The 72089-nt window shown below is 42.2% G+C and overlaps 2 protein-coding genes across 3 annotated transcripts; both read left to right on the plus strand.

Annotated features, from left to right (window-relative positions):
* The first annotated feature begins 21741 nt into the window (after positions 1–21741).
* On the plus strand, positions 21742–38276 carry LOC118221801 (dual specificity protein phosphatase 3-like). 2 transcript variants are annotated; one of them, XM_035407193.1, is made up of 3 exons: positions 21742–22177; positions 32778–33004; positions 34424–38276. In XM_035407193.1, the coding sequence occupies exons 1-3, from the start codon at positions 21999–22001 to the stop codon at positions 34630–34632; spliced, it is 615 nt and encodes a 204-aa protein (XP_035263084.1). In that variant the 5' UTR covers positions 21742–21998; the 3' UTR covers positions 34633–38276. The 2 variants fall into 2 exon arrangements, with proteins under 2 accessions (XP_035263084.1, XP_035263083.1); XM_035407192.1 differs by having other exon boundaries at positions 21745–22177; positions 32778–33010.
* An 11623-nt stretch (positions 38277–49899) lies between these two features.
* On the plus strand, positions 49900–55694 carry sost (sclerostin). The gene is made up of 2 exons (XM_035403064.1): positions 49900–50326; positions 53398–55694. The coding sequence occupies exons 1-2, from the start codon at positions 50098–50100 to the stop codon at positions 53805–53807; spliced, it is 639 nt and encodes a 212-aa protein (XP_035258955.1). The 5' UTR covers positions 49900–50097; the 3' UTR covers positions 53808–55694.
* Positions 55695–72089: the final 16395 nt, after the last annotated feature.

Here is a 72089-nt window from a genome sequence, read left to right on the forward strand (position 1 = left end):
ACCTGCTCAGCATTTTCATACATGCCAAAGAGGATGTTAATTGATGGATGTTAATCAGGCAGTACACCTGTACAGAAGCATCTGCACTCGTTATGTTTCTCTACTCATTTATTTAGGTTTTTCCTTTAATTTGTCACCCGTCTGTGCATTTGGTGCTCTATTTAACTGATGGTATGACATTATGTTTTTCTACCTTAGGAAGTGAAATTAGGAGACCATCTGTGGCACTTGTGCAGTAATAGATTCGTTTTTTTACCCACTATCTCACCCAGTCACTGCCATCTTATACATGATGCATTGTTTAGTTGTTTTGTACTGTTGGTTGACCCCACACGCAAGCTAGGCTCTATTACCGACACATGACAGTCTTCCTGTCTAGCTTCCCTTTACTCTTTCTCCTTCCATACCCATCAACTCCCAGTGTCTCTCCATCCTGTAACACAGGCCTAGTGGAGCAACCGCACCCCTGTGTGACAACAGCCGTGTCCTTTTCCACGAGTGACGCCTGGGAGGAAGATCATCCTGGCTGATAACCTGGGCTGGCTGTCATGGAGCTCTTTCCTTTAAGGAACACACACTCCCTCTCTCTCACACACACACACACACACACACACACACACACACACTCGGTGCCACAGCTCTTGTAGCTTAACTGATGACAGGCGTACCTTGTTGAGAAGCAGAAGCACCAGCTCATGAGAAACTGATGACAACAGGGAAAAAGCTTGGAAGGTAGACAGCCAAAGCTGATGAAAGAGGCTTTTGTTGTGGGGCAAATGGGTATCGGCCCCATTGTCGATGCTTCATGGGCTTGTGGACGTTTTCTCTGGGTGCGATGAGAGAATCACAGAGTTCAGAGCTGATTAATGTGCCTGATCAGTGAAAGGTTAGGCTATGGAACTCAGTGGATTGGTCTGTGTAACATGGAGAAGTATAAGGGTAATTGAACACACCACCTGGGGAAGAGATAATCAATGCTGAACTCTCTAGATGTAGGTATGGCTTTGTGGACACTAAGTGGATTCTGTGGCTTTATTAATGAGTGTCAAACAGAAACAAGGATAGACAAATAGATGCATGTCCACACTTAGATGCTTGCTTCACTCTGAGTAGCAGAACAATGAGGGCAAGGCTGGCATCTTCACAAGGGACTGGTTGCCATGGAATCATACCAATGAAACAGAAAATGCATCCTGGCTACTCCCTTTGTATATCACGCACAATGATTATACTGTACATTGTAAAGACCATTAGAGATGACCAAACATAGTAAGTCTCTTGGGGGTTTCACCTTGCCATTCCTCTGAAAAAAATTATTCACTGCTAGTGCTAATATGGTGAATAATTATTATCGTGTAACACTACACAATGTCACATATTTTAATTATTAACAACAAACTAATGCACTTGTTGTACGTCGCTCTGGATAAGAGCGTCTGCTAAATGCCTGTAATGTAATGTAATGTAATAATGGAAAGATAAAAGTGTGGAGAAAGAAAGGTACTGCTGAAGATCCAAAGTACCCCCCCCCCCCAGCATCTGTGAAACTTCTTGAAGGTTGTGTTATGGCTTCAGCATGTATGGATGCCACTGGACCAGGCTCACATGTCATTACTGATGCTGTGACTGCTGAGTTGGATTAATTCTGAAGTGAATATGAACATCTTATCTGCTGAGATCCAACCAAATGCCTCAAAACTCATTGGATGGTGCTTCACCTTGCTGGAGGACAATGAGCCTAAATACACTGCTAGAGCAGCAAAAGAGTTTTTGTGGGCCAAAAAATAGAATTGATAGTTAAGGCACTCACCTGACCTGAATCCAGTTGAACAAGTGTTTCACAAGTTGCAAAAAGAACCCAAAAAAAACTGGAACTGAAGATGGCTGCAGTACAGGCCTGGCAGTCCCACACGAGGGACGATACCCGGCATCTGGTGATGTCTGTGGGTTAAACGCAAAGGGATTGCAACCAAGTATGTAAAACTGAGTAAATATGATGACTTTATGACGATTATGTTAATTTGTCCAATTACTTTTGGACCCCTAAAATGGGATTATGTTGAAGAAGGGCTGTAATTTCTACTTGGATCACTGGATATAGATGGAAAAACCCTTCAATTAAAGCTGACTGTCTGCACTTCATATTCATTTTTCCATTTCAAATCCAACATTCAACCTGCTGGAATACACAGCAAAAATAACAAAAATTGTGTCACCATCCCAATACTTATGGTTTGCTTTATATAAAACAGAGGTATGCTAGGCCACAGCTAGGTAAAAAAAAAAAGCAAAAACAAGAGAAAGACAGAATGTGAAATCAGTGTATAGTACAACTGTTCCAGTCACATTCCACATGACCTTTGGATAGACGATATCTAAGTCACAATGGTGTAAAACAACATCTAGGATATACTATACATATTCTATGCTTTTGACTGCCTTTGTAGGGGTTTGTAAACATAATGACCAGTTGTACCAATGAAAGTCAAGGAAGTCATTATGAGGCTGAGCAATATGAAAGGCTGAGCAAAACAAAAATATGAGTCAGAGACATAGGCAAAACCTTAGGCTTACCAAAATCAACTGTGTTTGGGGTTGTTTTTGCATTATGGTGAGAATTCTTTGGTCATCAGAAGAGGTCTTTGTTGGCCTACCGGGCCCTTTGTGATTACTGTGATTTTTAAGATTTTGCATAATGGCTTCCTTGACTTTCATTGGCTCAACTCTGGTCCTAATGCTGACAAATGCTCATAACAGATGCCAAAGGCATTCAAAAGCCTAGAATTAAGACTAGACACGGAAAGCTCATTTATACCTGCAATACAGAAGCAACCAAACACACCTGATTAATCAGAAACACTGAAATGAAGCATTGAAATCTGCATTGCGATTTTGTCTGATTGCTTGAGAAGTGGTGCCATAGTGCAACCAGGTTTTGCTACTCAAACCTATTCATGACTCAGACAGCTATATGACTACAATGTACTCCCAAAAACCTCCACCTACTGTTGCAGGCTTCGCTCAGCCAGGGGCTTGTTCTGTGGGGCTGCAGCTGGATACTATTGGAGTCATTTCACTACATCAGGGCCAAGTTACATGAAATAATTCAGTTAAAATAAATGTTTGCATAATTTGTGCATGCTAAGATAGCCAGTATTGTTTGTAGTAACTTGGCCTCATTTTGATATCAGCACAGGCCTAGATTTAGCAAGTTTTAATCAATGACTTAAAAATGGTGCCTTTAATGCATGAGTAACAAGGCATTTTTGTACATGGAACATGTTCTTTGTTGAGATTTTTATATTCAAGGCCCAGGGTCACTGCAGGAAAGTTCCATGAGCTATGTCACTGGCGCCATCTGCTGATAGTTTTCTGAATAAAATCCCAGTTGCCTATAAAGACTGTAACCCCAGGCAAGTGTCCTAGCCTCATGACTTTCAATGAAGCACATCATTTCTGGAGTTAAAAAAATAAGATGCGTTAAGCAGTGATACAAAACAAGCACAATTCAGAGCATATTGCCCAAAACCATTGTTAATAGTTTCAGTCTGCATAAAATATTTTGTATCATTCACTGCAGCTTTAGTTCATAATTTGTATTTATACGTGCATGGTACTTTAAAATGAATGATAATTTTCATTAGCAGAATGCATTTTCCCCTGATTGATTCAATGAAATGCACTTTGAAGCCAAAACAAACCTTAGTTTCTTAATCCATCACCAAATCTCAGAAATATCTGCTTTGCTCACTTTACGCCAATATTGCATTAGAAGCGAGATGTTCTTGCCAATGAAAATTAGTCTTTTCTCTGTGATTTATATCATGGGTTATCTCATTGTTTGGCCATTACAAAACATAACTGAATTATTCATTTATTGTGTGGAATGCTCTAACCCAACAATATTTTAATGGTAAATTCTGCAAACCATATGCCCAAATTATTTGTGAGAACATGGGACATGGCAACATAATTGAATTGCTTTATTTATAAAATGTTTCATAAATACAGTTAAATGATATTCTGCAATTCACCATTTTTCTCTGATTATGTCATATAGCATTGATTATATTAATACAGTAGGATACAGGCAAATAGATTTGGTAAGGTTTTAGAACATTCCATTCTCAAGGCGCCCTCTTGTGGTAACATAAATTGTCTACAGAAAACATGATTAACATTTCTTATTTCCAGTGCTTTAGATCCTGATACCTTGATTTCTGTTTACTTATTTATTATGACATATGGTGCACAATACCTGATGAAATTAAGGAAACCCTAAACACCCTTTTTGTCATCAATTATTTTTTTGAGAAAGCACAAAAGACTAATCTTTTTTTTTTACCCACTGGTGATATCCCACATCATCACAGTGATATTTAAAAGAGCCCAAATATGTCAAAATATAGGCAGAGTTTCCAATGCAGATGAGCTTCAGGCTCCTATTATTTTGACTTTAGTGTCATGAATCTGTTTAGTAGCTCCATATAGATAACATAAAGGTTATTGCATTCCAGTGATGTTTAGAGGAAGAATGCATAGCTGCCCATTGTGCAGGTATAATTTTCTTGATTTCTGTGAACCCAGACAGCCAGATATATGTCCGATGCATGAGTAGCTCAAGAGTGTTGTCATTCAAAAGCATCGTACTACATGCCAAGTCAAGTCATCATGCATTTAAAGAGCACGTCACAGGACTCAACACACTATACACTTAAAAACAAAAGATTTTTAATTTTTTTTTAAATTTTCAACCAGGAAATGAAATCAGTCATGGTGTGTCATAAGAGAGTAAAAAAGGGTTAGTCTTTAGTGCTGCTTTAAAAATGCTAAGAGAACTTACATGTCTGATTGATGTGGGAAATCCCAGAGGTAGTGGCCATGGTATTGGAATGTTCTGCCCCCAGGTGATTTTTAAAATATCTTGGAAGTGATAAAAATCCTGAATCGTGGGAGTGCAGGGAGCATGGTGTAACAAAGCAATGCTTTATATATTAACAGAAGTGTTTACTTCTAATTACATTGCCAACCAGTAGACGGAAGGCGGAATGAGAATTTATTTAGGATTCTGGCTACAGCAGAATTGTATTAAGGTGTATTAAGTAGAACGGAGAAAAGGACATTGTTATAATCTAATCTGGAAGATACAAATGCATGTATGAACATTTCGCCATCTGCCATTAAGATTGGTCGGATTTTAGCAATGCTGCGGAAATGAAAAAATTACGTCTTAGACACGGCCTTAACGTGAGTCTAAAGTGAGAGGGACGGATCAAAGGTCACACCAAGATTTTTGACTGTAGGGCTGTTTGATATCTTACAGCCATCAAGATTGAAGGTCAAATTTGCAAAGAGATGCCTGTGTTTGGCTGGTCTAACAGTTAGCAGCTCAAATTGATCAGCATCAGAAAATTCACAGACAGCCATGCTGTCATTTCTGCCGAGCAGGCTTCTTAGTTTAAAGGTTGGGAGAAGTAATCAGCATTTATGGGAATACGCATGTCACAATCCAGCTCAGGGGAAGGACAAAAGAGGGAGACGGCACATGATTAAAGGAGTAAACTGAAGGTTTAATGATGAATTTAACGTAGTAACCGATACAAAAAAGGTATGAAGTGTGTAAGTCAGTAGGATCAGTAATGAAGAGGGTGTTGGCATGGTAAGGTGTAAAACTAAAATAACATTGCCAATGTGACACACAACAGAACAGGATACTGTGAAGAGTAGGTCAGGGAGAGAAAGAGGAGTTAGATTCAGCTGCCTTTATAGAGGCGAGTGCCACTGATTCCCCCCCAGGTGTTATGCATTACACCAACAATCCCAATTTCAGGTGGGGGCTCTTTATCAGCATAACGAGCCCCTTGCATGTAGGCAAAGAAACAGCACATAAATGCAGTCAGACAGACTGAGGGCTGTCAGAATACAGCTGAACAGCACAAACAAATTTTCCCTCTGCCTCCTCAAACATCTGAGACACTCATTAAACATGTTCATGTCCATAGTGCCATCTATTTTATACAGAATTCAACAAGCAAATGGCATGGTGGTGCAGTGGGTAGCACCGTCGGCTCACAGCAAGAAGGTTGCGAGTTCGAATCTCGGCTTGGGGCCTTTCTGTGTGGAGTTTACATGTTCTCCCCTTGTGGGTTTCTTCCTTCAGTCCAAAGACATGCAGGTAGGCTGATTGGAGACCCGAAATTGCCCATAGGTATGAATGTGTGAGTGAATGGTGTGTGTGCCCTGTGATAGATTGGCAGCCTGTCCAGGGTGTATTCCTGCCTCTCGCGCAATGCACGTTGGGATAGGCTCCAGCACCCCGCATGACCCTGCTCAGGATAAGTGGGTATAAATGATGGATGGATGGGTTTATAGGCTTTCTTTGTACAATAGTCTGTGATCATGTCAAACTATATGCTGGGCAGAGCCCTGCTGGTGGTTCTGATGTCTACTTTGACCTACTTTCCCTGTTGCCTAAGTCGTACAACCCAGCACCCCAGAGGGTGAGAGAGGGCCTGTAAAAGAATCGTGCACAGGGGCCCATCATAACTAGCTTCTGTCACTGCTACTAGCCTTTTTTTTTACCAGGCACAGTAACTTTCTTGATGTTCCAGAGTTTGAACTGGCCACTGTACAATGATGACATGCACAGAACACAAATTAAATACATTATCTTAAGAATGCTAGACAAAAAGCATGACGTGTTGTTTTCCACTTTTCATTAAGATTGAGCGTTTTTCTTTTTAATCGTACAATGCTACCAATGGCTGTGTAAATATTATGATCAATAAACAACACACATGTCATCCCAATATCTGCATTTATAGAATGTGCATTGAATAGGTTGACCCCCCAAAATCTCTGTCTGCCCCCCCCACCCCCCCCCCCCCAATCACAGCAGTCTAGATCCGGGACTGCAGCCGAGTATCATCAGCATAAAGATTAAATTTGATGACATACTTCCACATAAATGGAAATTAATCAGGGACCTGGAACTTATCCCCGAAGTAAACAGAATGTTTGTTTAGCAGAATCAAAAATAACATTGTTGGAGATCACAATCCTGTGTAGTAAACATAAACAGATCCATGCAAAGGCTGACCCTTGGACTCAAAAATTATTTTAACATTCCTGAAGAATTTGTGACCCACAGTGTCAAAGGCTGCGCTCAGGTCTCATAATAGTAATACTGTGGATGAGTCAAAATTAGCAGCCATTAAAAGGTCATATGCCATATAGGTCAGAGGGGTCTCTGTGAAAAGACCTGAAACCAGCCTGAAATTCATCAAAGATTGTTAGAGTTAATTAGAGAGGTGATTTGGTAGGGTCCTTTTCAGTATTTTGAATAGAAAAGGAAGGTGTGAAATTGGTCTGTAAATATTATGAACGTTCAGATTAAGATCTGTTTTTTAATGCAATGGAGTAGCGGAGGAAACTAAACCGGTGGAAAGGAACAAAATTATGTTAAGCGTTGGGGTTGCTAAGATTGGGAGCAGCTCTTTAAATAGTTTAATACAGATAACATCAAACACATAGGTAGTCGATTTAGAGGCAATTACTAAATTTGTGAAGGTCTCAAAAGAGAACATCTTGAAATAAGACTGGAACTGGCGTCTGAAAGGGGAAATTACGAGGTGACTGGATCCCTGAGTCACTGGCTGGGCTATGCGGGTGGTCTTATTACTAATTCAGTTGACCTTTTATGAAGAAAAAAAAATTAAATCATTTGCACTAAATGGAATGCTTTGAGAAGGAGAATATTTTTGTGTAAGTTTAGTAACAGTGTCAGATAGGAACCTCGGATCGTTTTTATTGGAATTAAACAGGTGTGAGAAGCATGCGATCTTGGCAGTTGAGAGAGTGTTTGTAATTTGACAGGCTATTGTCCCAAGCAAGATGATAAGCTTCTAAATTTGTCACACAACACATGCGCTCAAGCCTTCTCCATCTCTGTTTACATGCGCGTGTGGTGTCATTGTACCACGGTCCCATGCCGTTACAACTACGATTTCTGATGGAGAGCAAGGAATTTATTGTGCTAAATGTCAGACAATGTGGTTGAACCATGCAGCAAAAAGAGCATTCACGAACATGCGTATGAAGATGCGCTTCTGTACACAAGGGACAAAATCCAGATAGGTGGAACGACCACTTCCCCTGTGCTAGGCATTTATTGTACATGACGTAATAATGTATGGGCTGATGGATTGGATTGGATTTTTTGAAGAACTAAACACATTATTCCAGAAACTGTCCGAAGCATTGTAAGCAATTGTGTTCAGAAGATAAATAAAATAGAATAGAATATAATATGATAGAATAGAATATCTTTATTTTCCCAGGAGGAACTTACGGTGAAGTGGCCGGTATACCAAAAATGTAATAAACAATTACAGAAATGGCATTTAGAGTTTCCTAAATTACATTACGATTATTACAAAGGAGATATTAAGAATTCTATTTATAATATCCATAAATAAATTACATAAAATTTCTATGAATGACTTAAAATCAGGAAATACTAAAATACATTTTGGACTATACTAAAAAAGAAAATTTAAATAAACATTAAAATTAAGTTGTGTTGTGTCATTGATTAGGCAAACGGATGCTGACACAAAGCTGTTGAGTGCTTTCCTTGTTATAAAGGATTGGGACTTCCGTCTTCTTCCTGATGACAAGATCTCAAACTGCTGGCTCTGGGGATATGAGGGAAGGACCACTGTACTTTCTCCTTTCTTGACTGTCCACTCCATGTAAAGCTGTTTCATAGTTCTTTGTTTACTCAGTAATGTCATCCTCCCCCAACGTATTTTGATGTAAAATGTGTGCACTACTGATTAATTGGCATTCTGTTTCCTGAGTTTGTGAAGGAAGAATGGTCAAAGGTCAGTTGTCCCAGGGGGATAATGTTCTTCTGAATTCCATTTGCTTTGTTTTTTGCACATTTAAATCTAAAAAGAATTTTCATCACACCATTGTTGGAACTAATTGGAGTGTTTCCTCAGGGGCTGATGGTGTCCACAATCACTGTGTCACCTGAATACCTAAGAAAGGTATCTCAGGGCATTTGCACTGACAGTCATCTGTGTAGAGTAAAATAATTCAGGACAGACACTGAGCCTTGAGGTGACACACTGAGGTATTTTTGTCAAGAAGGACAATAATAATAATAATAATAATAATAATAATAATAATTTCACATAAATTGAATTAAAAGAGGCTTGTGACCGTTTTATTCCTCAAGATATATTTAGGCCTGCAAGAAAAAGATAGATTGACTGCTACTGGACCAATTCTCATGGTCTTTAAATCTAGAAATTTGTACAGGCCATTATCCCCAATGATGTTAGCATAGGGGTGCACATCTCTTTTCTAGCATTTATTAATTTAATTGGGTGTCAGTATCAGGTAAATCATTATCAAAATCTGAGAACATAACTGCCAATAACACTGAACGTTAACATCGTTGAAGTGTAATGCAAAATCACAAGTAGATGCAAAATAATGGAGTCATAGCCTCATTTACAGTGTTTCAAGGGAATGGCTAAATGGCTAGTAAGTGAAAGGAAACACCATGTATTTTTTGGTCACCAAGCAAAAAGGACCAATAATAAAACTTAATACTGGGCATGGATAAACCACCAGCTGATATTCCACATTGAAGTGAGGATGATTTCACATGGGGTTGCTCTCCTTGCATTTTGACAATAAGGAATTAGGTTTGTCCCAGTATCCCTGTGTCAGAAAAAAAATGATCCCATGGCAATGTCTGCTTTAATGATGGTGATACACGGTGATACACGTGATATATTGATTTGGTTTCTGGTTAAGAATTGCTTGCTTTTTTTGTCATTTCATGTGTAAAGTTAAAGCCTTTCTTTTCTAGCACAATGGAGGAAGGTATTTGGGACTGCAGTCTCTGGTAATCACAAACAAGAGTATATTATCAGAACAGAGAGGTACGTGATGCTGAGTCTTGTGTAATTCGATAAGGGGCATGTACTCGGATTACTGTACCGCCCAAGCTACTGTTTTCAGGGACAAAGCCAAAATAAAAGTGAAAGTAGGCAAAAGTGCTGTGTACTGTGGAATATGGGAAACAATAAAGAGCAGTTACAATCAGTAAGCACTACTGCAGACAGATCAGCCCACGGGACTTTGATCAAACTTATGAACTCCGGAGCAAGAGCAAGCCCTCCAACAAAATCCAAAGGTACACCACTCCACGTGAACAAAGCCTTTCTCAGCATCAGATGGTAGGGCAGCACTGGGAGAGGGAGTATTCCAGAAGGTAAGTTATGTGAAGAAGCAAACCAGTTTTGCCATATGGGTTTCAATGTGCTGAGCCAATGCCTTCCATATAACTTTTCATCATAATTTATCAGGGAAAGTACCTTCATTACAATCTTTATGTTTCTTAAGCAATAAAGATTTAATTCAAATGTTTGCATCACAAGTGAATCTGTGAGTCTGTGACAATAGAAATTTGTATAATTTCAAGTAGAAAATATGCCCCAGAAAGGCAAGTAAACTGCAGAAGGTACACCACCCCAACATGGCAAGGTTTATGTTTTTGAAGACAAAATTAATTAATCTAATGACAGGGACATGACAGTTTCCACAGACTATTCTAAGGAGGACTGAGGTAGCTGCAACTGCTGAAAAAATCCCAAGGCATTGACTGTATACTGTTAAAGGGGCTTTTGCAAAATAATTCATTGTTGGGAGAAGCCAATACAATTCATACTAGGAACTCTTGTCAATTTGGACCCATCCTAATCCTAGCAGGATGATATCACATGCCACCACAGCTAATGACATATGTAACTACTGTATGACTTAAGACTTACATTGTAAACCCACAGGACCCAGTCTGTGCTCCTGCCATATTTATGTTTTCAAAAACAGAAGGTACACTAAATAACCTGTTTTCTTTAAGTTAAAATGCTTTAGCTGTCCAAAATTATAATTACATAAAAGCATATGGTCAATTACTGCAGATTAGGTGGGTTTTGAAATACTAATTGAAATAGAAGGCAGTAGGGCCACTGCATCTGCACAAGTTAGAGAAAATATTTACATAGACGATTAGAAAGGCCTGCCATCTGCCTTTCCAAACTCTGCTATGCCGACCTACAATTCTAACAATCTTAGCTAAACATCAGGTCACTTAGACTCAAGGCAACCCTGATAAAGGAACTGATATCACACTATGAACTTGATGTAATGAACCTCACTGAAACATGGCTCAAGCCTGTGGAGTGTACCACTTCCACACGCCTCTTCCCAAAGTCACCTTACCTGTCAAACCCATCAGCCCTCTGGTGAAGGTGGAGGCGTGACATTTCACAAAAAAACCCTATCCTCTACATAGTTTTTACAACTAAATTTGGCAACTTCATATCTGACCTTGCAATCACAGCTGGAAAAATTTGTGATCATTGGTGAATTTAATATTCAGGTAGAGTCTATTGTTGACACTTGATCTATATACACTTGATCTTGTACTGTCGAAACATTCACTCTCATAACCCTGTTCTGTCAGATCACTTTCTCCTGACATTTGATATTACAGTTTCAAAACCTTTACTCCTAAATTTACTTTCAGCCATTGCCTAAACCACCACTGCTTAGTTTGCTGGCTCAGTTTGTCCTAATTTTGTTCGATTTTGATTCTCCTCTAGCCCTTCTGGTTTGTTTGCTGATTGGATTTCATTTTTGACCATTGACTTGTTCTATTCGACCTCAGCTCTTGTTTTGCCCCTCTGCTTGTCATATAGTGACTCTGGTTAGTTTGAGTGTTCATAGCTGGATTACATATCCTCCCATCAGGACACCATTTTGTTATTTTGCTTTATTTTCCCTTTATTATTTTTGAAAGTAAACCTGGGTGGAATTTGAAATCTCTGTTGGGGGTATGGTATTTGGACTCTTGGCCTTAGCCTACAGATTCCTTTTCCGGTTCCTCAAATATTTGTATTTGTGTTCTCATGCTCATTTACTGTTTTGTTACATCCTTGTTAACATTTTGTCTATTTAATGCCTTCTTATTGCCTTGATGTTTCTAACTTTTTTGTGCCTGCCTCATTTACTCTTATTTTACCCCTTGTGTTGTAGTGTACTGCGACCTTGCTGTTAATTACAATTTAAACTGAAATAAACTTGAAACTTGAGACTAGAGTGAATATGTTGCTAACACTCTGAAAACAAGAAGAAAGGAAAAACACAAAAACGTAAGTGACTGTTAAGTGCAAGCATGCAGGGGGAGTGGGGCCAGGTGCTCCAAATTTGCAGAAAGGAGAGGTCTGGCTGGTGTGTGGGGTCAGTTGGTTTTTTAAAAGTTATAATGAAGCGGTCCCTAGAGCTGCCTGGCTTTTTTTCTGAAAACTGATATCATATCATTAGCCAGTTGAGGGAGATTAAAAGGGGAGTAACATGGCTGAGCCTACGGAGGTTTCAGATCAGACCTGGGTTCAGTAGGCGGTGAAGAACTGGCAGATTCTCAGGATTTTGTAAAAGGAGAATTTGTAAGCCTTGCATATAGTACCACCATGATGTAGTCAGATAGGGGCAGTGTCTTGTCCAGCACAAAGAAATACAAACAGCCAGATGAAGAGGGGGTAGTAGCGAGGGTAGTACCTAGCTGGGAAGTATAGCATCTCAAAATTAGCCAAGCTGAATCTCAGTCTGAGATATATAACGGAAAGCAGTATATTGCACTGATGGAGGGAGAGAAAAAGTTGAGCGTCACTGCTATGACAAGACAGACTATGGGAGGAAATGACAAAACCAAGCATATGGTGATAAAAGACGAGGACCAAGGACTAAACCATGAGGAACGCCTGTAGATAAGTTGTTTGAGGTCTCCAAACTGTGCCTCTTATATTATCTAGAAGGAACGACTATCATAGTAGAAAGCAAATCAGTTGTGCTGTGTCAAGGTATCTGCAAGGTATTCAGGGAAGATTGCAGTATGTGGTGGTAAACTGTACCAAATGCTGCAAAAGTCTCAAGCAGTTGTGACGGGATGAAAAAGCAGAGGGGAGGCAGCGATAGCTGGACAGTGCAACAGGGCCCACAGAGCTTTTTATTAGCATGGCCAAAATGTTAACATTACTACATATTTCACAATGAAACATGTTTTAGAAACAGATGTTTTCTAAATGGTATACATTAATGGTATACATTTTTAAGTAAATTATGTATGTTTTAATACTGTTTTAAGACTTTCAGATTAAATATTGAGATAATATTGTATATCGTGAAAATGTTGGCCTAGGTAATCGTACTATGAAATCGGCACATGCCTAGTGTGGATGCAGCAGTCAAATAGCTGTAGATAGCTGAGAGAATATTTAAGAGGGAGGATATAATGGTGCCAAAAGAGAGAGTGGAAGGAGAAGTTATGGAAATTACATGTACAGTAACAGTATCAGTGGGTAGAGGAACACAGGGATGAGAGGAGAGTGCAGGGGAAAAAGATAAAGATGGTGATCAGAGTGGAGACCCCAGACTGGGAGAGGATCAGTGTATCAGGGTGATGAGGTCCATCCGGTTTCCTGCTGTGCAGGTATATGGTGGGCTGACTGGGAGGTTTCCAGATGGATGTTGAGGTCTCCTTGCAGAACGTGTTATGAATTCTCAGACACAATTTCATCACAAACTGAATAAATGTCATTGGCGAAAGCAGCGTTTTCCAAACTGTTTTATCATAAGCCATGAAGTGGAAAACGGAAGCAATATGCACATAGCCTTCTGTTTTAGAAGGGTTTAGAAGACAATATAGCATTATGCTTGCCCAAAACACAGCTAATGTCATTTCAAGGAACTGCAGCCATAGGTCCGAACATGACATCATGTCAATGTACTGCTCATCCAAAAGCCTATTGAAATTGGTGGGGCAGTCTGAATGGGCATAATTGTCCGCGAACACAAAATATTTATGAAAATGTTTCTGCAGCTAAAACAGAATGCAGCTGCACAACTGGTCTGCAACTAAGCATGCACAACCCACTCCCCCACCATCTCACTTTACTAGCTACTAGGGATGTATCCGAATCCGAATACTGTATTCGGGAAAGCACGAATAGTGCAATGGAAACAGATATTTCTTCTACCCGAAGTTGCTCGTTATTATTCGGATTTGGGGAAAAATAAAGTCAGCTCCATGTTGGGTTCTCATAGCCTCTATCTAACATTACATGGGCAGAGAGAGAGTGTATCTGGAACTCCGACACATAGCAGCTGCCTCGTGACGGTGAACCTATCATAAAGCTAGCTGGCATTCAAAACCCGTTTCAGAGGGTCTTAGAAAGACGTTACGTCTACACTGCGCAACCACACCATTTAAAAAGCAAGACAGTCCTAGGGAGATGAATTTGATTGACTTATGGTTTCATGCAGTTTTATTAAATAATGCAATGACAAAAGTATGGTATACATGGTATAAACTAATTGTATAGTATAAAACGATTAGGAACTATTTTTTCTTGATAGAATCATTGTTTTCATCGAATTAACGACCAGAGGTTTTTGCTTAACAACGGTGCAAATAGAACTACCAACCAGAGTTTTTGCATAACGACGGTCCAAATAAAAATACCAACCAGAGTTTTCTTGACACCGGTAAAATAATATGGCCAAACGCCCACGGAAGAATATTTCACTTTCAGGTGAATACACCTAGAAAAAAATCAATAAATATAAAAGTAACCATAGTCATTGTTGGTAGCCTATCACTAACTCTCTCTCTCTCTCGCTCTCTCTCTCTCTCTCACACACACACACACACACACACACACACACACACACACACACACACACACACCAACAAACTTTGAGCCACGTTGTGCTGCAAAACATTTAACGGGTTAGGGGTAGGGTTACAGCTAGGCATAGGGTTAGGTTTAGGGTTAGTGTTAGAGCTAGGTTTAGTGTTAGGGTAAGACCTAGGGTTTGGGTTAGGGATACAGGTAAGGATATGGTTAGGGTTACAGCTAGTTTTACGGTTATGGTTACAGCTCAGGTTAGGGTTAGGATTAGAGCTAGGGTTAGGTTTAGGGTTAGAGTTACAGCTAGGGTTAGGGTTAGGGTTAGAGCTAGGGTTAGGGTTAGAGCTAGGTTCAGGGTTAGGGTTATAGCTCAGGTTAGGGTTAGGGTTAGGGTTAGAGTGCATGTTCTGTGCGCCAGCCATTATGTTTCTTCAAATTGATTCATTTCATTGTGTATGATGGCCGCAAGATAAAAATGCCCGTTCTGTTTGCACTTCCGGTCATCTATCCGAATACAGATACACAGACAGATAATTTTGTTGGTTGAACAGATACAGATACAAATAATGATGTCTCTGCACACCCCTACTAGCTACCTGCTACAGCTCACATAAAGTTTAAAACTTTGGCGAAGGCTACTTGGCAGCAAATGGAGCAGTTTCACGGTACCACTAATCAGTGTCCAAACCATACACCCCAGCCAGATGTTTCATAACCTCCAGATGTCTGGCTATCCCTGGGTGTTTGCTTCTTTCAGTCACATTGATTGTCTGTACTGGCTCCCCAGTGGAGTGGAGACTGCATCTTGGTTCCCTTTCCTTCTCCACCTCCTAGCACTCATACCTTTTTTCTAGTATAATTTTACCTTAGGGCTTTTTATCCTCCTGAAACCCTCCAAAAAGAAAGTTTATGTATTTAAATCTTTTGACACAATACATGTGTCTTGGATGACAAAAAAAAAAAAACATGTTGAAGTGAAAATATTTTAAAATAATATTTATTTTATTTTGATGTCTTCTACACAGAACAACGGGTTTCCGCACAGCATAGAAAGTACCTTTCTTTAGATTAAGACCAGAGACTCGCATACTGGGGACAAAAATGAATTTCCGGAGTCTTAGTATACTGTAAGTAATGGATGAAATCTGTATGTATTTTGATTCTTGTTTAGCACACTGAACATGCACTAGTGCCTTAGTGATGTTGCATCTTTCTAGGCTGAGAATGTTGTTAATGAGGTCTGGCACCATTGCTCATATTAATAAGGTGAATGCATTACTGTAAGGCTCTCTGGATATGTGCCAGAGCCTCAGTCTGCTTCTATACAGGCTGCTGTGCCCCAAATACAGATTGCATATGAGTGTGCCCCATTCCAGTTTACCCTGGCTCCACTCTCAAATTCCAGTAGCTCACTCCTCTCATTGTTCTCATTCTCACTCTTTCACAGACCTGAAGCTTTCACAACTCTGGGGCTCTCAGAATTCATATGACTGCTTGGAGAAGTACTCTCACCACAGCACATAGCTGAGAGCTGGGTGCTGCCGACTCAGAGTGTGGTGGCCACTCGCTATGTTGTGACTGAGCCCATTTCATCCCACGTTGAATATAATACACACCAAGTGCTGTGTTAGTGAAACAGCAAAGGAACTGAACTTTCCTGGACAATGAAAGGGACCTTTCAGAAGATTAAATGACATTGAAGGACTCCACCCTGTTTGCTAGAAAAGCCCACACATTGCAACTTCATGACTGCATGCTCCCACGTGCCCCCCAGCCACCACAAAAGGTAACAATGCACTTGGAAGAATTTCAGTCTTAAGGTGGTTTTCTCATTTCTCCTTATCTAACACTCTTCAAACTTTATCCATAAATAATAACCATCTTAACACCAGAAAGGCCAGAACCGACGCCATCAGATGTTTGGACTTTAAAATGCAAATTGCTCCAATACCACAAATGTAATACCCTCGTTCCATGACTTTTCCTAAATAGTTGGGATTAAAATAACTGCACGGTTAGAATTCTAAAAAATCGACTGATGAAAGAAAAACAGGCATTTTGTGCCATTCACAATATAGGTGACAGGTGCTGATACCCAGGTGTGAATGGGTTGCTCTCTCCTCCGGCACACTATTCAGCAGCTGAATGACTGAAAGTGTCTTTGATATGAATTGCTGAGTCAAGTGCTATTGAAAATAATTTTGCATATATAATAAGTAATGTTTCAAAATGTTATTGGTCAAACATTTAGTTATGTAATAATTTTTTAAAATACAATACATTTTGTAGCACACCACAGTGCTTTCTGTTTCAAGTGTAAATGCAGGTGTCTCAAACTCTTGTCAACTAAGCATAAACCCTCACTTGTTCTTTGGTAAACTACACAGGAGTTTTTTGTTGTTGTTCTTGTAGCATTGCCATTCTTTCCACAGCTAAACAGGCCCGTTTTGTTCAGTGACTGGGATGGTATTGGCTCATTGCCATTTTCCAAATTTCAGCCATTGAACTCTTTAGCTTTTTCAGCCGTCCCAGTGAGCAAAAGCCAGAATCTAGACATCTAGAGGGGTAGAGAGAACTAGGTTGAGAGAATGTTTAACATAAACTGATTAAGTTAACCCTAGTATAGCTCAGGTTTTCCCTGGATATAGCCCAGCTATGTCCTTAACGGCTAGAGGAATTTCACTTTTCAACCAAATGTAGCAAAGTTTTCACCTGAACGCCAAGATGGCATTTCACTAACTTCACAACAAAAATGTTCTCTGGGTTCTTTCCCTAATCAGTTGACTGTTCATCTGCTCAGTTTGAGTGGCAGCCTGAGCTAGGCAGTGTATTGCAAAGACAATTAACATGTGGGAATGACTCTGAAGGTAAAATAGTGTCTTATTGTTTTGTTCCAACACCTCAGTCAAAACAGAACTATGAATGTTAAGTTCCTGGTCAACAGTTAGAGAATCAGTCAAATTATGATAACTGAAGGGATGAAATAGGAAAGGTTGTACTGTACCACTATCAAAACTGGTAAGACAAGGCACATTGAGATGCAGTTTAGGTGGACTACCTAGAATCCCCCAGTTATGTACAGCCTATTAGGACTACTATTGACCAGCCGATGTGACAGTGTAACTGCCCAGTGAGCAAAAGCCAGAATCTAGACGTCTAGAGGGGTGGAACTCTAGGTCAAGAGATGCTTTGATATAAACAGATATAGTTAACCCCAATTGAGCTCAGGTATCTCCAGATATAGCCTGGTTATGTCCTAGTCAGCTAGAAAACTTTTCAACCAAATGTAGCCAGGCTTTCACCTGAGTGCCAAGATGGCATTCCATTGACTTTTCACAACATAAATGTTCACTGGGTGAGCAAACATGTGCATTATTAGAAAGTACATTCTTTCAATAATGGAAAATTCATTACGTAAATTCATTATGGATTCCATCAGGATGAGCAAATGGTACTTAAGTCGTAATGAAATTACTGATAAATTGGGATGGCAGGTATGCCATCCACCGTGTCTTGGCGGGGCATGCCCCATACCTATACAGCACAGAGAGTTTGGCATTTTTCAGGGTTTCCTACAGAAATAACCACAATGACCACAGACTCTCAGCCCTTAAGAACTTCTGTACCTTCTGACCTCGTGTAACCATACAGAATTCATATACAACTTCAAACAATAAACACACACAATAAAACCCCAAACTTATGCTTCTTTTTCTTCTTCTTTTTCCTGCCTGAAATGCTCCTAGCCCACAAAGAATATGTCTCCCCATTGGTCTTTTTTACATACATCAACCAATAAAAACATCAGATACACACACAAAATTAACATGCATACAAGTTCGCACTTGGGTTATTTACTGTTTTTTTTCTCCTCCTTCCTGCCTATTACATCATCACAAATGCTGTAGTACCACACTCAATAATTCTCCCCACTGGAAATGAAGCTATCAATACCAACATCTGATCTTGAACATAGCCAACTGCAGGATACTCGGATACACAGGAAACTTCCACATATAAGGAAGTGTAGATGTGATGCTATTTCAGTCCAGATCTTTGTGGTTGCTATCTTTATTTTGTGTGGAAGCTAGCTTGCTTGTTAACTAATAGTTGCCAAAAACTTAAAACTATGGCTTGTGCAGCTGCATAATCTTAGTGGGAAACTCATTTATATTTCTGAAATGCAATCTCTATTATTTCACATGCAAACTCCACATAATATCATTTGACGACTAGGGATAGATATTGTTTAGATTTTGACAATGCCTGTGCTAAAATGATAACTTTTGAAATCGTCCAGTGCCTGAACAGGTAGCCTACCTTTAAAAATACAGAGTGTCTATTTGCACCCGGGTGAGAATAGTCACATGCCAGCTATTCGGCTATTTACATCCGGCCCCCTCACCCCCCGCCCCCCGGCTCCACAAAGCCCAACAAGCTGTGGCTCTAGCCACTTACAGGTCATGCTAAATCTTCCTTTCTTCCCCCCCTCGGCCTCACAGGTCGATGATAAGATATCTTCCTGTCTGGCTGACATCTCCACCTGGATGGCCAGCCACCACCTGAAGCTCAACCTCAACAAAACTGAGCTGCTGTTCTTCCCATACAAGACCTCCTTACTACGTGAGCTCTCAATCATGGTTGATGGCACCACAGTGACTGCCTCTCACTCTGCTAAGAGCCTGGGGGTGGTCCTGGATGACCAAGTGGACCTCAAGGAGCACATCAAGGCAACATCATGGTCCTACAGATTCCTTCTGTACAACATCAGAAGGATTCGACCATACCTGACCACGCAGTCTACCCAGCTGCTTGTCCAGGCTACGGTGACCTCCCGCCTTGATTACTGTAACTCTCTCCTTGCAAGCCTGCCAACTTGTGCCATACAGCCACTACAGATGATTCAAAACGCCGCTGCCCGACTCATCTACAACCTTCCCAAATTCTCCCACGTCACTCCTCTGCTGCGATCACTCCACTGATCACCGGTCGCTGCCAGGATCCGGTTCAAAGCCCTGACCCTTGCCTACACTGCAGTCAACAGGACAGCCCCTATCTACTTGCAGGACATGATTCGATCCTATACGCCTGCTCGACCACTCCACTCTGCAGCAGCAGGGCACCTTGTACCCCCTCCAACCCGAGCAAAGGGATCACAGAGCTTCTCCATCCTAGCTCCCCAGTGGTGGAACAAACTCCCCGTCCCTCTTCAAACCTCTCCCTCACTACCCATCTTCTGCCGTGGTCTGAAGACTCATCTATAACTGGACTAACTACCACCACTCTGAATATTTCACTCTAATTCCACCCCCCCCCCCCCCCCCCCTTTCATTACACTTGATACATGTTCCCCCATCCCAGCACTTTTTGGTAATTTGTATTTGTCCTAATACTGTAGCTTGTTCTTCTGCTTAGTTGGCTTTGCAGAGGGTAGGTCAGAATAATGTTCACTGTGTGAACTAAACTGTGTTCTTGCCTAGAAATAGCTGTACAAAATAAGTATTGTATCTTATTGAACCTGTGTTTTGTAGTTGTCCATGACCATGAAATGCACTTTTTGTAAGTCGCTTTGGATAAAAGCGTCTGCCAAATAAATGTAATGCAATGTAATGTAAATGTAATGGTTACGGACACCTGGGTGCTTGTCTCTGCCATGCTATATACACCCGGGTGTAAATAGCCACATTGGCTATTCTACCCGGGTGCAAATAGCATTGTTTGCTACTGACACCTGGGTGCTAATCTGCCTTTAAAATAACAAGCGAACGATTACATTAAAGAAGGTATTTTTATTGCAAAGGCACATCCCATTGTTTGAATCATTCTGGGTAAATGAAGGCACACTTTACGCAGTTTTGCTTGTGGCATTTTGACCAAGTTTAACGTTGGCTAGCCTGCTAGTGGTACAGATCGAGTGACACATTAGTGATGAAGATTGCATCAAAATGAACAACTGAAATCTGCATTGCAATTTGGTCTGGTAGGTAGGCCTACTGGATGTATGGGACCTGGTGCCATAGTGCTACAGGGTTTTGCTACCCAACCCATGACTCAGACAGCTACATGACTACAGGGTAGGCACTAAACCTTGGACTACGACTGCAGGCTTCGCCCCGGCCATGGGATTGTTCTGTGGGCCTGCAGCTGGGTACAATGATCAAAATGCTCAAGCATACAAGCAAGATAAATGATGGTCAAGTTGACCACTCATGGCTGTTTAAGTGTTTATAACTTTATTTCCTTAAGCAATATTGATATTGAAATGATATCAGAATTTTCAATACATAGGGCCTATGTTTAGGAAAAGTCGCTTAGGGGGCCATCTTGGCTTATTTCATGACGGCAGATTTATTGATTTTCATAAAGTGACATGGGTCAAATGGATCCCTGTGGCGCTTAAACTGTAACTACCTTTTAACCAGCCTACCCTGGCTACCTTGCAAATGCCACGTCTTAAAAGTGAAGTTAGGTGGGTCTGTAATAATCTACCGACGTACAATTAGTACAGGTAGATTGTGTATAGCCTACAATAACCAATTAAAACACTTACTGTTCCGGAATACGTTTGAAAATACGGTAAGGTGAAAAAAAAAAAAAAACACAAACCCAAATTACATGAAACAATTTAGGAAACACTGGGTAGCATTGCTATGGAATACAGCTTGTTTAATTTGTGTGAGCTAAGATCGCCAAATTTGTTGTACCTGTCTCATTTTAATACCAATCCTTTTAAGGGCAGGTCTAGATTTTGCCAGGTTTAATTAATTAATTAATTAATTAATTAATTAATTAATTACATAGCCTACAGTGCTTTGAATGCGTGAGCAACTAGGAATTTTGTTTGTTGAAAACGTGTTATTGTTGAGATTATAAATTATTCGCAGAGTGAAACAGTGGTTACTGACTAGTCATGTTTTCTACTGTCTATGTCACTGATTTCGAGACAGAGCGGTCCCTTTAAAGGTCCAATCGCAGTCGTGTTTGTCGTTTTGTGGTTGCCACCCTGGTGTGCGTGTCACTGTCCTCCTCCAGTTCCTATTTGGATTGCCTGTCCGCCGGGGGGCGAGTCGGGGTGTGTCTGCGAGCGAGGGAGCGAGTTTCAGATATTGTGCACACAAGACACTGCGAGTGGGATAAAGAAATGCAGCAAGACCCGAAATTGACACCTCGCCGAGTAGCACAGTGAACTGACACTTGTTCGACCCTTTCGACAGATCGCCTGAAAACATGAAGAAAAGCCAGAGCCCAGCCAAAGCACTGGCTTTGGCTCCGGCTGAAGTCAATATGTCAGACAAGGAGGTCTCTGTGCAACAACTCAACGAGCTGTTATCAAATGGCAGTGGATTTTATAGCCTACCCACGCAACATTTCAACGAGGTCTTCCCCAGGATTTACGTGGGCAACGCGTAAGTCATTTCCCTTTTAAACGGTTTACACATTTCCCCCTCCAACCAGCGCCTATAGAATATTTTCTGATCACACAGTTATTATTTCACTGTCCTTAGCAACGCGTCATCGTCTGGTTCGGCGAGTAGCCTACAATGAGAAGCTGTGCTGTTGATTCACAATCTTGAGAAATAACAATGCATTTTCGGCAAAATCTTGTTGATCTCGAAGCATGTCGCCCACACATCACGCTGATGTAACTGTAGCCTATTCGATAAATATGTAGCCTCTCCTGCATAACCAGTTTCACCAGTAGCCTACTAAATGTCAGCCGTTATAACGCATGCGATTGATCATCGATATCGTTTGAAATTACAAATTAAAGTGTTTCAGTGCTAGTATTTCAACTTGAATGCACTGAATTGGTGCGTTTTAGCTAATTTCCATAACTGCACGTTTCCGGCTTCAGTGTGTAAATGACAAAGATGTATGAATAATTGAATTAAAAATTTAAAAAATAATAACCAGCCGTAATATAAACGCTTTAATGTAGACACTCCACGGATTAGTTAGACTGCACTACGATGAGGTGTTGTGAAACGAAGTAAGGCGGTGTTCTTTGAGGAAATAGCAAGCACTATTCGGTATAGCATAAATATAGCAACCAAGGACTTATTTTATCGCACTGATTTAATGACTGCATATTATTCAAGTTTATCGCGTTTTCCTTTTTATTAGCTTGCACTGACTCGAACATGCAGAGTCCAGCAGTGACAGTCTTGGCGATTGAAGAAGCTTACTATTATTAGGCCACTTTTATTTTTTTGCCCGAAAACAGTCCTCCTGTTAAAAGGTGTTGACGAGTGACGTATGGATGTGTGAAAATGAACCATTGAACAGAATGAACCCACGGCCACTATGAGAGAATTGAAATACCACAATTAGTTTGATTCATGGCTGCAGGAGTTTTCTAACCATTATAATTGTTTAACAGTGAGTTACCGAGGTAACTGATTTATCTTAATGCTGGGATACGGTGAGGTGTGGAAAGGATCTTGTAATGATGATTTAGTGCTGCAGAATTCTCCTATGGATGATAAGTAATCCATACCATGACTCATACTTACAGGGTCATTAAATGGCTCTTCCTTGAAGACATCTCATTTTCACAGGTATCGAGTATTGAACAATATCTATTTGTAGCTTGCTATTGATTGCTGAATATATGAAATTAGACCAATAGCTAGCTACAAATAGATATCTATATTGATCAATACCTGTGAAAATATGAGATGTCTCATGCTTAAAATGTTTTGCTATTTCTCAAGATTGAATCAACAGCACAGCTTCTCATTGTGTATATGTGCATTTATATATTGTTACAATTATATACCTTGCAGCTTTGTATGTGGGGATAGATAGATAAATATTGATAGGTCGCATACCTCGGTTTGCAAGAACAGCCCGCACCGTTATAGAAACACTGTAGCGGCTGGACCATCTTTGGCCAGGTGACGCTGTGGTTCTTCGGCTCCAGCCAGCAGTGCCTGGGCTCTGCACACTCGCCGTTAAAAGTTATCGAACCTCCTAATGTGTCTAATCCATCACCTGTTTGACTACAATCAGTGGCAGAGGGCCAGGAAGGGGGGCAGTGGGACAGAATGCAAACACTGTGTAAACTTGCCGGGTTGTTTATCCTGCTTTGCAACACTATACGCAATCACTCTTAAAACGCCGTGCTCCCACAGTCCATAAAGAATCTCACCAGTGGCTGTCAGGGCCTGCAGCCTTTCACAGAACTCTGACTGTACCCTGGCCTGAAGAAGACTGTACTCTGGGAAAGACCAACTGACTCTCTTTAGTCTGTCCTGTTTTGTTATCTCCCGTCATTGTATTATTGAAATATTAAATATGAAACACCGAAAGGAAAACAATTATGAAACACTCAGTGAGGCCAGTGCCAGATGTGACATGCTCACATGGTGAGGTGTTGCAAATAGGGTAAGAAACCTCAAGTAATTATTATGTAATTATAATCATAAGGTAAATCATATAATCATGTTCAATTTTAAAACAATATTCAATTAAGGTTATAAGGTTTCTGCAAGTGCTAGCCTATGTTTTTGTGAGTTTGTCTATTTTTTTGGAGTTATCCCAAAAAAGCCAGTCATGGATTTCTTCCATGCACAATTGACACTGTTGAAATATTAATATTGGTACGACTATTAAAAAAAGATGCTTACTGGGTAATGGTTCAAAATCAGTTTAAAAAGAAGCACTAAGAAAGTAATTTTTATAATACACTGACAAGGTTGGGCTCAGTGTTGTGTTTCTTAAGCTGCTTGTTATCACATATGGATTACTAGTTTATAATTAGAGGGTGAGCTTTGTGCAAGAAAGCTTGTTGGAGGCCATGAGCTTTGACCACATTATCTTCTGAAGGTGTTATTTCACTATCTCTTGGGTTCAGTGATGTCACATTGAGATGTCACCACAATTGACTCCAAACTCAAACTAGGCCACCAAAACAAAGCCATTTCTGAAGACCACCAGATATTGGCTTAATAGATGCATCAGCCTTTTTTACACAGTTGAGCACAAGGCGTTGTGTCCATCATGGCTGCAGAATGTTAGCCCATAGCCTGAGCACTGTGCTCTGAATGGAACAAATAGTCTTCAATAAATAATCGTACAGCATGCTCTAAACACTCTTCAGCCCTGCAGTATTCTGAAGGTCACGCATTACCATAAGAGTTGAATTGGGATTTGGAGAAGTCATCTGGTGACATCTATCTGTGATGTAGATCATGTGATTGCTTGGTGTACCACATTTTGATTAATACACAGACAATATGTGAGAACCCTCTGTCTTGGAAGAACCCGTTTCTGCAGTCATTGGCCTCAGATGCTAGCATGCACGCTATAGTGTACAGTGAAGGGCAGACGTCATGCTGCTGTGTGGTTCATTTGTGGGGATTCTGTTAATAATTTATGGGCAAGCGACTGCAGAGAGAGCACAGCTCTGTCCTTATGAAAACAAAAGACATCAAAGCATAGAATGACATTCAAAATGTAAAGAATGTGACAGAATCTGTAGAATTATGAATTACGGAGCTGTTGACATTTCCAGCTTTGTGCAAATATTGTAAATATGCATTTTGCTAAATTATTTATTCGAACTGCTTTCATCAATAAATGCATTCATACTCCAGCAACAAAAAATCCGTGCAGATTACAATTTTAGAATAAACATCAATTTCAACCAGTACAAGCAGAACACAATTTTTGTTTTATATGATTGTATGTTTTAGTAACATTTAGTTTAAAATGTATTTGAAATATTTTACCTTCAGATGTGGTTACATCATGCTACAAATTTTACTTGAGTCTACAGGGTTAAATATTTCCATTATTTAACCCTGTTTAGGGTTAAATAATGGAACCTTTAATTTAGGTATGTTTTATGGGACAGTGGGAGATAAGGTTTTGAAAGGGGCAAAAATATCAAAGGAATGAAACAATTGACATCATCAAAAAAGTGACATCACCAGGAATACAATTTTAAAATTATTTTCTCTTCTTAATTTAACACAGTTCAGGTTAGACTTGTTGCCTATTTCTTTGTTTTTAAGTTCTTTGTTCTCTGAAAAAGGTGTAGGCCTAGTTTCAGTGATTAAGTGTGCGCTATTCAGCAATTTGTACCCCACTGATTTCACCTGTCAGTCTATAATTGGATTAATTAAAAATGTAACCTTTCTAAAGGAATCGTTTCTCATATAGCACTTTACAGAGAATGAAAGCATCCTTTGATCTGACTGATTAAATGTCCTGGAATGCAAGTATGGGACATTTATCCTTCATTAATTGATATGATATAGGCTAATATGGTGTAGAAGTGTAATAAGTGTAAGCCACCCATCAATAGACATTAAAAGTATCTAATTAAAGAACAATTATCAGCTTGTTACAATTCAGAGGTTGCAGTAATGTTCAGAATGACAACCTACAGACACAGACGGTCCAGGACTGGGTTTGGGAACCATTTCTATAAATTCTTGTTATTGTTCATGAAACTGAATGTAGTTAGAGGCAAGTGTAGTTTAAATCAGTATTACTGGGACAGTATTGACAGGGAGGGGATCATTGTGTCAGTGACTTTGAAGCAGACAGACCAGTGCCTTGTCCGAATCCGTTTACTTGCTTACTATCGATTGTATACATTGAGTACACTGGATTAGAAAGTTGTTAAGTAGGCAAGATTTTCTCTAATTGTAGTGTACTTAAAATCCCCTGATGACATTTATTTCCGGGGTCTCACTGAGCACATTTTGGAGCACATTTTTCAGGAAGTAAACCAGGATTTTTAGAAGGTCCCACAGAGATGAAGGGCCAGAGTCATCTTTGGGTCCCATCAATCAGAGAGGAAGAAATGGGGCCTTTTTCCTAGAAGGGCTGATGTCTTACATCACTTCAACAGTACCGTTTGAAAAAAATATATATACTTAAACTACGTACTAAACAGTAGGTAGTATGTTTAGTTGACAGTATTTGGGCTGTCACTGTTGACTACTTTGATAGTCGAGTATTCTATGGATTATACTGACGATTAATCGAGTTAATCAGATAAAGAAAAACTTGCAGGAAAAAGGCTTTTATGAAATGCTTTTTTTTTTAATGACCACAAAGTTGCACTTTAACAGTGTCATTTTAGAGCACTGCTTCTTAACAAAGCAGCAGTTTTCAGCTCTTTATGTCCTCTTATTTTTTTTAAATTGTGACTTTTTGTGCTCTTAACTTTTAGCGTCTGGTCTCTTGTATTTTCAGCTGCCTCTTTAACAAAAATATTTTACGGAAAATGAATGGCTCTTTTGAAGAACAGCACATTGTAACTTTAAATTATTTTATAATTTTATAATCTCTAAGATTTCCGTTTCGTACTCTTTAGCGGTACCAATGGCGAAAAGCAGTAATTGCAGGTGGGTTTATGGACCTCACTTCCCAGAGATCCAATCCGATCCAACCAATGTCGCCTGTGTGACGTCAGTCAGTTGGCACCTGGGCCACGCCAACTATAACACCAGCTGTGCAAATAGCTAGGCTATGTAATTTAGTAATGTTACATTGTCATCAAATGTAATACGAAATCTACATCAACAAATAATATGACCTCTCATGTTACACAAAAACTTTTTAGGGTTCCATAACCCCCCCCCCCCCCTTCTTTGTTATTGTAACGCTAGCAGACACCGGAAAAAACAGTACGCCGCTCACACACAAGTGAGTTGAAGAGCGAAGCGAGCCTGTTGTGTTAGCTTCGTCTACCTTCTCTGGCGGACCAATCACTGATGGGTGATGGAAAACGCGTCACTAACTATGCGCCGCTTGTGATTTTTTCCCGGGAATGTCGCCACTGACACCCAGTTCTTTAATCATAAATAATAATAATAATATTAATTAATATAATAATATGCTCAATCACCATTGTGTTACCTAATTCGGCGATAGATAGTGACTTAACAGACATTTATTTTAATGAAAATCTTCGAGATTATTACTTTAAGGTTCTTGAGGCAGAGCTATGTGTATTATTATTTAGTAAAGACTAACTGACTTTAGAGGAGTCCAGAGTGTCCATGAAGAAAAGTGAGAATATCAACATGGTCAGGGTTTAGGCTTGCACGCCACTTGGAAGCAATAATCCCAGCCACTGAGAACAAGCACTCCAATGATGTTGATATAGCAGGAACACCCAGGAAGGACTTGGCCAGTTTGGAGAGTGTTGGGTAGCAAGCACATTTGTCTTCCACCATGATAGATGGCTGTCTTTCTTGGGGATGGAGTGTTCCCCAAAATACAATAGCACCTTATTCTTAACAAGTTGCGCATATGGCTGCTCCTCATTCTCTTCTCCTTCATCACTGGTGCTGGAGTCGGAGCCAACCAAGGTGTTGAGAAGGGATGTTGGTCTTTTCTCAGGAGGTGGCGATTTATCTTGAGGTGTGGGTCCAACAGCAGCGTGTATGCGCCGCTCATATTCTGCTCTTCTGGTATCAAGTGCAAGTTTTTGCACTGTAATCTGGATTTTCAATGTTTGCTCAGCAGATAAGAACTGGAGTTTTCTATATCTGGGATCCAGAGTAGCAGCGATGAGGATCGTGTTTGTTGCCAGTTCATGACAGAAATCTCTCACTCCCTCCCATCTCTGGGTGATCTATTTCATAGTGTCAGCTTGGAACACCTCGACTAGGGTAGTTCCAAAAGTTTAATTCCATGTTGACCTCAGAAGTCCATGTACCAATGCAGGTACTGCAGAGATGGTAACATATTTTTCTCCACTCAAGATGACTGTAGCACAATTCATAAGGCTCAAGGACTTAGTTCAATTCTTCAACGGTGATCCATTGTTCAGGCTTGAAGTCTAGGTAATGCTTGCCCCTCTGAGTCCCCATAGAATTGGATATCACAGCTGTTGCTGGCCATCTCTACTCCAGCATTCTGCTTAGCATGGGATAAGTATGGTCCCAGCGGGTAGGCTACTTATGTCCTGCGCTAGCATATGCTGAGGTGTGTCCATTTGTAGTTGCTTGGCTTTGAGCTTGGGACATGCCAGTTCACTTTTCTTAAAATGCTCAAAAAAGGGTTAGAACAACAGCCCCCTTGCACCTGCTGATGGCCTGATTCTTTGGTGCACGGATGATTACCAGCCGCAAAGGTATGGTTTACACAGTGGACTGATGCCCAACTGTGTTTCTCCTCTAGAATCGTAACTACCGCAACAATGTTGGACCAATTGTCATAGTGGTTTGTGGGGAGAAGGACTGTGTTACGAACTGTGTCAGTGAGGAACAGTGAAAGGCAGATGGACACAGGCCTATTGCCATTATAAACAACAACACCAACTGACACAGTTCTTATTGGATTAGATCACAGTGTGCACACTGGTTAAAAGAAAAGCCTGTTCGCCTCTGGGTGGCTGATTCAATTAAGATGCCACGTTGTGGTGCATGAATGAGCCTCGCGGGTCATGATTCCGGACCATGCTAGTGCCGACTGTGCCCACTAGCTCCACAGGATAATGCACTATTGCCCCGGGTATGGGAGGGTTCAGGCGGTTAGGGATCCGCATTCATCACTATCTACCAACCCCCACTGGTCTATCGGGCGCTCGTGGACTGCATGCAGAAGCTGCATATGAAAAGTCTTCCTCCAGCTCTGTTCTGTGCAAGATTAACTGTGTGAAAATAAGGAGCTGGAGAGAGCACATGTTTCAGAGGGGAATCGTGGATGTCTACAGTCTCCTTCATCAGTGGGTTTCACAGAAGATGATTGGGCAGGATTCTAACGTTGTGAGCCAAATTCATTAAAAAACAAAAACCTATATAGTGTATAGGCTCTCTGATGGAATTCAGTTAGGGTCATGGGGGGCTTGCCACAGGCTTGATGCAAAGCATCATGGGAAATGTCAGTTGGCCCAGCAGCCCAAACATTATTCAGAGGTTTTAAAATGCATCAAAATGTTTTTGGGAAAGCCAAAGGCTGAGAGCAGCACAAAGCGCATTGTGTCCCGACGTGGCCGAAAAGCAACTTCAGGCACAGCCTGCTTCAGAGCACGTAGTTCTGGCTTGAATGCATGCCTTTGTATCAGCGCCTGCATGACTTTTAATGTGAGGGTGCAAGAGGCCAGAAAAAAAAGAGAAGGAGAAACTCATGATTTATATAGGCCTGGAGATGAATGGATGAAGACAGAGCACTGGTGTTAGGGTGTGGCGTGCATATCCAGGGGGACAGAGGTGAGAAGCAAGTGTAGTGAAGATGGATAGACACTCCAGTCCCGTCCGCCTGTCTCTTTCTGTCTCTTTGTCTGTCCTTGCTCTCCCTGGGCCCCGTGCTCTGCTCCAGGCATGGTGCTTGGAGCTCGTAACTGTTCGAATGCCTCTGGGCAGCAGCCAAGATCACATCAGTGTTTGTGTGTGGGTCTAGAACACTCTGCTTTCCCTGCGAGTGCCTCTTACTTAGGCAGGCATCTCTGCCATATGAAAGCAGCTCCACAATTTATTCCCAATGTAAGAAACACATCAGATACACCAAATGGCGTTGGGGTCACCGACTGCAAGAAACCAGAATTTAACATGTCCAGGTCACCAACTGTAAGAAACCCCTTCGACACTCCAAACAGTAGAAATATCTGAGTGGCGAAGGAACACTTGTTATCTTACCCGATGCTACTGGAACGGGATTAATTTAATCTTATCTCAATTATCTGACTCCAAAAATAATCTTTTAACCTTTCCTCTGTGCTACCAGTTATGCATAGACAGAGAAGACTGCTGTCTGCCGGCACGGTGGCTCAGTGCAGATCGCTATCTATCTGGGTAGAAGTGGAAATGCCTCTGGCTTGTCTAGCCTGCATGAATACAATTGTGTATCCTGCTACAACTAGTGTATTGGTGAGTGACTACGGGGTGCAGATATCCTGAGTTCTATGTGTATGTGTGGACCTTAAAACTGCTTGGTGTGCAGTCGTAAAAGTCAAAGGGGAATGCCAGGTTAAAGTGAATTCAGTTTTCTGTACACTATGTTAATAATGGCAGGATACAATGGTGCAGAAAATGTGTGCATGGCTATACGCATATGCGTATGTTGACGAGTCTCCCCAAACCATTCCACGTTTCCTCTTATATACCCAAAGGATAAAAGCAAAACACCAAGTCATCAAATAAAGACACAATCATGACAAAACATTGCATCAATGATCCTGCTTGCACTATCTCTGTAAGAATATCACACTGGGTTAGCCTTTGTATCTGGCTTGGCGCTAACCCATAGGTATCAAGATCGTTAGTCAGCACTCCACTATCAACAACACCAACTTGTTCCCCATGACATCAGCTTTCCAACAAAACAAAGCATTGTATTATGGGGAACATTCACATAATGCTGATTCAGTTAGATGTTTTGCAACTCCGCACTGTCTCTTTATCACACTGGCTGACTCCCTGTCAGCATTGTTTTACTTACTCATAAGAGATTTCCGTGAGCTTCCCTACACCATCCAGCTCCCATGGGAATGCCAGCACTGAGCTGAGCCAGGGGGTCGGGGTGGGAGGGACAGTGCACCACCTGATAAGTGCCCAGTCTGGACTTAACATGGACCTTAACAGGCTCACAATGTTGGTGTAATATTTTTGAGAAAGTTGTGTTTCAGGTGGGAATGGGGGGACAGAAGATAATTTATGAGGGGCATAAGTGGAGCTAACCTTTGAAGGACAACATACTGAATCTGTTTTTCAAAGTCCTTACAAAATCAGTTTTAGAATCCTGTCCTAAATTATGTTATAGGTTTGGAATGGAAAATTGTATTAATTTTAATACAGTCAGTTTTTATGATGATACAATGAGCAAAGTTTAGTTATGTTGTTTGTTAAAGCTTTCAATACATTACGCATGGGTTCAAATGAATAGTTTCTCACTCTCACGCAAAACTCTGCACAAATCTGCACTATACTGGTAACACCTTCTGAGCCACTGAACACAGAACAGATTTGCTTTAAAAAGTTCATAGTTGCAGGCACTGTGATTTAGTCAGGCTATTTGGCGTGGTGGATGTTCCCTTTAACATTAAAATCAAGTGAAACCCTTTTGTTTGATTGAGTTTCCATTTTGCACTCAAAACACAATGCAGTAAAAACTGCTGAATGGACTCTGCTGTAGTGATGCAGTGCTGGATATTCTCCAGTTTGAAGGTACATGGCGAACCTAGATGGGCTGAATGGCCTGTTCTCATTGTAAATTCTTATGCTCTAATCTAAATTTAAACTAGCTCAATAGAGATTTTTTACAAAAATAAATAAAATAAATAAATCTGTATGACGGGTAAAATAATCAACACTTTCCGGTTATCAAAAAATGCCCTGTTTGTCTGTAAAAATGCTTTTGAAACAAACAAATAAAAAAAAACAACATCAAAAAAGCTCTTTAAATGAAGTCTTTAAATGAATATTTTTTTATATAGAAAAATACTGGACAAAGAAATACATGTTCAAACTGATTATAAAATTTCCTACAGTAAGATACATTAGACGGCTATCTAGGTATGAAGTAGGCTAATACATATTTGAAGGTGCACAGATTATTAATGCAAATTAGCCTATTTCTTCATTATTGTTTTATCTTGTATTACATTTATTACATATACATTTATTATTCCAAAAGAGAATAATAAACACAAACTCATGCACAGACAAACACACACACACACAGTACCAGCACAAATTATGGCCACACTGCATTTATAGAGTTTGACGATTAATGCAATAATGCAATATTTCACAACAATTTCGCTTTTTTAAAATAATAAATGTAACATGTAATAAATGTAAACATAAAACAAAAAAGAAGAAATAAGTATCATTAGTAACAGAGAACAACAGACAGGGCACAGATAAAAGTACTAAACTTACTCTTTAATTACATTACATTACAAGAATTTAGCAAATGGTCTTATCCAGAGTTGCACGACTTTCTTTTTTAATTTTTATTAAAATTTTATTTTTTTAAGCACATCATTTCCATGACTTGTGCCACATGCATATTAAAAGATACAGTTTGTCTCCTTGGCAGATTTGTGGCCCAAAATGTGATGCGGCTGCAACGGCTCGGGGTGACCCACATCCTCAATGTTGCCGAGGGCAACTCCTTCATGCACGTCAACACCAACGCGGAGTTCTACGCCGGCACCGGCATCACCTACCACGGCCTGAAGGCCAACGACACCGAGCACTTCAACCTCAGCGCCTTCTTCGAAGAGGGGGCCGACTTCATCGACAAGGCCCTGGCGCACAAGGACGGTAAGGGTAAGGCAAGCCTCCCCTCTCTCTCTCTCTGGTGTGGTGTCGGTTTTGTGCGGTGCTGTCGTACATGTTGGAGAACGAGGCTAATGCCGTGCCTGCTGAGCCGTGGAATTTTCCAGCGCGTGGTTGCTCGGGAACGACGGAACAGTCATCCTGAAAGGCAAAGATCGGTATTATTTACCCATTTGAGTGTCTTGTGAAGATGTCTGCAGGAGACAGCGTCATCAGGGGAGTGCATTCCAAACTCTAATGCGGTCTACAGTACAAATTTGGTATTTTATTCTTTTATCTTCCTCTCTGTGGAAAGTTCACTTTCTCAAAATTCCACTGTGACTCTGAGATAAAGAAAATGCCTCTTGTATCTAAAAGGTACATCAGACATACCTCAAAGTAGTATGATAAGGATATGAAGGGTAAAACAGCTCCACGGAAGAAATTATAACCATTCCAATGTTTCTAAGAAACTGGTGTAAGTACAAATTGGCAAACCTCACCACATTGGTCTCCCCAACGTTTTGTTACAAGGCTGAAACTTGTAAAACAATAAATCAATTGCTCAGGGAAATACTTGGACTCTGTGTCACCCTCTAAATATTTGAACACTTTTTAAATACTCTGTGGAAGCCTGCATGTTGAAACTGTAGATTCAGCTTACTCTTTAAATTGTTGCCTGTTTCCTATGCACTGTGACGCATTTAATTGATGCAGACGGAGCCCTGAACTCTGCAATTTATCTGCATGGATTTTATGCCATCTTTGACACAAAAAGAGCAATTATAGAGCGCTTTAATTCCCGGCCATTTTGGCAGCGGTACTCCAGCGTTGTAAATCAGTTACGAAAACCAGGCCAAAGGAGGACTCGAACCTTAACCGGTTAGGGTCCGGGTCGATCTCACGGCGCTCTCCCAACGTCGCGGTGACGTCGTCGTTTATCCGGCCCGCGGCGGCGGAGCCCCTCCCGACGCCTCGCAGCGGCAGCGAGGACTCGGCGGGCTTCGAATCGATCCGCGCGTCCGCGGGGACAGGGGAGAGGCGCTCGGGTCGTTTGAAAGGCAGGCGCGGCGCGGCCGGAAGCAACATCGGGTTTCAGGAAGCTCTTGCAGAATGCGCAAAAAAAACGGCGCAGGGGCTGGCACGGCCAATCCCTCCAGGGGCGTCAGCGGGTCGATAACGAACGCGCAGAAACGGAGAGCAGGCGGGGTGGGGGATGGGTTCGGCCGCGGACGCGGACGTCGACGAGGGAAACGGCGGCTTGACATTGCTCATCTGCCGTAGAGGTGAGGCCCCGCATTTGCATCTCCTGGCCCGGTAGGTGCTTTGCTAGGCAGGTTCGTATACGGCAGCTGTTCCCCCCTCCTCCCCCCTCCACCTCCGCCGCCCCCGTCCTGAGCTCCTCTTTCTCTCCCGCCCTCCCAGGGAAGGTGTACGTGCACTGCCGGGAGGGCTACAGCCGCTCGCCCACCATGGTCATCGCCTACCTCATGCTGCGCCACAAGATGGACGCGAGGACGGCACTGGCGACCGTGCGGCACAAGCGGGAGATCGGCCCCAACGACGGCTTCCTGCGCCAGCTGTGCCAGCTGAACGAGCAGCTTGCGAAGGAGGGCAAGCTAAAGACCAAGTGAGGTGGGGGGGTGGGGGGCGGCCCTCGCACGTCGGAGGCGACCCAGGCCCCCGCCCGACCCGACCCGACCCGACCAGGCCAGCGCACCCACTTCATCACGCCAACGTCTCCACCCGCACAAGCACGCCCTTGGGTCCGCTGTCCTGGCTGGGCTGTTGTTGTCAAGCTCCGCCCAACACAGAGGAGGGGAGGGGTAATGGGAGGAGCCTCTTGTCCTTGCATCTGCACTGTAACCCCTCCCCCTATTCCATTTTTATTGTGTTTCTGGGGGTCCTTACAAAATGTCCTACTGCCAGTCCTCACAGGTTGCATTTTACTTTTTGTATTACTTTTCAAAGTATTGAAGCTTTTTTTATTTGCAGGCAAAATTTCAGGAGCTTTTGTTCAGAAGCTCTTGAATGTTTTCTAGTTTTGCCCATATGTGTGAGGTTGGGAGATTTGTAAAAATTTAGAATTTTTCTCTCTGCAGTAAATTAGGTTTAAAAATGAAAAACATGCACATAATTTTGGTAATCATTGGGTGGCATTGATGTATGCAAAACCTAGTGCAACTCCCAACTTTACATAGCGCCACTTCACTTCCTGTGAGGCATTAATTCATCTGACACGAGTGCTTTGTCACGACCACATGCTGAATTAGCTACTTAATGAAGAAGGCGTTGTTCCCACGATAGCTAAATCACAAGGCACCTCTCCCAGTGATGCCAAATGAACTGCTTTCTTTTCGGTTAACACGAAAATTAGCATGAAAATGAAAACGTAGTCTTCCGAGTGATCATCAGATCACTGCGCAATCATTCCATAGTTCCACACTGCCAGGGAAGTCACGGCCATTTTTTCCCATCTTTTTATAAATGATGATGATGTCAAGACATCTGTCAAAAATGGTGAGTCTGGTATTACTTCTTGACCTCCCTGAAATGCCCCCTTGAAGGGGTTACTAATCTGTGGAAGGAAATCTCGTGGAAGAACCAGCATCCCACTTTCAGCACAAACACAAGAATTGACTTCCACATTCTTTCTCAGCATCCGTCTGCCCTTTTTAATGGAAAAACCTGGTGCCTGGTGATTTTAGAGCTACACTACAGGTGGGAATGGCCCAGATTGTCTGCCCATACAAGAGTCAAAGCCATTCGAACACAGTAGTTAATAAATAGAGAGTCTTATATTAAGTCTGAGTATATTGCAACCAAAGGAAAATGCCAGTATGGAGCGTATTGGAACATTTACCAAACGTGTAAGCAAGAGAGTCTGAAAAAGGCTGCATTCCCTTCTGTTGAGTTTACATTTGCACGACCGTCCAATATTTAATACTGTTAATACTTCATCTCTTCATTTCATACTTTTTATTTCACTTTTAAACATTGTCATATCTGCAGATTAATTGATATGTAATGTTGAGGGTTACAAAATATGTATTATCTTACTAAATGTAAATATTTGAAGTCCCTGAAACAAACCTGTGCCATAGTTTGGAGCCCCCTACTGCAGTAAGTAAGATTGACGCATTTGTACAGTATAACTTTTTATTACCTATATATATATATATATATATATATATATATGTCATTTAAGCTTTTACATAGGTATCATACTAACCTTCTTTGGCAAACTAATTACTTATATTGCACGCTTGAACAGAGATGGACAGCTCCAGTCCTTGAAGGGCGCACAGCCTGCTGGTTTTTGTTCTGCTTTCACCCTTAATTGTCATTATTTAGACAGAGAATCGGGTCATGCTGTGTGTATTCAGCCGGTTATTCTCCGCCCTCAACCGGCTGGAACCGCTCCGGAAAGTGACCCGTTCGCATATCCACGAGCAGCACACGGCTCTGTGATAATTGGGTGAGTGTTCCAGACGGCCAGCAGAGGGCGCCCGTGTTCGCTCATCCCATCCCTCCCGCTTCTATCAACGCGACCACAGTGCCGCCACACGACCGGCTTAATAGCGCGCTTCATTTTCAGAATCCCTAGCTCGTGTAGTCGTTTTACTTTGCAGTGTCAGTGAAGAGAGCTGTGTTTGTGGCTTGCGGCAGCCCGATAACGTAGATGAGCGCTTGTCACCAGAGGGGCGGGAGTGGCCTGCCAAGTCGACAGCGGTGCCAGCGAGTCCCTTTGACCCCGTGCGTCCAGGAGCGTGCCCTGACTCGCCCGTGTTAAGACTGCGCGTGATGCCTTAGAGTTCACGGTCCCGCCGTGCGCGTTGCTCACCACCACCGTGCGCGTACGTGTGATTATCTTCCGGTGACCGCGGGGGGGACTCGCAGTCAGCGCTGACGCGGAAACGTCTTTCCCCGCGACTGTCCAATACCGGGGGCCCGCTTGCCCGTTTCGCGTCCCTCGGCTTGCTCTGGGTTGTGCTACGTTTTCCCGCTAGCTCGCGCTCGTGGGTGAAAACATAAAGCCTTTCTCACCTCTGTTTCTTAGTACCTCCATTTTTCTCATGAATGGAAGAGATAAAAACAGGAGATCTGGCATTTGATGCCTTTCCGCGCTCATGATAAAAGCTCTCCTCGAGTCCAGACCAGAAACAGCGCTGAAGTCACGCTGCTCAGACAAGAGGCTCTTGTCGGCTGGTGTAACGAGTGCCTGGGATGTTGTGACGGATGCGTTTAAGGGCTGGAAGTTGCTGTTGACCTGCCCGTCGAGCCGTGCACAGAGGCGCGGGTTAGAGCCCAGCGCGTAACTCTCGTTTGTGGCGATCGGTGTTCACTGGACCAGCAGTCGCAACTGCAGCCGACAAACCCTCGCTCCACTCGTCAAGATATTCTGTCTAGATGACAACCAGCATCACTTCAATTAGTGCAGGAGCGGGGGTGAGGTGCTGTATTTGTGTTCAAACCATAGCGCCTGTCTTTCTTTCCAGATAGGAGGGTAAGAGGGTATGTCCAGATCCACTGGCAGGGAATTCATATAGAGGGTTACTAGGTTGCATTGTATCATATACACTTCTGTCTATTATTCTTTTTGTATCTGTGTGTGTACATATACAGTAACTATAAATGTGTTCACGTATATGAATGTATGAGCAAAGTGTCTGTAATTGTCTGCTATTAGTGTGTTAGCTTTTCTATACTAATATATGCTCCATAGCCTCACAACATTCACTGAAGGCACAAAAGGTTCCATGTCACAGCATCTGTTCTCTCCCATCTGATTTTCCATAGCATGTACGTATTCTATACGCCTTTAAATATCCAAATGCAAATAAACAGTGACTTTTCTTTATTGGCTGTAGTAAGGAAAGTTCCGTTCTTGTAGAGCGATGGCTGGGATTTTCAATAGTGTGTTTTGCTGGTTGAACCCACTAGTGTCAGCAGGATATTTTTTGGACCCGGGCTTGTGGGTCGATAGCAGCCTTCCTCCATGGTGACCCGGCCACCAGCCCCTCCCTGCAGTGCTCTCACTCTCATCCAGCCGCCACCTGCTAACCAGTGCCATTTCCACGGTCATGCCAACCGCACAAACGAAGGCTTCTCTAATTGTATTTTTTTAAATGGGTGAGGAAACACATATCTAAACATTCCTGAATTGTAATCTGGAGACCTAGGCTATATACAACCTAACCTACTGTAGTTAAAAATATATACAAAAAAAAAACGTTTTGCCATGTGATCACTCCTACAAACATACAGGCTGTAGTACTGGTAAATTCAGTCCCTTTGCTGACAGAGTGCCCACAGAACAGTTGATGTTCTTCTAGTTCAGTGACCATATTTGTTCACCCTCCTGCAATTACAGAGCCTCTCTCTAACAGATGGAAAGTCATGGCAGTTTGGCAGTTTAAGCATGTAGTATTTTTTGACTTAAGACCCCCTTAATTACAGTTTTTATTTTAAAAAAAGTTTAATACAAATAAGTTGAAATAGGTACCTTTAGTTCTGGGGTGTTTTGGTGGCTTAAATTACACAAAATTTTGAAGTGATGACTAGTGTCAGCCTGTGTGTTTGTTTGCGTGTCAGTGAGGCACAGTCAAACAGACGTGTTTGTCAGAAGTTATTTTCACACTTGTATTGTATGCTATATGTCTGAGCATTGACCGCGTGACCAAATGTCCCTATACGTATTGCTTTGCTATGAAATACTTACTGCGTTGTTGTTCCTGGTGTTCGTTACCACTTCCTCTGTGGAATTTGTCTTTTAACTTTTCCAGTCTGAGGAGTGTGAATTTGTTTTTTCTTTGTTTTCCTACACTGCCTGTGGTGAAGGACAGGTGCGATACAGGAGCTTTGACTGTATTTACTGGCACTGACCTGGCTAGAAAGCCTCATTGGGTGGGTAAACAGTGAGGCAGAGAAACACTGCCCTCTGCTGTAGAATGATTGTAAGTTTATTTTTTTGTCAGACTGTGCTGATGGTTTGCTGTGGGGGCCTGTGAATCATTTCAGGCTTGTTTATTTTTATATATTTATTCAGACAGTTTCTATGTTACACGTCTAATGCATTGTAGCAATGACTGAACTACTTTAAGCCAGGTGGACACCATGCGATTTTTATATGATTGTCACATGCCTAACCCATTTTCAAGATCGTTCTGTCACTATAGGTGAATTCCAGCTTGTAAACACAGCACGAGAGAGACATAGTATTGACTTCCTGTGTGTTCTCCTGACCTATGCGTCATCCTGACCAAATTCTGAAATGGAAGCAGCTTGTAGAAAAATGTTATGCCTCTAGAGGTTGTACATAACCGTTGGACCTTTTTCCTATGGAGCATTCAAATAATATATTCAAATGAACAGCCTTATAAAAATATTGCTGTACAAGCTTCTTTTGAGTCACTTGACTTGTGTATTTTCTTGCTTTAGACCACAAACCCCCTCTATATTGGCCATTGTAAAGCTGGCCAGAGATCAACATCTAAGATAAATTTCATTGCCCTGAAAAAATTAACCACGTCACCATTTAATTTTTAGCGTATGTAATGTAATGTGTTTTAGTGTATGTGTTCGAGTGTATCATTAATTTTTTTGTGGATATGCTGGGTTTTAGTGTATGTCAAGATAGCCATCATTGCAGTGGAAAAAAACATATCATTTAATAATTAAAAATGTAAAAAAACACATGGAAAGTGAACTGTCCCCTTTAACAACCTATGGTTTTCAACATCCTTTCACAAATCACATTCTAGTAGCTAGAACGTTGGAAGTCATCTTATGTGTGGGCCTTTTCTGGATTTTTCTCTTTGTCTGTGCAAAATAATTCACAATGAAAGATTATCGGGTGATAATCATAGGGCGGCTATCGCACAGTATGTACACGGTCGCACAGTCTAAAAATGAAACCAACCAGTCCATAGTACGAATTTAATATGATTTTGGTTAGCTAAATCATATCAGTTATCTGACTTTTGTATGTTTGAACTCGCACAGTGTCCACCTAGCATATTATAGAAAGGCAGAACTGTGAACCTCACAGAACTTCCAAAGACAAACTGAGGAATTTCATTGAAAAGTATTAAACAGTGAATTGTTGTGGCCTGGTTTGTTACTTGTTTAAGATGTTTTCAGTTTTCAGTCACGTATGAATGTGCCTGAGTATATGCATCTAGCATCATTTGAAATAAAAGATGTTTTATTACTTTGCTTGGTCTATAGCTAGAATGTGTACAAAATAATACGACAGTTATAAACATTCCTGGGTTATCAAAATATTAGCCTTCCTACTCTTGTTGTAATATTAATGTAATGTAATGTAAAAATATATAACGCATTGTCTGTCCTTACACTGTACTAATTGTGATGTAGCTGTTTTTAGTTATACCCAGCTCACTGCAGTACGTGGAAGGTGGTATGATATCCCCCCTGGCAATGTGCTGTGATTTCCATTGTGTGAATATGCTTATTATAGACAATAGACACAATGACCGCAACAATATCTCTTGTATTGTGGAGTCCTCTGTGCTGTGGACTGGCCACAGTGCTTTCCTGCTCCCTGGTTTTCCAGATTATTCATTTTGCTAAAGTGCTCTTCCTCTTCCTCTCTACACACTCACGCACATGCACACACACATACACACACACACACACACATTTTCACCTCAGATTTACCTAGGGGACTGTCACATCACAGATACCGTATGTCTCACTCACATGTATATGAATGCACAAGCGATTTTCATCAGTTACAGTGTTGGTCTGAAGTAGAGGCCATCCCAGCTCAGGCCCATGTTGCCCCATGCGATTCCACTGCTGGTTCAGCACAAAGGCTTTTTAAAATATGAACGCGAAGACTTTATTTCTTATAGTACGGCGAGCCTGCTGCCTTGACCAATCACACTTCTCTGTCTTTACGGCACTACTGACGGAGGCTGAGGGAAGGCACTGTGGCCACAGCCTCCAGCCCATCGCTCTCCCCTGCTGTGGTTTTGTGGCAGAGGCCCCAGTTAGAATGCTGTGTATTGAATGCCATTTTCCGAGACCTGGTTTGTACGTGTTTGCTTTGATTCGCATTACACGGCTACATGTTTATTTCTGTGTTGTTGTTGACACAGCATGTCAAGGTGTTCTCCTGACACCCTGCCCTGAAGCCTTACACTGAAGATTAATTGTATTTTTAATTTGTGTGTTCACTTTACAAAAAGGGGGGGAGGGGAAGCTCTCTGCCTTTGCTGATAAAGACACTGATGTTTATTGAAGTGCACTTGATTTGGAATTTCAGTGTTTATTTTTCTTACCAGGAGTCCTTTTTCTTATGTTAAACAATAAATGGTGGAAACAAACCTCTTTTAAGCTCAGTCTTTCCTTAGGGCATATGTTGTCAAGGATTGTATGTTTTTTGTAAAGAAGCAAATTCAATAATCTACAAGCTGTTTCCCATTGTTTTTTTTTTTACCCCCTTCATAGCTGAATGTGAGTAGGGCAAATTGGCGGTAATTTCAGCATGCAAACTCCTGCTTCGTGTGTACGCCGAGTGGACACGACGCCGCACTGTTAAACCTCGAGTCTTTATTTCATCCCCCAGGCAGACGCGCGCGTGACCGCGGCCCCTTTTCCACGTGGGGCCGGGCGGGTTTGCATGACAGCGCGCTATTACCGTGGCATGCCTTCTCTCCGCGGGACTCGAGCTGTCCGTCTCCACTCGTCTCCCGAAGAAAGTTCGGGATTACTGCACAGTTGAAGAATGCACTTACCGGAAGAGGCTCCGAGCACAACAGCCCCCTTATTACTGATCTAAATCATGTAGGGACCATTTAAACCGAACCCTCCGAGGGATGTCTTGTACTGTATGTCAGACTGGCCATGAAGACTACAAAAACGGATTGCTAGTCAGAAAGTCTCATTAACGCGAGAGCTTTAGACCTGCTGACTTTGATGCTGACCCAATGGACATAGTTGAAGCCATCTCTGATATAAATGTGTTGGTATAAACATTATTACCAAGTTATAGCAAATTCAGTAATTTGTTATTTAAGTAGTCAACCAAGTAGTCGCAAAGTAATGACTGTGTGGACAATGGTGTAGCCATCACACTTTGGCCATTAGATGGAGACAAACTCTTTCAAACCGTAATGGGAAAGAGATTTTAACAACTCTTCTTGTAAACACTCTGTCTCATGCACACACACACACACACACACACACATACTGTATACACACACCCTCACACAAAGAGAAATGTTGTGCAAGCACAGGAGTGCCACATGGGAGACGGGAAGGTCAGACCATTTTCTACATCATAAATACAAATCTGAAATAATTTCCCACGAGAAATAAGAAGTATCCATTTTCGCGGCAGTGCGCACCCCAAGATGGCCGGCCTCGCAGTCGGGAAGCATGCTGACGAGCGTAAAAGCCCAAGTCCTCGGTGATAAAGCGCACATGCTGTTCTTGTTTTACAATAGCTAAGAGATGCGAACACTGATGGAGTCGCCTTTGTTGGACAAATCCCGCAGGGCCGCTGAAAGCGCTCGAGCGAACTGGCTTGGTTCTACAAGAACCGCCCGCGCCCGCGAATCCACTCACCGCGCTCGCTCCGGTCCGGCTGCCGCCCCCTCGGGGAACGCCGGGGTCCAGCGGCCTCTTCTCTGTCGCGGTCGCGGCTCCTGCGGCTCACGTGGCCTGTCACGGTTCAGAGAGGAGGTCGGCGCGTTCAGCCAGGTCGGGGTTGGGGTGTTGGGAATGACGGAGAAGGTTCCGGATAGTCCGCGGTGAAATGTGCCGAGGTTCCCCTCCTCAGGCTGCCTCGCCTGCCTCCTCCCCACCCTGATATCTCCCTGGCCATTTTATCAGAGACTCCACAGTGCCTCCACACTCAAGGTTCTTCTTGATTTGTAATGATTCCCCTGTTCAAAAAATATAGATATTTTTTTGCTTCAAGACAAGGCTTTTGGATGGATCCCTTCGCATGAGCGCCCTTATTTGTGTGGCTCTCTCCTCTCTGGTTCGCTGCACAATGCGGGGTATCAGATATCTGCTGTAGTGATATTGATCTTTGCCTTGTCCTTGCAGGACCCTCCTTGACAGTGTATGCCCCTTCAGAGCTCCCTGTGAGGTGTGTTCTTTTCCCGGGGATCAGTGGGTGGGCAGCATGGACGCTGGCCTTCTGATCTCTCTGGTGCCAGGGCTGGAGACACTCTGCAAGCGAGGCTCGGATTAACAACAATCAGCAGGTAGTCCGGTGTGGTCCCGCGGAAAACTCTGCAGCCCTCCCACCCCCATCCTCGAATTTCATTATGAAATCACTCAGTAGGATTACACTCAGCCTTCCATGACTGTCTTGATTTTACTAACAGAAAAAGAAGGATGGGATCATATGAAAAAAGATTAACATCATTATGTGACATTTTGACATTCTTTTCGATGACCATTGGCTAGCTTATGCGAGTGCACAGGTTGGTGTTATTCAACTGATGGCAGGTGACCAAACTTTTGTGAACGCCTTCCATCTACTACTGGCGTGCCCGCTGGTGGCTTAGTGAAACCGTTAGCTGTCCTCATGAAGTCTTGATTACTTTTCCTGAGGAGTTTATCACATAAAAAAATGAGAAGACATGTTTAACTCCTCTCAAGGCCATGACACCAGGTCTAAGAGGGGCTTGTCCAACTGTGTACCATCGGCCATCCAGCCTTGTTCATGTGTTGTCCCCAGAACAGTCAGTTCTCATCAGTTTCTCATGGTTCTTTTCATATTTGTTCTGTCTTTCTTCTTCCTCCTCTTGTTTAATGGATTGCGTTTGATGGAAAAGTACATGATGCTCCCATTTTTTTCACATCGCATTCCCTGAAAGGTTCCCATAACGAACAGTGGGGGTGGGGGGCACATCTGCGGAGCAGTGCTAATTATTGGGAAATATTGGAGCGGAATGGGTAGGACTAGAGGGGCTTCAGATCCTGTTCCAAGCGGCCGCGCCCGGAGAGACGTCGCTCGTTTCATCTCCCTGCGCTCTGTTGTTTCAACGCGGAGGAGATGCACAGCGTCGTTTCGCCGGTGGCCCGTGCGTATTAAGACGCTGTCGTACGGTGTCTCGGGCGGCATAATGGCGGGCGCTTTGACGATCGGGATCCAGTGCGCTGGTGAGACCGGCCCCTTGCCAGTCCAACCCACCACCGCTCCCCTCCCCAACAAAGCTGGTTTTTCCCCCCTGGTTGCGGAGGGAATAACCTAAAGATTGACCAGATGTCTGTTTTTCTTTCGGTGGGAATTGTTTGATTTTTGTTCAGAAGTACGAACAAGCACAACAGCAATAATAATAGTGTGGAAGCAATAATTATATGGCTGCTTGCAAGGACAAACCTGATCGCTGTAGTAGATTAAACATAATGGGCCCAAATTATCCACAGACACATAATAAATTGCATCTACATGAAAAGCTTGTTGCAGTTTCATTATAATTATTATTATTAATATTTATTTAACGTAGCCTCAAAAAGCAATGACAGAAGGAGAGGGTAACTGTAGATTTCCCGATATATGGCTGACATTATGTGCCCTCACATGCAGGGTAAATCATGACTCATAGTGCACTGGGGTGGGGACTGGGAGTTCCAAGTGACAAAGCTGCCTTCATTATCCCGAGAGGAGAAATACCACCCACTGAAATAATCAGGAAACTTTAAGTGAAACGAGAAAAAGACCCAGGTTTACCAGTAAATAATTTCATTAGGGGTGGATAGGCATAGGAATGTTCCAGAAACAGCCTTGAAGATGTGACGAAGCCAGTGGTGCATGGAGATGATCACTCCATGTCATATCAAATATCTTGCCACAGGGGAAATTCTGAATCTTTAAAAGAAACACCCTCACCCAAGATTGAGTTTCTCAATCTTGTTCTAGCTTTTATTTTTTTTAAACTCCTCGTAAGAGCATATGTAGTGGGGCTGCATGTGCGAGGATTTATGGGCGGCATGGTGAACATTATCCAGGCATGGGTGTTTACAAGGCTGCACTTACAGCCCAGTAATGACCTGCCCTCCATGTAAAAACATGGAGAGTTTGGGGCACAGGAATACCTTTGGTATCCAGGCACCTTCTCTTCACACTAGGTTTGGCTGCCAAAATTAGACAAAGATATTCCTCCAAATGCGACACTGGTTTTGCAGTCCTGAAAATGTTTTTTTTATATCCCATGTGGGAAGAAGCTTTGTGCAAGGCACTTCATTCAATCGCTCCATTGTAGTTTCAGTTATGTATGTATAAAACCCAAGGCTTTTTGTAAGAATCCCCTTGTCTTAAATAAACCCCATTATCTCTATATACAGTACAGATATTGTTTCAAAGCTTGAAATAAAGAACATAGTTGCACCAAAATGACCAAATCTCCTGATTTAACAGGGGTAACTCAGTAAACATACATGACATATGTATTCTGAAATACAAAAAATTCCTAAAATCATTTTTTCTTTATTCTGTATTGATTACACGTACTTCTGATAGTGGATGAAACCAGTTTTATTTTTCCAGTTGTACCCCAATATGTCTGCAAAACTAGGAGAAAAGGTTTGGAGTCGATTTAACAAAGCAGTAAAATTTCACATGTATTTTACCAAAGGTGGGCCATGTCTCCCCAAACCTATCCAAATGGCACCAAATCTCTACAAATTGAAACTTGCTAATATATAATTTTCCCTAGCCATCTTCCACTTCCAGAAGCTAATTCTATCAAGGCTAGTACCCTCTGGAACCACACAAACCACATTCCTTTTTGGCTAAGCCCTGCATTTCAGTTGAAAGGTCTCCTTCTGGAGAGGTTTTGTGCACAAAACATATTCATAATGGTTGCTTATCACACACACTAACAATCAAACCACTTGGTCTTCCCTTGCTGTGCCCTCTGAATTCATTGTGCTCATCGTATCTGCTCAAGTTCAAGCTAATGCCTCCAAACTCGTTGTATTTACTTTAGAGATCTTTGTTGGCTAACCAGGGTCTTTGTCATTTCTGAGCTCACCAGTGCTCTCTTTCTTCTTAATTATGTTCCAAACAGTTGAACTGGAAAAAAGGCATAATACATAATACAAGTTTAAAGAACAGAAAAGTGACTGTACATGAATGTCAATGGGAAATTCTGGATACACGTTGAAAAAGATCATTAGAGACAGCAGTCTGCATAATAACAAAAACAGGCCAGCAAAACAAGAAAACAATAAACACAGGAGAGAAAAAACACAGAGAGAAAAAGAAAAAGAGAAAAACAGTTGATACTGAAAGCTTTTTGGAATGCAATGAAAAAGTTTGGTTTTCATAAGTGCAGCCATTGCGTGCGAGGCCATTGTCTACCTCTTCTCCACAAGGTCCCACCGGAGCCATCAATTCTGGTGCCAGCTGGAAGGTTTGGTCCTCAGTCAGTCAGGTCTTTTGGAACTGCAAAGAGATCTGCCCACACTCTGCCTGCCTGAACCCTACCTACAGTATGTGAGACGCAACCATTGGAAAACATCTCATAAAGGGCGAGTGAAAATCTGTACAGTTCTGGAGAATCGCTTGCTGGGTAATTGCTGGACGGGCTAAGTTTAGCACGTGCGGCCAGCTTCTTTGCAGAGGTGTTGTCTGAGGCGCTTGGGTGGTTAGCACATGGGCCAGTGGTCTGTGAGGTCTTCCCAGTAAAGCCACAGCTGAGGTCTGCAGAGTCCCTGAGGCAAACTCAAAATGACTGCTTGCAATAAGTGGCAGATTCTGAACAGAGACCAGGGTTTTGGGGTGTTCTTTTTTAAAAGAAGGAACATTAAAGACAACAAGACAGTCCAGAGGGAGAAAAAGTAAAGCCGCAATGGTTTGGCTGCTGACAAGAGCTCCTCACCAGAGCCCATAGGAGACAACAAGTGAAGTACAGCTACTAAAGAAAAGCAGATAGTGGGAAGGAGTGCTGAGCACTGATCTAGAGTCTCAGATCCCAGGCCATCCATACTTATGTGCACTCTACTGTACAGATTTGCACGGATAAATAATTGATATTATTTAAGCATATCCTGAATGTCTCATAAAAACATTTGGGCAATTGACGTCCAATTCTGAAGCAAAAATTGATCGCAGTTTACAATTTAGCCATTTAGTGCACTTTAATCTAAAAGAGTTTACAAAGGTGCATTCACGTGGTAAGAAAAAGCACAAAAGATAGGTTTGGGTCTATGGTACACTTAACTGATTTATGTTTCCCTTCATTTTCATAAAATAGGCAGGGATATGACAGAAATACACTTACATAAGGATGTGACATATAAATACACATGAAATTGTTGGATTGTTGAAATCGTACATCCATCCATTATCTATACCCACTTATCCTGGACAGGGTTGCAGGGGGGTGCTGGAGCCTATCCCAGCATGCGAGAAGCAGGAATACACCCTGGACAGGCTGCCAGTCTATGACAGGGCACACACACTATTCACTCACCATTCACTTACATACTCATACATATGGACAATTTAGAGTACCGGCATGTCTTTTGACTGTAGGAGGAAACTGAGGTACCTGGAGGAAACCCATGCAAACAGGGGGAGAACATGAAAACTCCACACAGAAACGCCCTCAGATTCGAACCCACAACCTTCTTGCTGTGAGGCGACACTGCTACCCACTGCACCACCATGCTGCCCTCTGTTAAAATCATTCTCCACAATAATCTCAGATCTGTATTAATTCCACAAGTAAACGTTTGCCGTGTTCAGTCTAGACTCAGTGGACTAGTCTTGGTCTTGTTTAAATTGGTACTCACTTGTCCGGTCAGCTAATAGCATCGTGCGCTGTGCTGTCCAAAATTGAAATTGTAAGTGTGCTGCCTTACCTGTTCATTCGTACTATTCGTATTGGTCTTATATCAGGCAAACTCACAATGTACCCTGACCCTGACCTGCTCTTATTGTCACATACTGTTTCTTTATTTAAAGGAATTGGACTCTGTTTCATTACTCTGAACAAAAATCAGAATAAACCAAAAACGGAATAAGTTTTACTGGATTAGTAATTAGAACAATTAGAAATTTAACCGATGTAATTTTAGAATCCCTACTGAAACACTGAAAATTTTAACATTGAACAATAAATTTAAAAAAATATATTTTTTAAATCATCGATAAAAAAATAATAACTCTATGATATTTTTCCTGATGAACTTTGTTAATTAGGCACCTGGCAATAACAGACACTAACCCACTTAGCCCAGATTTCTCTGGGCAGGCTGAAAATTGTAGTTCGCATTCGAAAATTTAATTTACTCTGCTTAAGCGTTGTGTTTGCTTCAGAAGATTCCATTTTTTGTATAGAGGCCTCAGAATCTGGACCTCATTTGATTGTTATTTGGAGAAACATTCTCCAAATTGTTATCATGATGAAACGGAAACCAGCAGGACCTGCAAATCACGTGGAAGGAATGAAGGGTACAATCATTGCTCGCATGTGGTAAGCAGCGCGATCGTTGCTCACAAGTGCGCTGACAACCGTGAGTGGTGCGGACTTGAACAGGATCCGAAGCCAGTTCTTCCGCTCTCCAGACCCATAATCGCGACCGCCGCTGCAACATCATATCTTGCAGAACAAAAATAAATGGGCCTAAATAGCAGTCTAAAAACGTCTATGAGGACAAACAATGACAAACTGGGCGTATGCGCAACAATAGACCGAAGGGCTGTTTGTCACTCTTTCATCCTTGAAGGTTATTTGTTGAAAAAAGAAAAATTTAAGTAATTTACGTATGTCCCATAAAGAGGTTCTGGCGTTTTAAGCAAGGTTTTTATTTACTTATTTATTTACTTATTTATTTATTTTTTAACAGTTTACTAAGTTATAGGCCCATATTTGAGTAAGTGCTGATAAAAAAACAACCAAGCTGGCTCTGTCGTTATGGAGGTTGCTATAGCGTGGGTGTGAATAGGTGTGGAAACAGGTCAATAATGATGAATGAACATTCTCTGAAAACCTTGAAACTATGACCAGCTTTTTCCAGAAATCGTTGCATTGTTGAATAATGCACCCTGGTAGGTTCACGTTTCTGAACTTAGCTTTGTTTTCAGTAAGAACTTATTTTGGAACGTGCCAAACAAAATAGGCTGTAATTAATAGGTAGACTATCCCTGAGCAGTTGGTCTGTTTGTTTGTTTTTCCTGAAGAGGGCGGTATTTGTACCGAGGAACCGCTGAATCAAAGAGAGCAGCCCGAGTCAAAACATCAATTGCCAAAATAGAATTTTTGTTCACTGCTTGGCCGGCCCCATTTAGCGGTTAAGGGACCAAAACCATTTAAACCTGTTACAGAGTGGGCCTAGGAAAGGCTGAAAAAAGAAACAAAAAGATAGACATCCACAGAATTTCGTGGATCGCGAGGCAACAGTATAATGATAGAACTTGATATAGATTCAGAATGATCATTTCACTCAGTTTGTTGTTCAAGCTTTAAATCCCCATGCCTCTACAACCCGCCTCAGCATCGATAATTTCTATTTCACTGCGAGGGTACTGAACTCAACAGTAGTTTTGTTATTGTGTAGCCTACACCACATGGTCAGAAATCGCATTTTAATCTGCGCAGTGTATGTTCCCTTTTAATTGCCTGTCATATTTGACGGATTACCCATGTTTAGCACAGACTACGATTGTCAATTGTTATCTAAAGTTTGGGCCATATCATTTTATTCTGTAAATGTGCAAGTCTACCAACATGAAACATAAACATACTGTATCAACATAAAAACAAGAGGTTAACATTGGAATTAGCCTATTTGAAAATATCCTGAACAATCTTAAAAGTAATGGGTGGGAGGGAAGTAACACTAATCCCAGAAGATCATACATAGAAGCGCTGTCTGCCACAGCGGATGACTTCTAAAGTTGCTCACACGCCGCCCCACCGGTTTCTCAATGAATCGGCAGGATCCCTCCCACTTTGTGTAAGAGCTTAATTATATGGTTTTTGCGAAACCAGAGGTACTTAAACAGCTAGAGCACTGTATATCTGGGTGGAATTGTACAATCTGACCCCCCTGAGCATCTGGAAGACGTTTTCCGTTCTGGAGTTTGATCGATAAGCATCAAGATGCAGGTGTCTCTTGTTCTCTTATATTTCAGTTCGGCGCTGCTGCTGTTGCAGGGTTGCTGCGCAACTGTGCCAGGATGGAGAGTTTTAAAAAACGACGCAACAGAAATCATACCTGAATACACAGAAGAAACACCATCTCCAGAGGAACCCATACAACTGTCGAATAATTCAATGAACCGGGCGAAACACGGGGGAAGGAGGAGATCAGCGAACACGGCCTCATATGGTAAGGTTTTCAAAAACTGACCAAAATCTGTCCTACATAGGAGGCAGTTAGTGGGCAATAAAACCACAAGAACATCGTATTTGGCTTAGGAATCTGTCTACAAGTGTCTTTGTGGGTGAAACAATCAACTTTATTTCCATCCGACGCATACATCTGCGAACATTTAACATAATGTTTTCATAAGAAGTAAATGTTTGTGTTGGCATCCTTGAGAAAAACCGCATCTCGCATGTGCATTTCATTTTATTTATTTGTACATCATCTGACAGCAGGATTGCGGCAAGGGTGCATTGCACTGCGCTGGGACTGTAGGGATATCACATTTAAGTTTAAGTGGGAAACGACCTTAACTGTAAATGGAAATTTTAAACAGCTGTGATATTAAAATAAATCAGATAAATCCATGTTGTGATCACATGGCCAGCCTGCAATTTTAAGACTACTTGGCAAATGCTATTATTTGTTAAAATAAAATAAAAAATAAAAAAAAAGAAAAAGAATGGTATGATTTCTCGCTGGGCGCTTTCAAATATTAGGGACGCCGCGCTTGCTTTTTCCAAGTGCATATTGATAATTGACTAACGGGTCCATGTAGCCCGCCACGCTGTTTTGTTAAACGTATCATTACTGTTTCTGGTCAGGAGCGTGAACTGAAATGCATGCCGTAAATACTCAGACTCTGTCACTTGCTACTGCCGAAATAGATCAAGTCAGTGAGCGAACTATGCTCGTGCTTATGGTGATCAAACTCAATAAAATGTATATAACGCTTTTATATGATATATGTAACGAGAGATCGTCTTTAGAAATAAAGAGACCTCATTTAGTAGGGTTATGTCTTATGCCCAAAATAGTCGTTTCTCGACTACTGTTGATTAAAACCCTTATTTTATTTATTAAACCCCCAAAATATAGGCTGAAGGTGAGGACTGTCAGCGCGTGTGCTAACTACTCTGTACGAGATGGTGGTCTTATTTAGCCTAGTTGAATTCGCGCAACTAGGACATTTAACACAACCTAACATCCAACTTCTGTTAGGGATACGGTACGGTTTAATCAACGACTGGAATAGTTTAAATGTTTCTGCCACCGAGAAGACTAAATACATAATTATATAGACTGACATAATCCAAATAATAATACAAACACTATAATTATGGCAGGGTGATTACCTAATGTTGGGGGCAAAGGCCACCGGGAATATTGAATTCACATCTGTAAAGCTCGTTAAATAAATAAAAAACATTTTTTTAAACTGAAAGAAAAGATATTGCATGGACCTCTGAACTGAACAATTTCAGTTCACTGTACGGACGTCAGTTATAACACTGTGCATCTCAAAGCTCCCCACAGTTCTATCAATTTCCACAAAAATGCCAATGATATTGGTTGGTAGCCTGACCATCAGACAATTTATATTCATTCCAGTATATGCCATTGAGTACTTCTGTGAGTTCACACAATCCAGAGACTTTAAAAGGGAGCAGTCAGACAGTTCCCCCTTTATTAAGTTAATACAGTCTGCTGATACTCCATCTATTTAATTGCAACAGCAAGTCTTTTAAATTGCAATTTCAGTGTTAAGCTTCTGTGGTCTTTTTTTAAAGAATAAATTCCACCTGTGGTTAGTCAAGATGATCCTTCATTTTTGTTGGGTTGTTTGTAGTTACCAAATATGTGAGCGACCTTAAAAACACAGCTCAGCACACCATTTCCACTTTTGATGTTCAGATACATTCAAAAATATTTGCCTATATGAATAATGAATAATTAATCCTTGATGAGAAGTGGAAAATTAAACATGTTCAAATCTCTGGTAGAGCGAGATCACAGCACAAATTGTTTGTGCGGTATGGTAGAAATACAGTACAATCATTCTGTGACAGTTGTGTCAGTTAAACGTTTCCTCAAAGAAAATTCAGGAAACCTCCTTACGGTATCAATTACAGTACCTGAAAAAAGTAACTGCTTCTGAAAGAATAAAAAATGAGAGGGTAAATTATACATTTAAGGTTACATGCAGTTAATTCTTTTATATTTTTTACATGTTGTGGGTCTGTGGAAGTTTGTCCCTTCCACGCTGTCTCCTCTTTTTAACTCTGATTGGCTGGGGTCCAGGGGTCATGGCAGGGATGCTGACCTACCTCTGGCACATCTCCAGGTCCTTCCCACATTCAACACGAGGACAGTCCTTCTGCTGTGGCCTTACAATGGTGCAATATCAAGTTCACACAGAACGGAAAGATTTTAATTCGTCTGACACAAAGCCTTTGTTCGTCCCTCTAAAGAAAGGCACAAAAGAAAACAGATCTTTGCAAGAGTGTATCCTTTCCTTTCTGCCACCTCTTCATCAGGCAGCAGAGTGTCAGTAAAAGCTTTTTCCGTTTTTTTAATACAGCATGCATAGTGCGCTCTCTCTCTCTCTCTCTCTCTCGCTCTCTCACATATCCATTCGGTCCCATTCCCATTTTGCGAGAAAAAAGCTAGTTTTACGGAAAACAGAGATTCAGGCTTAAGACTTAATCTGACAAAATCCTCACTTTGTACTTTTAAAGGGGTATGTCTATAGCCACTAATGCAGATCTTAGAGCAATAAACATTATTTAAAAAAAACAAGACGGTGTTTTTCTTTCCTTGAAGTCATATGGTTTAAAGTTGTGGCTGAGACCTGATATGTCTGCCACACTTGATCTGACACGAGTTGCCTCTTTTGATACAGACACTGTGAAAGGTGGGCCTCAGAGCAGAGAGGCTTTGTTTTCAGAGCGTTCCGGTTTGAATGAAGCTTTGGAATGGATCCTCTCGTGTACGCACTATTCTCACGGTGCGTCGTAGGATGATACGCGGGGGCCTACTTTTCAGTGCTTCGCTTAAACTTTGTGTAAGCAATACGGGCTAGCATCTCCGACTGGCATGATCTTAAAAGAACAGGAGAGCGGGATACTTCGAGCTTCAAAGAAGCGCTGCGCTCCAAATTGAAAGTTTGAAAGTTGCTGTGCTCTCCTGTGTGCGGCAAAAGTAGCTGGAGGCTTGAGTCACGAAGGTCTTCTCTCCTCTCGCCCCTTCCCAAGGTGCCTCCGAGCTGAGCTGCCGGGAGCTGCGGTCCACGCGATACATCACCGACGGGTCGTGCCGCAGCGCCAAGCCGGTGAAAGAGCTGGTGTGTTCCGGGCAGTGCGTGCCCTCCCACCTGCTGCCCAACTCCATCCTGCGGGGCAAGTGGTGGAGGAGCAGCTCCACCGACTACCGCTGCATCCCGGCGCACTCCCGCACCCAGCGCGTTCAGCTGCAGTGCCCCGACGGCAACAGCCGGACTTACAAAATCCGCGCGGTCACCTCCTGCAAGTGCAAGCGGTACAGCCGCCACCACAACCAGTCCGAGGCCAAGGAGGCCTCTGCCCCCAAGCCCCGGCGCAACAAGAAACGGAGCCGCCAGCCCCAGGAGCAGAGCAAGAGCCCGGAGACGGGCAACTCCTACTGAGGATCCCGCTCGAAGACGCACGTGTATATACACGCATGCACACGCAGACACTCATACACACACGCAAACACGTTCCCACACACCCGTACGCATACACGTGGACGCACAAAAGCAAAAAAAAAAAACCCACATAGTCGCACAAGTGCAAACGCGGTGCACGCCCGCCCGCACGCACGCACCGCTGCACGCGAGCACGCACAGTGCTCCTTCGACAGAGAGAGAGAAGCGGAGAAGCACTCAGACCGGCGAGCTGCGCACCAGACGTCCACGTCGCGCGTCACGTTTTCCACGCTCTACAGCTTTACCCAGACGTTCTTCAGACAGGCACGGTCTGTTGAGCCCTAGCAATGTACTGCAGAATGGGGGACAGCACACAGCTGGTCAGGACTTTGGGGGATCAGCAGGTTGGGCGGGGTGGGGGGGGGGGGGGTCACGCCTTCAGAAACAGATTTCCTTTGGGGGTGGACGTCATCACGTGAACTCGCTCTCGAGGGTTTCGAGAACGGTCCAGTTTGAACTGCATTATTCCCTCCGCATGTAAAATTCATCTCCGTGCGACAAACCGGGAAACGCCAACGTCCACTTCACCACTTTAAAAACTAGAGCGGGCCTCCGCAAAGTAGGCCGTGTCCCTGAGGCAGACAGAATATTTTCCGTGGCTGTGTCGGCTTTGCCCGTCTTCGTCAGTCCGCCCGTGAATCCTGTGGGCCCCTCGGCGGCGGGCCGCCGGCCGGCCGTTCCATCGCCACGGACGCCGGACGTGCCGCCAGCCGGGTGCCTCTCCGGAACATTCAGACCGGTCTCAGAGGAGCTGTCACTCAGAACCAACAATGCTGCCGCCGATGGCCGAAAGGGACGGGGTCTCCAGAGCAGACCAGACCCCTCTGAGACCGGCTGCGCCTCGGGCAAATGCGGATCGAGTATTGAACGGACCCAAACTGCAACTGCTTTTAATTACTAAATGATCCCATTCCTGTGTCGAGGTCGTGAGTCATCAGGAAACAAAATGGTTCCCTTTGGACGTTTTCACCTCCGGTCACTCTCTGTCAAAAAATTCTTCACATGAGCGAAAGGGCACAACAGTCTCTCCAGTGGTGGGGCATATGTGCTTTTGGCTGGGGCCGCGATGTGTCCCGGAACCGCGGTGCAGCAGCTCAGCCAAACAGTCGCTTCCAGACAACATCGCCGCAGCGCTATCTCAGCCGAACCCCCCAATATGACGACTGGTTACAGCCCACATGTAGCCATAACAGGGAAGAGACATTTGCAAATAATAACCGAAATATGAATTGTTATGTCATAATTCATGTTACTTTCACATGGGATTCAAGAAGGAAAGGCTCGGGGATGTCCAGAAGACTTCTTTAGTCCCACGGTTCTCACCACGGAGTCATGCTAAAATTGTGAGTGCCTGTATTAAGGGCACGTGGGGCTGTTCCCAGCCGATGAAGAATACTGCCACATGTCCGTACATTGTTCGAGTACACTTGTTTTAGCCTATTGCTTCCTGCTCTCTGTTTTGTACACAGCGCTGCCAATGTTTACTTCTTCTCAATTGTGTGTTTGAAATAGAAACTGGAAGGGAACTTGTCATGTATGCAGAGTTGCCATGTTAAGCACCGTCGACTGTTTGCCGTAGTGGTGTATATCCAGTGTGTACATACTGTCCCCGTGTGGTCTGTCGGAGTGGTTCCCTCACCTGGCAATGAGCTGACAGGGGCTAGAGGGACCGTTAAAAAGAATTATCTGCATATTTATTTTTTATTTCTTCATTTAAATTATTTATGCGACTTTTTTTGTAGTTATGCGTTAGCCATTATTGTTGTATAAAAGTAATAGTGAATTTCAGAAGAAAAAAAAAGAGAATGAATAAACTAAAGGAAAATATATTTGAAAAAAAAAAGTTGGTTGTCATTCCTTTTCACAAAGCCTCTTTTGGCTGAGCTGATTCTTTACTGTGTCTGTACCTGCGTGGCAAGGCTCTGTGCGTCTCTCAGTGCGCCTCTTTGTCGACAATGCCAGGCGATTAGGACGCCGAGTTCTGTGGCTCTCAGGAATGTCTGGAGTCATTCACGGATGGGAGGGAAGCAGGAATTCGCACAAAGGAATCCGCGAGATGCGCGCTGTTGAGTCACCGCGGCATCGCGCCTTTTGTTCGGAGGGGCGGACGTCCGCCATTGATCCTCGCGATACGAGCCATTGACCATCGTTCAGTCCTTTATTTGCCTCGGCTTTCAGGGTTCCATGAGACCCAAGCTCCGGGCTTTGAGAAGATTTGACTCACAAACCCGTCTTTCCCCACTAGATCTCAGAGCTTCCTGTGTTTGCCGTGCCTGAAACGCACTTAGGCCTCACAATGGTCCACTAATAGCCCGTAAGGGCCTCCCAGAACACACAGAGACCCAGGCACTTGTGTACGGCACAAAATGAGATGTTTATGTTGAATTTCACTTTGCAAACGGGTCGGTTCAAGTTCTTTAAACCAACATGTCTAATCTGTTCTGTGTAAAGAAGAACTCCCCAGTCAGTGCACCAAAAAAAAAAAAAAAGCCAGCGAAAACATTTTCTAGAAATACGCTGTAAGAAAGTCAATGAGAAAATCAAGGCTGAATGCTCTTCATTAATTGCTCCCATATCTAAGGATGGGGATTCAGTTTCACAGCGTCGTCCAAGACCGCCATTCTCAATAACCGAGTCTCCTCACGGGGCGTCCTTTCCCTAAAATTTTGTTGGCATGGATAAGCTTTCCTAGTAATTCAAGAACAACTGGTTGAATGCAGAAAATGAGTAGTGCCTAAATAAATTGATGCTGACAAAGCATCTGCCCTGAGTTACAGTGCATGTGTGCAGATCTGTGGCCTGACCAGGTGAAGGTCTCCACAGTCATGTGTAACAGTGCAGCGGCAGAGCAGGGCCATGAACATGTTACACTGAAGAACACGTTCGGTTCTGCTCAGGCTCACTGGTTCTCATTGCCTTTCTAGCACCACGGCCAATATTCATACTGTCTCTGAGTAGGATTGCTGGACTAAGATCAAGTTAACCTGTGCATAGCCTAACTTTAGTGTAGTAGAACTAAAAAAGCAGTACTGTTCCTGGGATCAACAGTTTTTTTTTCTTCTGAGATGTTTTATGTATATGGGCCCAGGTGGGGAAAATCTCATTGGTTGAGCCAGTGAAAACAAAACAGGAAAGGGACAAATGCACCTAAATCAATGGTGGTGGAGCTGAAACCACTTCCTGAGCTCTTAATAGCAGACAGAGAATACCAAATGGAACTTAAAAACCACAAAGTATTTCCAACATAAATAAACAATGTTTCCCACATAAGGGTACTAAACCTCTTTCAGAAGGATGTGATTATTGCATAGATTTACCTCTGAAATTTTCATAAACCTGTCTGGGGGATTATGTAGTGTGGTGAAGGGTGGGAGGCATCAGAGTATTCATAAAAATCATTTAAATCAAATTACATTCTCTTTTCTAATATCCATTGACCACCATGTTCATTCATACAGTAATTACAGCAACATAGCCTGTCCTGTCACTGTCAGAGGCGTTTCAGCACCCAGCTTGGAGCGTCTAAGCTGTCTCAGCCACATTTCTCAGCATTCCATATTAGAAAGCAGCCATGATTCACATGAACTTCATCCGTCGACTTTTGAAAAAATATGTTTCAATGTCCTTTGACCCCAAGTAATGAAAATAGCCTCCCTTTTCAGCCCAGAAAATAGCTGCTACTCTATTGCAAAGAATCTGTCAATGAAGTGTGCTGAAGTTGCCAATGCAAATTCAAAAGTTTAAAGAAGTAGCTTGAGTATCATAATTTATTGCCACTCAATTGATCTTGAACCCAACCACTTTGCTGTGTTCCACTAAAAAAAGAACTCAGAAGCAGTTTTAGCCTTCATCACCATTGAAATGCAACTGGAAATAACATTGCCAACAGATATTTTGAACTTCCCTCACTCATATTTGAACTGCCTCACTCAAATCAGCAACACCCAAGTTTTGATGTGACTCAAGTTCACAAACCATATTAACTTTTCTGGTACAGGTATATAGCCTACAGCATTGCTCAAATACCTTAATCTTGGCCAAGTGGGTCAGGGAAATGCAATATTTACCACACCAAATGATATTGGGGATGTTACTGAGGATTACATTAAGTTGGAGCATGGCTACACCTGGATAAAGGGATCCCACATCTCTGTCAGTGAAAGCCTGCAGTTAGTCTTACTGTATGCCTGCAGGCTTAGGCATATGGACCATGACGGATGAATTTGCTTTCCACTTGCTGCTGGCCTTATCTGGACATATGCAACGTATGGCTTAAAACAAATTTATACCAGATCTGGGCCTGGCCCTGGAATGGGATACGGAGTTGCTGCAGTTAATCAGTTGGATATGTTATGTTTCTTAGAAGTGAAACGGCAGTTTACTTCAAGGGATGGGTAAGAGCCAAAAGTGACAGAGTTAATTCTGTCCTTGTGGGATCTCTTTACTTAGAGCATGGACACACTGCAAATGTGACCTCAGAAAGAGGTGCTGACTTGTTTGGGGCAGGGGTCTGGTGGAGCTCAGACACAAGAAGTGGATTTTAGCACCTGGGGTCACCGCCTCTATTTGAGCCGTGAAACTCTGCCCGGCGACGGGGTTGGAACAGGGCTGGCTGGATTTGTAAAGGAACGAAGGAGGTAAAGGGAAAGGAAATCTTATCAGCGATTAACAAGCAATAGTCGGTCAGCATTTCTTTGGAATTTGGAAAATATTTACCTCCATGAAAGAAAATACAATACAACCAAAACAAATGCAAAACAGGGAGCAGGCAGATAGGCTGTGCTCTAAGCGATTGCATTGAGCTTTTGTTCACATTTCTTGGTCCATCAAGGACCCCGCCAGCTGGGCGTGCACCACAGGCAGTGGACTGAGGATTGTTTATATAAAAGATTAGAAGAGGTCCAAGTCAAACAAGACGCCTTTATCGCTCTCCCTGCCACACCAGCAGATGCATGGTGTGGAAGAGCAGGGTCAGTTCTACTTCCGGGAGAAAGAGGGACATAGGGGGAGGGCATGGACCAGAAACACACATGATGTCATCTTGTCAAGAGCAGTCACAGCATGTGAAGCCTTTACCTGGGCTTTGTGCTGGCTCTGAGCCCAAGGAGAGGTGACCGGAGGGGGCTTAACAGGGTTTTAGGGGGACGAATAGGGGGACCGGAGGAAGGAGGTCTGACAAGAAGCTTGGACGCAGACACTGAAAGAGGTATTTGGGTGTCTACAGCTCTTTTAATCCGCATTTCCTTCCTGAAACCCCTTGTCTACCACCTTCCCCCCCACTTCACCTCCCTGCTTCTATCTCTGAACAAACAAAACACTCGGATGCTCTATTATTGTCCTTGCTGCTTTGACTGACACAAGCTGCTCTTTCCCCCTTGTCTCTCCACTCCGGTTTTTTTGTCCCTCAAATAAGTAGATAATTTCAGATAATCGCTTGTGTACAGGTGTCCCTTTCTTCTCCTCCATGTTCGCAGAGAGGACGGCTTGCGGAACCACAGGGCGTGCCAGTGAGTGGTTGTTCTTGAGCAGGGAGAAGGGAGGCAGGGCAGATCCGCTGCATGACTTAGTGAAGATTACAGAGCGCTGCAGGCTAAATTCTTGTTACTCCATGAGGCTGCAGAGTGTGCAGGGAAAGGCATAGCTAGGCCCAGCATCTCGAGTGGAGTCCATGGCTTGCCAATATATCGCTTTCATTGAAAATGCATCCTGCAAAACTCTTAATGACTTAAGCAGTGTCTCCCACCATCGTCCAAAGGGTAGATCAAAGAAGACCTCAGTGCTCTACTGCATACTTTATTTATACGCTTCAGAATACCTTTTCACTGCTTTTAAGCAAGAATGCACTTACCATGCTGTTAAGAAGGAACGTTTGTGAGTAGACATGAGCTACGCATGTTTTCAAGTCAGGAGACGATAAAAACAAGGAAGTCAGAACAATCCCTTTTCTTCTTGCTGGTGTAAAACCCATAAAATCAATTAAATACAGGAGAATGAAGCCTGGTAGAGATTTGAGAGAAAAGATGCAGAGGCACATCGGTCCCTACTGAGCCCATGGAAAAATTGGTTCCTAAGAACATCACCTACCCCACAGCAGAGCCGTCATTGCTGATCGACTCATCAGAAAGAGATGGATGAAAAACGGAACACTCCTTTTTGGTGATGCTGGGGGTTTTTTTTTTACAGCTGGGTGGCAATAATGGATCTACGGTACAGCACCAACTGACAGAGAGACAGACAACGAGGAGTCCTCTCTCTCACTTGTCAGTGCTTTCACCTGCGTGGAGGGGCAGCTGATTTCGATCAGGGCGAAGTTCTGGATTTGCTCTGAACAATGATGACACTTTTTTATCCTATATTTTAAAAAGCCTCTTTAGAATTACATCACCACTCAGGCTGTGCACAGCCTAGGCTCTGTCTGTAATGTAAAGTCCACTCCATGGTCACCAGGAACCAGAACCCAAACAAAGCAGTGCAGGGCCCCAGCGGGGTGAGGGGGTGAAAAATCCATCAAAACTGCTCAAATATTGGTGTTTTCATCAAAATCATGTGAAAAAAACAAGCAAGCACCACTCTGGTGACTTCATCTCATTGCAGCCATTCAGTTATACTGTATGACTGTCTATATTCTCGTCAGGTTTCTGTATACTTTACCTTCAGCTTGCTTTCAAATATAGTTTATTCAGTTTGCATAGCAGATGGCCATTGTTTTGATTTGGGTATTTAGGTTATACTGATTAATCAGACTACTTTTGCAACAACAATTCAGTCAAAAGAACTGCAGTGGAAATTACCTCCAAGCTGTGTGGGCCTGTACAGGGCTTTGGGAGTGTTTGTGTGTATGTGCGTGTGTGTATGCATGTGTGTGCGTGTGTGTGTGTGCATGTGCGTGAGCGTGTGTGTGCGCACGTGTGTGTGTGTGTGTGTGTTTTCCAAAGGGAAATGAATAAACAGAAACTATTTTTACATTATTATTTCATTTATTTACTGATCAAACACCCATATCACTCATGTGAAAAAGTAATTGGCCTCTTAGTCACTCAACCAACCAATTAACCAGGCTTGACTGCAGCCAGCCATGTTGAATATAAACCTCACTCATATCAAACCTTACCATCAGAGTGAAGTAGTCACCATAAAGTTTCTGCAAGCACACTATGCCACAATCACATGAAATTTCAGAAGAGATGAGAAAAAAAGTTGTTGAAATACATCAGTCTGGAAAGGACTCCAGAAAACCACATTGAGTCTTTATCTCCAAATGGAGTACACAATACATAGACCTTCCTCTTAATGACTCAAGGGGAACTGTGATGTGCCACATAGGCCCCTCTCCACATTTCCCAGCTTTGAATTTGAGTCTTTTCATGTCCTAGAAGCGTTGGATGCTCTACAATCAATTGACCCCAATAAACCTGCTGGTCCTGATGGACTACATCCATTTTTATTAAAAACTGCAGCATTGGTCATAGCTGAGCCTATCACTTACATTTTTAATTTGTCAATTGCACTAAATGTGGTATCAGTTGCGTGGAAGAAAGCTTATGTCACACCGCTGCTAAAAGCTGGTGATCCATCTGACATGAATAATTACAGACCAATCTCAAATCTTACAGTTTTAGCCAAAATCATGGAGTCATAAGTTGTATCTCGATTGAAACATCATTTGGCTTCATACAACATACTATCTGGTGTGCAATCTGGTTTTAGAGCTAAGCACAGTACAGTAACTGCAACTCTCAAGGTTTTGGATGATATAAAGATAGCCATTGACCGTAAATCCACATGTGTAGCTCTGTTTATTGATCTCAGTAAGGCTTTTGATACTGTTGACCACTCATTACTCATTAGCACATTACTTAAGGCAGGTGTTGGTGGTGGTGCAGTGGAGTTATCTTTCTGATCGATTTCAGACTGTAAAACACGGCAATATCATAACAGATTCAGTCAGCTTATACATAGGTGTTCCACAAGGATCAATTCTTGGTCCCTTGCTTTTTCTCATTTATATAAATAAGATTTGTGACCAGATTGAACATTGTAATTATCATTTGTATGCCGACAATACAGTCCTCTACTCATGTGCTCCTTCTGCTGAGATGGCTTTCACTAACCTACAGTCACATTTTAACTCTTTGCAACATGCACTAGCAAACCTCAAACTATTGTTGAACACTAACAAAACGAAGGCCATGGTCTTCTCCTCTGGAGGCGCAAAGGCCCAGTCCTTTTCCATTAGTACTCTAAACGGCATTTCCATTGAATTTGTCGACAGCTATAAATATTTAGGAATCTGGTTGGACCAAAATCTAAATTTTAAACATCACATTGAATGTCTAGCTAAGAAGCTAAAATTCACACTCAGCTTCTTGTACAGGCTGAAGTCTTGTTTCTCGATGAAGGAAAACTTTAGTTGCCAGGCTTTTCCTGCCACAGCTTGGCTATAGTGATACTGTTTATAGATTTGGCTGTCCCTCTACTTTGTCTAAGCTGGACCCCCTGTATCATTCAGCCTTGAGATACATTACAAATTCTAATTATAGGACCCATCACTGTGTCTTGTACAACGTAGTTGGCTGGCCATCCCTTGCAATGCGTAGGATGCAGCACTGGTATATTTTTATCTATAAAGCTGTCCTTTGTAAACTGCCCAGGTACATAAACTCCAAGTTTTTATTCCTGCAAGGTAGTCACAACCTAAGATCTCAAAAGGGGTCGCATTGTATGGTACCTGCTGTCCGAACTGAGGCAGGCAAGATGAGCTTGTTCTATCAAGGCCCATGGTCCTGGAACGAGCTGCAGGCTAAACTCAAACTTGATTATCTCATTTCGTTAACAGATTTTAAAAGACGGATAATTGATATTTTGTCTGTGACCTGTTCTTATTTAACACTGTTTTAGTTTGTGTATTTTATCATGTTGGTTGTTTTATTCTGTGTGCTACTGTTGTCGTTGTTGTTGTTTTGTATGCTGTTTTATACTGCTTTGGCCCTGTCTTGGCTTGGTCTCACTTGTAAAAGAGGTTTTCATCTCAATGTGACTTCCTAGTCAAATGAAAGTTTATATACTTGAAACAGTAGTGAATCCTCCCAGGAATGGCTGGCCTACCAAAATTTCTCATCCAGGAAATCACAAAACATCCAAAGAACTGCGGACCTCAGCCGAGGTCAGGGTTCATGACTCAACAATAAGAGGAAGACTGGGTAAAAATGGCATTCACAAGAGAGTAGCAAGGCAGAAACCACTGCTAGTCTAGAAAAACATAATGCTGATTTCACTGCATAAAAGCACCTGGATGGTCCTCAAGCCTTTTGAGATAATGTTCTACGGACTGGTGAGTCAATAGTCAAACTTTTTATGTGACACAGCCAGGTCCCGTTATGTCAGACGTAAAGCAAATACAGCAGTTCACAGTAACAACATCATATGAACAGTTTAAAATGGTGGTGTTAATGTGATGGTGTGAGGATGCTTTGCTGCCTCGGGACCTGGGTAACTTTCCATTATTGAAGGAACCAAGAATTCTGCTCTGTACCATAAAAGTCTTAAGGAAAATGTCTGGTCATCTGTCCTTAAGCTGAAGCTGAAGCATAACTGGATTATGCAGCAAGACAATGATCCGAAATACAAAAGCAAGTCGATATTTGAATAACTGAAAAGAAGCCAAATTGAAGTTCTGGAATAGCCTAGTCAACATTCTGACTCAAATCCAATAGAGATGCTGTGGCAGGACCTGAAACGAGCAGTTCATGCTTGAAAACCTACCAGTCTGTCTGAAATAAAGCAGTTACGCAAATTAGAGTGGGCTACAATTCCTCTACAGCAATGTGAAAGATTGATATCAAAGCATAGGAAGTGTTTGTTTGCAGTTATTGCTGCTTAAGATGGGGCAACCAGTTATTAGGTTTAAGAGGCAATTACTTGGGTGATATGAGTGTTTGATTTTTTTTTTTATTATTAAATAAATGAAACGATCATTTAAACAATGCATTTTGTGCTCACTCGTGTTGCCTTTTTCTGATAATAAATTTTGTCTGACGATCTGAACCCATTCGGTTTGACAAATATGCTAATAATAAAGGAAATCAGGAAGGGGGCAAAGATGAATATGCAAAGTAATTGTTTTTGGTCTGGCACTGAATGGATTTGCTTTAGGTACGTCTGTTCACGCACCAGTGTGCACTAACCCAATCAAACAGGGATGATGATACATATACATATTCCCTACTAAACAAGAGAAATACCAAAACCTCTCCAGTACCTGCAAGCAGATCCAATCAACAGGTGGAGGCGGAGTGCATTTCTGTGGATAGCAGAACATCTAGCATGCAAAGGAAGCACAGGCAATGAGCAGCACCTGAGAGGTCTTTCGGTTTAAAAAGGTGCTCCATTAGTGATGTGGGCACGTGATGGGTTGAGCATGAGAACAAAGAGTGATGTGTGTATGCGATTGGTTGACTGTAAGTCCATGTGGTTGCTGAGGCTGACCAATGATCAGCTGTGGCAAGAGTTTGCTGACTGAACTTGCTCTATGCATTTCATGCGTGTCGCTCATGGGTGAGATGAGCCATTAAAACAGGATTGACTGAGACTGGCTCTGCACATGAGACGCACTGATCATCTGCATTTCAGAATGTTTTTGTTAGTCAATCAAGAGAGGTAGAACAGCAGAAGAGGGGTGCTTTGTGAAAAAGAAAGAATTGGAATTGTCAGCTATTTGTGATTCAGCATACAGGGTTGTTTTACTGTATGTTTATGTTTTTGGTGAGGAATGTGTATCTCAGCTTTATATGGTTAACAAGTTATCTCTGTGGTAAAACAATGTCTCCTGCTATATTTCAGCCCTTCTGGTGAACTGTAGTCTTATTTAGATGTCAGATAAGTTTTTCCAGTTCCAGTTATTTGACTCATATATTTTATTATATGTTTTCAAAAATAGTTGCAAATAATATTTGGAATCCAAATGAGGGAATTTGGAATCTCAAATATGTGTGCTGAGATGAAGTAAACACATATGTATGGTAGGACATAAGAAATGTATGAAAATGACTTACCAAAAAACTATGGAATAACTATTGTGAAAATATGTACAAGGGTGGGGTCAACCATTTTTTTTTTTTATCCAGAACATCCCAAGATTTAAATTTTTAATTTGTATTCAGGGGAAATCTGCAAGGAGTAAACATGCAGGTTAATTCAGTGAGGGGCACCTTTACTGTTCATAGTTTCCAAAGCCATAACATCTGCCATATAGCTCCCCATCTGCTGTAACATTAGACCTCCACAGATGTTCACTATTTGTAACATCATCGATGAAGAAAAAAAATTGAAAAGGAAGTGGCTGTGTACACAAGCACACACACATATAAGTGCATATGATATATATTTTTTTTACACAGTTCTTGTGGTTCAGTAAAGCAAAGCATCGGCAAACCATGCCATTGCCATTACTTCATTGAATTTTCTCAGAAGATGTCCAGTTATAAAACTACTCTTTTCAGTTGTTCTTAGCATTCTGTCGTTTTAATTTCTCCTTAAGACTAAATATGTAAAGGAAATTAGCACAGTTTTAGCATTGCATCACCAGATTCAGGAAAAAAATGAGCAGACAATTTGCTGCTGTGTTGAAATGTCACTTGACAGTGCAATATTTTACTGCTTTTCAATGAATTTCTTGACTCTATCTCTGTGAATGTCTCTCTCACAGACATACACGCAGGCACACAGAGACAGATTTCACACTTAAACAGCCCTTACCAATCCACTATGTCTAATTAGTGGTTAGGGTGAAGTTGTGTCGAGGGCATTGGTCTAGATCACAGGGGTCACCTTATAACCAATTTTCAAAGCTGCATGCAGCACTGTGTCAGATGGAGAAATGGATAATAAGTTCTTTCTCTACCCCAAATCTGCTGTCTCAGATGCTGAGAGACAATTCTCCTCTGACGAGTAATCAGATGTGGAATGGAATCTGACTAAGGGATTGTCAGCTGGGACGAGGATTACAAGTGTTATGACAGCTCGGCCTAATTGTTGATAAAATGGCTGTCAAGTGTGGGTTCCTCTCTATGACTCAGTGGCTCAGTGTGACAAGCCGAGCTCCATCATCTGGAGGCATCTACCCCTCTCCCCCTCCCCCTCCCTCTTCCCCTCAGTGCTCCTCACACACTGTGCTCCTCTTCCTTTTATAAGCCCTGAGGAGACCGCAAAGAAGACTTGGTTCACTTCTTGTTTTTCCACAGCGGGAAGAGATGGCTCCCACTGTTCACACTGTGGACCATGCAGGAAGGAAAAGAGGGCAAATGTCCCATTTAATGCCCCCACTGAGGACAGAGGCAGAGCTGATTTTGTGAGCAGACGGTCTCAGGCCTGCTGAGAAAAGGAACAGGGCCGTCATGTGTGGACACTCTGACCTGATTATTGTTGATTGCCATGCCACGGAGTTTCCCTAGATTAACAACGTCTCCACACAGTTGAGTTTTGTGGACTCCTGCGGTAAACTAAGCGCTTAATACTTTCTTAGCTAAGGATTTCAGTTTCTTTAAACAATCAAACAATCAATTGAGTTATGATGTAGCTGCATACATAAGCATTTATAATGCTGTGGCTTTTAAAAAATTTTGTTTATGTAAAGCCATTCAAAAAAGCAATACCCGTTCACGCAAAGCTCAATGAACAGGTCTTATAAGATCTTTAAAATGCTATTAAGCTCAGAAAGGTCACCAATAAGGTCACCATTTTTTAATGCACACGACCCACAGGGATTTAAACTTGCTTTACAATCAACATCCTTGTGAGGCCCCAGAATTTCATGATTTGTTGACATGTAGATGGACAACCTACCAAATTCTGCTGTGCTAGCATAGCTCAAGGAGCTGTTGTGTGGCAAGGGTTTAGGGACACAGCTCACTTTATTGACAAAACATGGCAAACACCTCATTTAATTGACCTGCTGGTTTGAGAGTAGAGGAATCAGAAAACATTAAATGTGCAATACGATTTAACAAAAACATGAATGCCAAAAACTGGATCAGCAGATGCAAAGTGCAGTCAAAACATTAAATAGCCAAAGCATCAAAACATTTGAAGAGAAACTTAATACAATCCTGAAACAATCCAAAAGAAACCATATTTCTTTCAACCATGTGGCCAGGGGCTGTTAGGGTTTTTTGCCCCCAAGCAAGTTTGCACATTTGATTTGTCACAATTCCCTCTGGGCTGAGTTCCAGGATTTGATAAGAATTATTCATACTAATATGTCAATTACAAATTATTTGCACAAAAAGACAGCATTGCATTGAACAGATAAGCAAAATTATACTTATCTGTTCCAAATAACTTCATTAATGCAGAAAGATGGATCTCTTCAGTATCACCAAGCATTGCAATGCAATGAAATAAATTCACCATGATTAGATTCAATGACAAAGTTTACACCTAACATTTTCATTTAATTACGGCTTTAGCCTACACTCTCCGAAATAAAGGTACTATGGAGGGGCATTTTTATTCTTTAAAGAACAAATTTCCCAAATGTACCCTGAAAGAACAACGTTTTAATTAATAATGTTGTAAAGTACTAATAAGTGCCTATAGGGTAGCACCCCAGTGACAAGCATTGTACATTCTTAGATACTTTTTCATACCCTTTTTTTCTGAGCCTATTTCATTTCCTTATTAGCCTACACTGTGAATGAAGCAACTGACAGTTTGGTAACATTGTTGGCAATCAAGATCGACTTCTCAACATGGATGACACGGGAGGTGTAATGTGATAATTGTCTAACTGTGAAATCAAAGAAAGCTGAGGGTTGACTGAAGTGCAAGTGTGAAAACTGCATTGGAAAAATTGTGACATCTGTCATCATTTCTATTTGTGTAGCCACAGCCGTCCAGCCATTATAGCCTATTTCACACTTTTTTCCATTTTTGGCAATGCCCTAGACAAACATAATTTACAGGCATCCTCAGCTTATTTTGTTAGTGGTTATCTCTCCAGAGTACACAAACACTTCCTCCCTTTAATCACGGTAGATAAAAAATGTGTGTCTGGAAGAAGAATCAGAAGTGTTTTGAATGATGAAGCTCAAGGACATGATAGCGTCTGCAAATAGGAAAATTTTAGGAGAGTGCTGAGTGGAAACAAACGTCCATCGAAGACGGGGGGATCAGCAAGGCTTGATATTTCCACAGTTAAAATCCATCTGCCCTCCCTTCAAGGACAAACTAATGCTTTTGCAGTAGTGCAAAGTGAGGTGAAGCACTTGCTCAAACTCAGTGCAGCTAAGTGAGTTTTGCAATGATCTCCCATAGTCACAGTAGCCTCAGATAGCTGCGTTCCTGTAATTCAGGTGCTGTAGCTCTTATGGTCCCGTTAACTGAAGATGAGCAAGACCAAGGTATTGTTCATGGTTCATTTCACCTCTGGCTTTGAAAGAAATGTCTGTGACTATCCAGAAGCTGCACAACTACAGTATATGGATATCTCTTGTAATCATGCCTCACTTCTAGTTATGACTTGCCATACTTTACTGAAATTGCCAATGCTTACTCAACTAGACTTGATGTTCATGGCTAAGGATAACTGATGCTTCATGATTTTTGTACCGTATCCAACCTGTGTTTTGTTGTTTGAATGACCTTCAGTATCAACTTATTACTTGTTGCTTTGGATAGAAGTGTCTGCCAAATAATATGTAATGTAATGTAATACTTAAAATTGAACTCTTATGTTCTTACCAGTCCCTTTAAATTGCAAAAACTTTAACAACATTGAAGGCACAGATATCTGAGTCCTATGACTGGAACCGGAGAAGCGCTGCTTGTTCTAGCCGTCCTGAGGCAGAGCTGTTTGAACACGCACACACACACTGAGAATGGAACAGCCAAAATTTTGGACCTGAGCGTTTCTCCCTGGCTTTGCATGTGGAAAGTCCTCCACGGTGAAACACTTTGGCATGCATGAATTCTGCTGGGTGTGCAAGGAGACGGCAGGGTCTCGGCTACGGGAGACTCTGCTGAGCTCACAGCTCTCCTCGGGAGCTGCGGCTTTTCAAATTAAGGCTAGGCTGGCAGCCTCTCGGCTCAGACGCTCCAAGTTCTTTGATCCCCGAGAGATTTATTGGGGCGCCTCCTGATGAGCCGTGAGACTCCAGGTTGGATTGGAAGGGTACCTGTGTTTCTGCAGGATGAGGTTAACAAAGCTGTCTTCACTAATCAATCAACGGCTCTGCCAGAAGACAAAACCTATTAAAAAAACAATTTGCTGATGTTGACCAGAAATTATAGAATGTCATGAGATCAATCACCTTGTCAACACACGAAACATGAAAACATTACAAATACACCGACAAAAATAGCCCTTGCTTGCTTTGAGCACTTAATCTATGAACTCGTTCTCATCCCAATAAAAGGTAGAGTGAACAGAAGGCTTATCAGGCTTCCTCACAATAGCTTGGAGAGAAAGTTCTGGTTTACTGTCCATCTGGAAGGTGTACTCTGGAAACCTTGGCAACGATGAACTGACTTTGCACAGATGAATATTGAATTGCAGCAGCAGCAGGAGCTCAAGCTCAACAGGGATGCAGATGGCTCTCACCCTCCTGGTTTTGAGATCTCTTAATGACCAGGAATTGTATATGGATGAATGCAGGTGTTGCATTCATATTAGAGGTTGACATCAAGAGCATTCCCTGCTGTACCACCCACATGTGGACAAAGGTTACAAATGTCAAGAGCTAAAGGAGGCCTCTCAGTAACAGAAAAGTAAGGAATAAACAATGCGGAAGTCTGACAAATGGTCTTTATGTGAATCTTCCCTCATTGATTCTGGCGTAGCTGAAAACACAAAAAGGCCAGTAACAAACATTTCAACTCCATTGCATTGGTTGCCTTGGTTACCAGACACACATAATTTAATGACTCTCCCTGAAGGGAAGGAGTATCTTTGTTTTTAGAGAGGCTTGGTATGACACCAAACTTTCCACTGCTCAAGATCTTTGAAGCCTGGCAAACTGATCAGTTTGTTAGATCTCTATCCAGAGTCCCCTTGATTTTAAAGTTATACTCCCACCACCAATGTCATCCCCTCAGAGATGTAATGGTATTGAGTTATTGATGGGGTGGTAGCTGTTTTCAACATTATAAAGTAACCGCTGCTAGTAAGCTTTGTGTTCTTTCAGAGCCCAGAACTTTATGGACTTGAAAGTCTGTAAATTTACATTTCAGATGTTGCAAATGATGCTCTGGTTCCTCCAAAGCACATGATTGATTTCTTTGATGCATCAGATTAAGTTAATAAATGCACGCAGCTAATAATTACTAAGAAGTGTTGGCGATCCATCACCTGGTTGGACGCAGGTGAGAGGGTCCCTTGTGACAGCAGCTAGGCGGAGGCAGCTGTGCTGCCTGGCGATGCTCAGGGAGCCACGTCGCCTGCAGGATAGACAGGGCCCATTAAGGGACCCGTCCTGGGATCCATCACATGAGGGGGAGGGCAAGATGAAGCCCTGCTTCTCTGACAACACCCATAACCTTAAGGCGGCACAGAGCACGGCTGCTTCATTATTCTATGCAGGTGTCTCCCACTACAGCCCCAAACCCCACCCCCCCACCCCCACCCCACCCCCTCTTCACTCTGGTCCGACATTCACGTCCAGGGGCCTGCGCTTTATTAAAAAGCCATTTTCTTTGAGCCTCAGCTGGTGGCGTCATGCGCCATCCCCCCTGTGTCGTGAACTCGGACGGCTGTCCCACAGTCACAGAGGCAACAGTATTGCCGTCAAAGTTTGGAGAAAGAACTGAGGGGCACAGAGACTACTCAGATTCACCTAATAATGGCATCCCCAAATCCTCATGCCCCTCATCCACTCCCTCTGTTCATATAGTATGGAAGCCGTTCAAATGATATCACAAATAGACAGGGTGCTAAAAAAATAAGTAATGGCAATATAAACACAGTTATACTGTGGAGTCAACACTGTAAAAAAAAAAAAAAAAACAATGATGGCATAGCAACTCAGCCTTTCCACTAGGCCTTAACTGCCCTAACAGGCTTTATCTCAGAACAAGTCTGTTTGACACGCACCTGGAGGAACAGCAGGCTTTCTATGGAGGCTAGGATAACCTCCAGCACATATCAGTCTGCTGTTCCCGGAGTCCACTAAACTGTAAGATGAGCCCCACAAATAGAGTTTTCCTGTCTTTCTCAATATTACTGGTCAAAGAGACATGATTATTCTTACATAACTAGAACAAGCAGTACAGGTCATATGGATACCACATCATGCACACATTTGTTTTATAAAAATGCTGGCAGGACTAGGACTCTCAAAGCCCAGAGGCTTGGGGTTATGAAATTATATCCAAACTTGACCTGTCAGAAGAATAAGTATAGCCTTTCTTTCTGTCCAAAAAAAGGAAAATAATATTTCTAAAGCTACATTTATGTTTTATGTTCTTTTCCAACACAGTGGAATTATACGGTTGCTAGGTTGTGGTTTGGGGATCGAAAACAGGACATCAGTCCCACATTACACAGTGAGTATTTTTAATGAAAACTGACAATACTGTTAATAATTCCAAAAACTATGCATACATTCCACGCTTCTTCAATAAAAAACAGTGTTTGAGAAACAATAGAGGATAATTCAAAAGGTGATATATCCAAAACCCGGTGGTAGTTTCCCTGGCCTGGGTAGGGGTACACACACATCTATGGGTAAAAGGCAGCACTGAGCAGCCTAGGCTGGATAGCTCCATTCCAAGGGACTTATGGCAGATTGTCTCTCATGGTGAAAAAAATAGCCACCTGCGTACTCGAACAACCAACTGGTTCATCTGCCATGGTAGTTACTGAACTGAGCCTTCTCCTTTGTCACCCTCCTGCCCGCTCACTCACCCACTCACCTGCTCCCAGCACACCAAACCCGCAGTCCACAGAAACTATGCTCTGAGTTGCATTTTCCTGGTGGGTGAGGTTTTCATTTTTCCAGCTTTCTGATAAAATGCTTCCAAATGGGCTTTGAATATTGCCGAAGGAAATATCTTCAATACATTTTCAGGCTTGTTCTGTTGGTGGCTTGCTGGCTGACAGGAATCCAAACCTATGGATTCCTGGATAATAGTGTTGAGATCCAGTGACAGGAAAGCTGTATGGAATCTGTATATACAGTTCTACGTCTTCGTCTCCAATTAGTGTGTGAGCTTCAAAAATAAATCTGTACA

Source organism: Anguilla anguilla, chromosome 2 (assembly GCF_013347855.1).
Source record: "Anguilla anguilla isolate fAngAng1 chromosome 2, fAngAng1.pri, whole genome shotgun sequence".
Taxonomy (NCBI): domain Eukaryota; kingdom Metazoa; phylum Chordata; class Actinopteri; order Anguilliformes; family Anguillidae; genus Anguilla; species Anguilla anguilla.

Coding starts and splice junctions, on each gene's coding strand:
- sost (XM_035403064.1), top strand. CDS start 50,098: ATGCAGGTGTCTCTTGTTCTCTTATATTTCAGTTCGGCGCTGCTGCTG. Junction 50,327..53,397: donor AGCGAACACGGCCTCATATG/GTAAGGTTTTCA, acceptor CCCCTTCCCAAG/GTGCCTCCGAGCTGAGCTGC.
- LOC118221801 (XM_035407192.1), top strand. CDS start 21,999: ATGAAGAAAAGCCAGAGCCCAGCCAAAGCACTGGCTTTGGCTCCGGCT. Junction 22,178..32,777: donor AGGATTTACGTGGGCAACGC/GTAAGTCATTTC, acceptor TCTCCTTGGCAG/ATTTGTGGCCCAAAATGTGA. Junction 33,011..34,423: donor GGCGCACAAGGACGGTAAGG/GTAAGGCAAGCC, acceptor CCGCCCTCCCAG/GGAAGGTGTACGTGCACTGC.